At 44.8% G+C, this 71,482-nt stretch overlaps 2 protein-coding genes across 3 annotated transcripts; both read left to right on the forward strand.

The window, feature by feature from the left end:
* Window positions 1-29,702: 29,702 nt before the first annotated feature.
* On the forward strand, window positions 29,703-33,933 carry LOC114613689 (nuclear protein MDM1-like). Its single transcript, XM_028759042.1, has 3 exons — window positions 29,703-29,720; window positions 30,622-30,736; window positions 33,857-33,933. The coding sequence occupies exons 1-3, from the start codon at window positions 29,703-29,705 to the stop codon at window positions 33,931-33,933; spliced, it is 210 nt and encodes a 69-aa protein (XP_028614875.1).
* LOC114613672 (nuclear protein MDM1-like) lies at window positions 30,628-56,317 on the forward strand. 2 transcript variants are annotated; one of them, XM_028759019.1, is made up of 14 exons: window positions 30,628-30,736; window positions 34,480-34,853; window positions 35,853-35,987; window positions 38,104-38,271; window positions 39,349-39,443; window positions 39,522-39,621; window positions 43,887-43,916; window positions 44,250-44,425; window positions 45,443-45,745; window positions 46,556-46,665; window positions 46,752-46,861; window positions 51,912-52,161; window positions 53,901-53,960; window positions 55,375-56,317. In XM_028759019.1, exons 4-14 carry the CDS (start codon window positions 38,251-38,253, stop codon window positions 55,485-55,487), a joined length of 1,368 nt encoding a protein of 455 aa, XP_028614852.1. In that variant the 5' UTR covers window positions 30,628-30,736; window positions 34,480-34,853; window positions 35,853-35,987; window positions 38,104-38,250; the 3' UTR covers window positions 55,488-56,317. The 2 variants fall into 2 exon arrangements, with proteins under 2 accessions (XP_028614852.1, XP_028614854.1); XM_028759021.1 differs by lacking the exon at window positions 43,887-43,916.
* The last annotated feature ends 15,165 nt before the right edge of the window (window positions 56,318-71,482 follow it).

The following is a 71,482-nucleotide window of genomic DNA, read 5'->3' on the forward strand; positions in this document are numbered from 1 at the left end:
GAGAGAGAGAGAGAGAGAGAGAGAGGAATCCATATAAGATTCAAATCACAGCTCTAGCTTAATACAAAGGTTCTAAAAGTTGCACTGATGTTTAGGAGAGACGCCAAGGTCAGTATTGATTTTTTTGGGCTGGGTACCATCCTTGTTCTTCACATATAATAGACCCTAGATAACGGTTCTTCTCATTATATTCCAAACAACGCCAGTCTTCCATCTATGACTGGATGCCATCGTTTGATGACACCAAAGATCTGCTTTAGCTTTGGGGCGTATTATAGGAGACTTTTATTTTGATTAGCAAAAGAGATTGTTGATTATGTGTACAGAGAGGCGAAGACAAAGGTCTCTTGATGCGACTCTCCGAGGTGCCTTTAAGAAGCGCATTGACTTTCTGTCACCATGGAGAGGAGCGTTTGCTGGGGTCAGAGCAGGGTGTAGGGTGTGATGGCGTGGACTTTCCTTGGTCGCCTTTTGTCTTTAGCAGGAAGAAACTGAAGCCTTCAAGTCGTCTGGCCTCTTCTCACCATGCTTCCACGCAGAGGTTAGCGAAGGTTTCCCGGCCAACTTTAATGCCAGTTTCAAAGTTAAATAGTATTTGGGGAATGCCACCTAGTGGTGACAGCTTTTGGTTTATTGCTCACTGGAAGAAAGTAAATCAAACTCAGGCCAATCAAAGTCTCCTTGAAAGTCTTTGGAGAGAGAGAGGCCAGCTAGGTCGTCCTTTAGCTTGCGTAAGCAGGCTCGTAAATCAACCTTTCAGGGGCTCTGAGGCAGAAAGGGCAGGGTGGTTCAATGCTTCCTGAGCTCAGAAGCCCATCAGCTCTCCCACGGACTTTGATTGCCTGTGGCCTGCCATGGCCCCCCCGAGTCCTTCAGTCCCAGCAACACGTGCTTAGGAGGGGACAGGCTCCTTCTCAGGGACTCCCAGCTCTGACTTACATCTTGTCCTTTCTCTGACCCCGATCTCCGCCCCCCATCCCCACCCCTCTTCCTCCTCCTGGCCGATCCTTTGTGTGTGCGTGTTCCCTGCAGTGCTGGGAGCTTGTCTGACTTACTCATCCAAGACTCGCCAGACCAGGCCTTTTATTACTCTAGTTCTCTTTACATTTTTATATTTATTTTCTGACCCTACCTAGAAAATGACTCATGTGTAATGCAGACTACGGAAACTAGAGAGTCTCTTTTCCCTCCCACAGCCAAAAGTGACAGATAATCACCGTTAACATTTTGCTGAAATCCTAGCCGACCTTTTCCTGTTGTTACAAGCATGCATCGCTTAAAAATCAGCAGCACAGATGTAAAATACTTTCTACCAAAAAAACAAAACAACAACAACAAAAAACCACCAACCACCCTCCAAAAAAACCCAGATCAGTAACATTATATCATGTCAATAAATATTCTATCCCATGATTTTACTAAGTGGTATCATAGGACATACCAATAATTAAGTTAACCCAAGCTGATGTTGCTCAGCTGATATTTTACTGAGTATATATTATGCACTGTACTCACGTTCAAATGATTTTTGCACACACCAGCAGCTTAATGAAGGCAGGTCCCTGTGAAGTGGGTATTTGCAATGACATTTGACAGAAGAGAAACTGAGGATTTGAGCTGAACAACGCTGCCCGAGGTTGACCGGTTTGTACTGAGGAGACGCCAGTCTTGAATTTGTAGACCCGAGGGTCTGTCTAGTTCCCAAGGTCCTCACCAATGCTGGGCATGAACGAACATTCTCTCGTTATCCTCATGATGGGAACAGAGAGAACGGCTTAGCTAGTGCCAAACTTCGGATTTTCACAATCTTAGCAAGAACTCTTGCTGAGTGCTTGATGGATATAGCACCTTGCCTTATCCTTGCAAGAGCCCTAAGAAAATAATGCTAACATAATCTCATTTTTACAGACGGAGAAAAATTAAGATTAGAGAAGTGGTTGGTGCCAGGTCACCTTGCAGGAAGATGGGAGGTAGGCTTAAAGCCCACTGTGTCCATACCAGAGTTTCCACAGTGGCTCTGATGACTTCTTCACGGCAGTTATTGTCCTGCTGTGGTTTGTACAGTGACAGTCATGGGGTCCTCTACCCTGGCTGTGAGGGTGTTTGAAGGAGAGGTGTGGGAGAGATGAATGGAGAGTGATGAAAGACACTAGTGTAGCAAAAGAGTCCTGGAGAGTGTCGTTTGCGATAAAAACAACACACGAGGAAGACAGACCCGCAGTTTTTGAGCAGAAACTTGGAAAAAATCAGTCCTGAGCTGCTGATAAAATGGAATTCTTTGTTGTTGCTGCTTCCTTTCATGCAGGCAAAGGAGAAACAGAAGTCACTGTGTTAGAAACAAGGTTTGTTTTTTCTTCCCCTCCAGTGCTCCAATAGAGAACGAAAATAAATTTTCTAAAAAGAATTTGCTCAAAATTCTTTCCATGGTATCACGAACACCAATAAAACAGCGCTTCTGTAGATTATCCTACAAGTTTATACTTCCAGCAGTCTTTTAGATACAATGTCTGTTTAAATGGGTCCCATTTTGGTTTTTAAGTCTCAAATAAAATATGCTCCACACTTCATAAGAGTTACGAAAATGAATGCGTAAATGCCGAGAGCCCCAGGAGTGACTGGGGGGCTGATGTTAGCAGATATCACAGTCATGCCCTCACCATCACGCTCTGACAGTGATGGTGTAGTCATCACCATGGAAACCAATGACCTAGACCACCTCTTTCTCTGGGTCCTCCTTTCCCTCCAGACAGCCCTGTCAGCTGCCACCAAGGTGACTAACTCCTGCTCTGGCCACCTTTAGCTTTCTTCACTGCTTAGTTGATGTTTGCACCACTAGGCGTTTCCAGGAACATGGCCCTGACATGGCCCCCAGTGTAACTCTCCTGGTTATCCTCCTCATCCTTGAAGCTGCAGTTTTAGATGTCATGACCCCTGTCCCTTTGTTATCTGCTACCTGGGTCTCCTTTCCACCTAAAATGTGGGTGGAGTCTGTGCTGCTTCAACATGATTTTTCTCATCCTTATTAATTCCTACTCAAAGGAGCCAAGCCGACTTAACATTATTAGCTCGCAGTTACTAATTACCCAGGTTTCTATGTCTGTACCTCAATTATTAAGAGATGACCATAAGCACATTGTTCTAAGTGCAATTCCTGAAGACACGTGATATCAAACACTGGCCTCCTATCTGCCGAGACTTAGATGGTTATTACACCAAGTTTCTTCTTAGTGCTTGCTTGCTTGTTTGTTGAGACACAGGCTCCTACATATAGCCCAGGCTGGCCTTGAACTTACCATCCCCCAAAGAGTGTGTGTTTGCACTACCCTATGTGGATCTAGGTTATTTCTCGAATAAACATTTTGTATATGAATTGAATTTGAAGAAGCAATCTGCTATCCTTTGTTCTCTTGAGAGACATTTGGCCTGTAAAGACCAAATGTCCTCTGTGCAGCAGTTAGTCTGGAGCCGTGGGGTATATTAATTAGCTAATGAGTATTTTAAGTGAACCTTCCATGTTATATCAAGTAGTGTTCGACTAATTCTAGGAGACCTGCCCTGCAGCGATAGAAAACTGTTACACTGCCACAAGGACACCCGGAACTGGCTCTCTGGTAGCTGTTAGTGCTTATTACGTTAGCGTTGTATTATCTCCACCCTTTCTCTGCATACTGAGTCACTTCACCAGAGAGGCTGGACAAGGGTAAGCGATTTAATGGCTTTTCCCATCCTTCAAATAATCCCCTTGTAAAACGCTTGCTGGCACTTTAGCGTCTCTCTCCTAGCAGGAGGGTGCACAGCTAAGTGCCTTACAAGCCTGGGAGTGCTCAAGAAGCAGAACGAAACTGTAGAAGCCACCCCGAAGCTTCTTTAACAAAGAAAGAACTAGAAGTAAGCTGTGAAGTGGGTCTCTGAGGACAAGTGCCCTTGTCTCGCTTGGGGTGGTTTAAGCTGGATGTTAAGCCCCCAGCATGAGTGAGTCAGGAGACGGGCCTGAAAGTCAGGTGGCCCCGGCTCATGAGCCTGGGGCTTCTGTCGGGTACCACCCTTCATCGTCTGCTCTGGGGCGGGAAGTAGCAGCCTTTAAGCTGATATCTGCCTCGATGGAAGCTCCTGGTATTCTTATGTATTGTCTCTGTCTCTCTTTTCCCAGTGTGGAACCCCCTCTCTTGGTTATTACCACGAGTTCCCAGCTGGAGCTGAAAGGAATCACTAGACTCTGCTGTACTCAGCCTTTGTAGGGCACAGATGACCAAACCCAGGCTGGAAACCTTGAGGTTTCACAGAAGCAAAAGAACTAGAAGGAGATGAATCCAAAGCTAAAACTAGCTGGGTGTTGTGGCACACATCTGTAATCTTAGCACCCCAGAGGCTGAGGCAGGAGGATTGCTTTGAGCTCGAGTCCAGACTGTCCTGCATAGAGAGAACCTGTCTCAAACAAAACAAACAAAACAAAACAAAACAAAGCAAGACAGAACAACACCAAAACTAACCAACCAAACAACAAATTAACTGGATGACAGTAAGCCATGTACTTGGTGGCTTCTGTGATGATTTCAGTTTAAAGAACGAAGGATAGAGGAGTGGGCGTGGCTACCAGGCTGACTTCCTTCAGCTTTGCCTACATTCCCCCCTCCCCCAGACCCCTTCTCTCACAGATACGGACCTTGCAGACTTCCAAGCCAGCCTGACATCAGGAAATCTACATGGAAAAATTAAGATTTCTGTTCTTTGTTTCTGCTGTGAGCTCATTGGTTCTCTTTGCATATGCCTACATGCTGTTTAGTCCTTCCGGGTAAGAAAGGTCAAGAAAGAAACTCGGAGGCTACAGAGATGGCTCAGAGGTTGCGAGTCTTTGCTTTAAAGCGAGTTCACCTGAGCTCTGATGCCAGCACTCAGGTAACAAGTCAGATGTGGTCTCACATATGCCTCAGGTGTGGTCTCACGTGTGCCTGTGACCCCAGAACTGTAGGGAGGGGGGTTGTGTGGAAACAGAAGCATCAGTGGGGCTTGCTGGATGCCAACCCAGCCAGAAAGCGGGAGCTCCAGATTCAGGAAGAGACCTTGCCTCAAAGGAATAAGACAGAGAGTGACAAAGGGGGACACCTAATGGCAGCTACACACACACACACACATACACACACACACACACACACACGGGTTGTACACTCACACACAATATGCATGTGAGTGCACACATACACATTGAGACATGAGCACACACACACACTGAGAGACAGACAGAGACAGGGAGAGAGAAAGAGACCGAGACACAGAGAGAGAGAGAGTGTCACTTAAGGACGGAAGATTTATAAATTGGCCTGAATAAAGTCCCAGAAGCAAGTCGGATAAATGGTGGCCCCATCTGGATCATAAAGATGCTCCCCACGTGCTTGTTCAGCGGCAGATGACAGGAATACCAGCATCACGACTGCATCCATCGCTGTCATGGTGGTTTTTGCAGATGACTCAACATAATTCCATGGTTACTTTTGCAGATCTGCCGCTATACTTGAGGCTTGATAAATACATATTATGGCTTATTTATTGATCTGGAATTTGACAGTCTAAAGAGTTAGTCCCAGCTTGATGGGAACTCTAGGCTGAGAGTAAATCGAGTATTTCCGTTTCTTTCTTTCTTTCTTTTTTTTTTAAATAAAATACCTTTGAATAGTATCTTTAAAGAATGAAAATTATTCTTTGAAATTTTCATAACTATAAGCTATAAGAAGCTCAGGAGAACACAGCGAGGCCGTTGCACTATTTCTTGCAAACAGTAGCCAAATGCTTGTTAGAACTCAAGAAAAGGACAGTAACACAGCTGAGGTCATATTTGGAGTTAGTGCAGAAGGATGGCCTACAACACACCAAGGGGACAACGCCATCAGAGTCAGAAAAATTCCCTGGGAAAAGGTCGTGCCCTGCTATGTTCTGTGTTTCATGGTGTATATAATGGCTAGCTTTCTAGGTTTGAAGATTGTATCAGTGTGAGGTATTTTCTTTTTAAAGAGTTATTTATTTTATTTATATGAGTACACTGTGGCTGTCTTCAGACACACCAGAAGAGGGCGTCCGATCCCATTACAGATCATTGTGAGCCACCATGTGGTTACCGGGAATTGAATTCAGGACCTCTGGAAGAGCGGTCAGTGCTCTTAACTGCTGAGCCATCTCTCCAGCCTGTGTGAAGTATTTTCAGTCTTACTTAATTGTAGTCTTTGGTTTCCTTGGAAACACCTTTGAACCTAACACTGTTCTGTAAAATATAATAATAGTAGTAATAATAATAATAACAACAATAACAATAAATTCACAGTAGCTAAATGCATTCTTAGACTTATCTCACAAGGTAGGTACTCTCTTTCTCCCTTTCTCTCTGGGCATGTGCGTGCGTGCGTGTGTGTGTGTGTGTGTGTGTGTGTGTGCATGTTCCTGGGAAGGCCACAGGTTGACATTAGGTATCTTTCTTGATCACCAAAACACAATTGGCTCTGTTATAACTAATTTTGTGGTGTGTGTGTGTATGTGTGTATGTGTGAGTGTGTATGTGTGTTAATGTGGGTGCATGTGCAGACTTGAGGATGTGGAGGTCACCTTCAGGTGTCTTCCTCAGTTACCCTTTACCTTACTGTTTTGAGTCTGAGTCTCTCATTGAATTTGGAACTCATCCATTCATCTAGGCTGGCTGGCCAAGTGTTAGGGACTTGCCTGTTTCTGCTCCCCTTACCCGGTATTATTCGGGTTACAGATAACACAACACAAAGCCTGGCTTTTACACAGGCGCTAGGGGCTTGGAACTCAAGCCTTCAAGCTCGTGTGGCAGGCACCTTACTGACTGGGTATCCTCCCAGGCCGAATGTTGATATCAGGCTCTGAACCCAGTGACATCACATCTAGGCGCCTCCCACGTTGTTGCCAAGGCAACCACCATACATTCCCAGAATCCACCTGGCTACCTCCCATCTTCACCTGTGAGAGGCTAAGACATCGCACATATAAATAGGCAGAACCCTCTGACCTCTCTCTCTTCCTCCTCTTCTTCTTCTCCCATCTTCTTGCCCCCACCTTTGTCCTATCTCCTGAATAAACCTCATGTGGAACTATTTGTTCCGGTGTGGTCTGTCCCAAGCCGCATGCGTGGAAAACATTGCCGTATGTAGTGTTTTCATGCCCATACTACAGATGAGAAGACAGGCGGGTGGAGATCCTACAGGTAGCACAGGAGAACCAGGATTCCAAGCCAGGCAGATGGCTCTATCATGTGGTTCTTTACTGCTAACACCCTTGGCTCAGCAAACACTGTTTTAGCTACAGATCAGTGGCGGAAAAACACCAGAGATTGGACTCCCAAGTAAAGAAGTGAGAGAATGCCACAACCCTCCTGCTCCTTGAAAGATTCAACAGGAATCCGCAGGGGAAAGGGAAGATCTCTCAGCCTTCACTTTGTTATGGTGAATGCATTATTGCTTCGTGTGTGACTAAATTATTTGTACTCCCTTCAGGTTATAAAGCTTAAGAAAGGAGGATACTTAAGAGAGGAAGATGAAGCTTTCTTTCTTTCTTTTTTTTTTTTTTGAAGGTTGTGGTGGAGGAGGGAATTTTATAAGCCATTTAGGATTTAAACTTGTCTACACGTGCCCGTCTAAATGCTGAGTGACTGGAATGGATGCTCCACTCCCGTTCCAAGCACCTGGTGCCAGCGTTTAACCCGGTAGTCCTACTTCTTCTGTGATCTCACACTGGGCTCCCATCACCTACCTCTCTTCGTGGTGGATTTTGGGACAGCATCTAACACTGCCTCCCCTTGACCAATGAAAGATTTATGCTTAGTGAGGTGTAGTAGCGCACACCTATAATTCCAGCACTCTGGAGGACCACCTAGAGTTCTGGGCTAGCTTGGGCTACAAAGTGTGGGCCTGTCTCAAATCAAAAAATAAAAACAATAATTAGAGCGTGGTGGTGCACACCAGTAATCCCAACACTTGGGAGATAGAGGCTGGAGAATCATTACGCTCAAGATCACCCTCCACCAGTCTCAGCTAATTGAGATTCTGCTTAAGGGGGGGAGGGGGAGAGGGAGGAAGACTAGGGCCTTATGTGTTTAATCTGAAACGAGCTGGATAAATACCAGCTCAATTTAGGTCTTACTGGAATGTTCTGGAAGCCCTGTTGTCTTATAGTTGACTCCTTCGGTGAATGGGAAGCTAATGGACTCTTTCATAAATTGAGGGCGGTGAACATAGAAATGAGACTGGCTTGTGCTCTTCTCACCATCTTTTTGACTTGCTACTCCAGGTGAGATAAATTTCAGTGAGCCAGATGGACCCGTTGAGAGAGGTAACAATCACCGATTAGCTCACCCCCTAGGGAAGAAGCAGGTGACAGGATTTAGGCAGGAAAATGAGCCTGAGAACAAAGGATGGTGTCATTACTTGGAACCACTGTGCTGTTTAGGTGCTATCGGCTCTGGTTTCCCAGGCAGGTCTCTCGTGAGGATAATTCTGCCACTCCATTTCCTTAAGAGGTTCTGAGCTCTTCTTCGGGGCTGCTCTATATGTTGGTCGCTTTCTGAGACTTGTTCAACCTCCCTGAGCTATGCCCGCTCTATAAAATCTGAGAACGGAAACGCGTCGTGCCGTATGGCAATTTAATGAAAGGATACACTTCAGGAGACAAAATGTTGCTGGGTTCCTTTGTGTCTTGTGTTAGGTCGGATAACAAAGGAAGATGATTCACACACAGGCGGGTCCTCCGGGACCAGCCAGAGTCTTGATTACACCTTGGTTCCTGACTGTCTTGTGGAGCAAACACTTGGATAGTCATATACCCAGGAGGGCTGTAATGATTACCTTTAACGATTACAGGTTCCTGGATTGAACTTGACTATTGGCTTTTACGACAGAGAACACACCGGTGTCAGGCCAGAGGTAGACAGAGTCTTTCCAATTTTTCCAAGATAAATAAAAGATAAGATTCCACTTTAGTGTGGGGAAGTGGTTCCAAAGAAATCAGAAGGGGATGGCTATCTTTACGACAGCCATGGGAAGACAATGATAGCTGTGGTGACAGTTCCCAGGACGAAGAGAAAAGTAACACATGGAGCTTTCAGAATGTTAAACAAACAAGCCATCCGTGTACCGTGGCTAGTCCAGGTGTATATTATGACGTCAATGATGGGTAATAATATTTGACAAGGTTCATTATGCGGGGTATATCAAGCTCCTAGGCTTAAATATCTCTGTTCTGGAAAGCCGGCCAGTCCAGGTTTAGATTATGACGTCAGTGATGGGTAGTAATATTTGACAAGGTTCATTATGCCGGGTATAAATCAAGCTCAGACATCAGCTTTACTCTCTGTTCTGGAAAGCTGCAAAGTCAAAGGTACTTGATAAGAAAGAGACCATCTGTTGGCTATTATCATGTTTCTTTTGAATGTACTGTACAAGCTGCGCGCAGGTACAGAGAGTATATCTGCGGAGATTAAAAACCATGGTTACATTAGCGCACACCTGTCTCTGGGGGACCTCACTCTTTAGTAATGTGCATCTGCTTCCTGTGGCTGTTGTGCTTACCCTGACGTCTGCCTGCAGAGTGTGTGCTGTTTTGAGTCTCTTCTGGGACAATGGAGACTGTAGAATCTGTCGAGACAGAATAAACGCCAGGGGCCGGTCTAGGATGCGCGTGTCAGCTCTAACATCCCTTCACAGAGAGATGTTGCTGAAGGTAGCATGGTACATAGATGCCTTCTGTTTAAAGCATCCTGTTTGCCTTTCAAAATCAAGTCTCCAGCCTTCCACCCATATGGAATCCATCCAAACTTACAAAAACATTCAAATACCAATGACTGGGGAATAATATTTTTAACGTAGCCATGTTTCTTAATTTCTCCCTTCATTTTCAGAGAATTCCTACAGTTAGCAAAGATAACCTATTTGAAAGACTTTGAAACTAGGGTTTTCAGGCCTCCATGAAGCAAGAAGCAATCAGGGCAGACACCCAGAGGACTGGTTTTTCCCTGGCAGTTTTCTAAGACGGGGAGGTTGTCACTGCTTTCTGAACTTCTCTAGCAAAAGTCAAGAGATACTAATTCCTACTTGGGTGACAGGAAAATGACAGAGCTGTTCAACCGTGTGACTCACTGACAGGGCCTTTAGTCTCTCTTCCACAGGCAGGAGTGTGAGGAGCCCAGCCTTTGGGCTGTAACCTTGGGTGCTACAAAATAGGCAGCTCAGGCAGTATGCAGGAATTAGATCACCACACTTGCTCCCAGAGTGAGGACTTGGGGTTCAGGTAGGTGTGGACAGGCTGCTACTTGGGGTGACATCTGACTAACTTAATAAGGACACTGGTTACCATGGAGACTGATTTGTACATATTCAAAACTGTTCCTAATGACAGCAATGAAGATATGAACACTGCAGATCCAGCCACATCTCAAGTGTGCCTTCTTCTCAGGCAGGGCAGTTGCAGATTCAAAGGGTTACTAATCTCATAGCAGACTGGCTGGTTCAGAGTAATCCCAGTGACTTTATCTACAAACTGGGAACAGGGTGTGTGTGGGTGATTTATTTAGCATCGGAGATATAAAGGAAAGACGAATTGCATCTTAATGCAATCCCTGTCTTAGTTAGGGTTTTATTGCTGTGAACAGACACCATGACCAAGGCACCTCTTATAAGGACAACAGTTCATTGTGGCTGGTTTACAGGTTCAGAGGTTCAGTCCACTATCATCAAGGTGGGAGCATGGCAGCATCCAGGCAGGCATGGTGCAGGCAGAGCTGAGAGTTCTACATCTTCATCTGAAGGCTGCTAGTGGAAGACTGACTTCCAGGTAATTTGGGTAAGGGTCTTAAAGCCCCTCAGTGACTTTGATACACCTATTCCAACAAGGCCACACCCACTCCAACAAGGCCACACCCACTCCAACAAGGCCACACCCATTCCAACAAGGCCACACCCACTCCAACAAGGCCACACCTCCTAATAGTGTCACTCCCTGGACCAAGCATATTCAAACCATCACACTTTCCTTATTCCTTTCAGTTTACAACATGAAAACACAGTTGCTGAGTAGAGAAGGAGTCCTTGGTTTTCTTTTTGCTGTATTTTCATGCTGCAGCCTTTCTGGACTCTATCTGGCTACCCCACCCCCACCCCCACCCTCCACCCCCACCCCAACCCTAACCCATGCCTCAGTCTGTGAGGATCACTTATGGTTGGTGGTTAATCCCGGGCAGCTTACTTGACCGACCTCTGCAGGCTTCAGTTTAAAGCGAGTTAATAGATATAAAATTCTTGACAGCAGATTTCAGTATGTGCTATGCTGTAATAGTACCATTATGGGGTTGGAGAGATGGTTCAGTGGTTAAGAGCACTGACTGCTCTTACGGAGGTCCTGAGTTCAATTCCCAGCAACCACATGCTGGCTTACAACCATTGATAATGAGATCTGATGGCTTCTTCTGGTTTGTTTGAAGACAGCTGCAGTGTACTCATATACATAAAATAACTCTCAAAAAAAAAACCTTCTTTAAAAAATATTATCATTATTACCATCAAAGTATTGTGAGTCTTTCCCAATATTTTAATTAAAAATTTTATTATCTTTTGTGTAAAGGTGTTTTACCTGCATGTATGTCAGTATATCATATAGGTATACTGTGTTAGATCCCCTGGAACTGGAGTTACAGACAGTTGTGAAGCAAATGGGCACTGAGAATTGTATCTGGGTCCTCCCAAAGAGCAGCTAGTGCTCTTAATCACCGAGCCACCTCTCTAGGCCCTCTTTCCTGATATTTGTGGCTTTTCCAGGTGCAGTATAGCGGAGAGGCTGTGACGTGTAGACTGCATCGAAAGCTTCCAGGGTCCTATGATACGACAATAACGTCTCCACAGAGGGACTCTGAGCAGTGGCGTGTAACCAGGGCAGAGGTTGTTTTCAGGTGATGTTGTCATGGAAAGAATGAGGTCAAGTGGGTTTAGGCACCAACAGAAGTTGAATCGAGCTGACAGCTAGGTAGACTGAGATGGGAGGAAGAATGAGGAAGTTGTTCAGATATCAACGTGTAAGAAACAGGTAGGTGGTCAGGGGTGGGGTGGGGGGGAAGGGGATGACACCTGAAATGTAAAAAATTGCATGTAAAAAAAAAAGAATGAAAAAAAAAGAAAAAAGAAACAGGTAGGCCAGAAAGTGTGAATTTGGGGCAGTGGGGTGACAGGGTGGGAATGGGGGTTGGGCATTGTTATTATTAATTATTATTTTATTATTACTACTATTATTATTGAGGATAAAACATATGGTCTCATACACACTTAGCAAGCACAAAAACACTGAGCTATATCCCGAAGCCTCTAAAAACATTTTACTTGTTATTCTGAGGCAGTGTCAAGTTAGGGTGGCGAGGTAGATTCGCCCAGGCAACTCTAGAACTTGAGTCGTTCCTGCCACAGCCTTTGTCTGGAACAACTGGGAACATAGGCTTTGCCTGAAGGATTCCCCGTCTGATGCAGTGACACGGGAATAGTGAGTTTTTGAGGGAATGAAAGGACAGTTACCGGATCAAGGATTTCCTGGGTTGGAAGTGGAGATCTGAGCCTACGGAGCTGGCCTGTCTGCCTCACTCTCTTAACTCATCTCTAGGTTATTGTTCTGGCTATCCTAGGAGAGCCACTCAGGCACAGCAGGGTGCAAAATGAAGGGAAAAGGGGGTGTGGGGGGAGGCCAGGTCGAAGGTTACTGCGCATGCCCACGATTTGGGGCTTAGCAACAATGGGAAGAGGGTGGAAGCACTGAGCAAGGGGAAAGAGGGGAAAGAGAGTTTGCCTTTGTAGAGATTGAGTCTGTGACACTGCACTCCATCTCCTGTAACAATGCCAAGCTGGTATTTAATGTGTCCCAGACACTGTTTTTCATAGGCTCACTCCCTCCTCTTGGAACCCGCTGGCAACAGGTACTGCGATCACCTCTATTTTGCAAACAGTAAGAAGTTCAACACAACTCCAAGATTACAGTTAGAGGGGTTGAAACTCCCGAATCCAGACCTTATGTGATATTAGGCTTTGCGCATCAGATGCTGGCCGGAAGTGATTCTGAAGGTTACGCGCAGTAACTTGCAGCCTCCGGGTTCACGATAGCTATTGGAATGGAGGAGGTTTTTTTTGGAGGAGGAAAGCACAGACAGGAGAGATGCTGTGAGAAGTCAAAGACTGGGAGACAAAAGGCAGAACGTTTGGTCTGACTGGCTTTTAAGCAAACGGAGAAGGATGTCAGTGCCGAGGAGGGAAAGCTTTCTCCAGGACGGCAGGAGGGCAGTGACTGTCTAGCCATCAAAATGAAGAAGAAACAACCCGGTGGCTAAATGCAGGGTTGCTTCGTCCCCTCTCCCATCACCTAAATAAGACCGACCTTAGTGCCGAGTCCAGCACCGCTCCATGAACTTGCTATATAGCTAGCTAGCTAAGGATGACTGAACTCTTCCTGCATCTCCTCCCTCCCAAGCCCTGGGATTACAGGCATGTAGCACCACTGTGCCTGGTTTCTGCTGGTGATTGGGATCGAACCCAGGACTTCCTTCATGCCAGGCAAGCCCTCCGTCTATTGAGCTTTGTCCCTCGTACGTGTTCTCATTCCTGAACAAGCCAAGGAAGCTCTCTCATCTCAAGACACCCCCCCCCACCCCCATATGCTGTTGTATGTCTTGAGTCACTCCTCCAGTGTTTGCCAAGTACTTACCATGCAGCCAGGACTGTTCCTAGGCAGTTGCTACATATTAGCCAAGCCAATGGACAAAGAAATATGGCCTTTCTGTTTTAAATTAGCATCTTATCAACATCTCTTCCTTCTCTCTGCTCAAACATCATATTATTGGAGAGGCTTTTTGTGACTACCTCATTTAAAACACTGGTCCTTGCTGCTCACCTCACCGTCCTGAATTTATTTCCTTTGGGTTAAGTGTAGTAGAATAGCTGTTCTCAACCTGTGTGTGTGGGGCGGGCGGGGGGGTGGGAGTCGAACAACTCTTTTCACAGGGGTTAGGTAAGACTATCAGAAAACACAGATATTTACATTACGATTCATGACAATAGCAAAACTGCAGTTATGGGGTAGAGATGAAAATAAGTTTTTGGTTGGGTGTCGTCATGACATGAGGAACTGTGTTAAAGGGTCACAGCCTTAGGAAGGCTGAGGACTGCTGTAGTCGAATCAGCTGACACTCCTGTCATTTTGGTTTCTTTGTGACCTCTCCAGTCCCAATATGACCCAAGCTCTATAGGAGAGACTTTGTTTCAGTGTCTGTTGTGGTTCTGTAACGGAACTCCGCACAGAGTAGGGGATTTCAAATACTGGATGAATAAATTAATGCACGCATCCAGTGGGCACTTTAAATTTGGAAACTCGCGTTTTTATTCTAGGATGACTGCTTGTCCCTAAAACAAGCTTGTCCCTTCTGTCATTTTCCTCCTTAACCTGTTCTCTTTCCAAACTGCTATCACAGTATCAGAGTCTGGACACTATCAAGTGCCTGCTGACCTTTAGTAAGTCCACACTTTTTAAAAAGAATATTTTATGTATATGAGCACACTGGCATTGTCTTCAGACACTCCAGAAGAGGGCACCAGATCCCATTGCAGATGGTTTCGAGCCACCATGTGGTTGCTGGGAATTGAACTCAGGACCTCTGGAAAGAACAGTCAGTGCTCTTAACCCCTGAGCCATCTCACCAGCTCCCACACTTTTTTTTTTTTTTTTAAGATAAACTTTTGCTATGTTTTCCTGGGCTGCTCCCAAACTTCTGGGCTCAAACAATCCTCCTGCCTCAGTTTCCCAAGAAGTCGGGACTGATGGCATATGTCAGTGTACCTGGCTGTTTTAAAAACTCTTACCCACTAATTTTAAGTTCCACTGACTTGTGTTTGGGTTCTAAGAGTGGTTTTGTGTTCTATCTTCCATTGATATAGTCATTTTACAAGCTAGACTGAGCAGGGTAGAACAGATGCAGGATGCTTTGCCCTTTCCCGTCACTCCTGTTAAATCCCATCCCTGGCTATGAGCCCCGTTGTCTCATAGATCTCTGACATGTTAGTCGTATAAGGAAAAAAAAGTCATTAGTCACTTTTAGGGACAAGGTGGTGATTTAAAAGTTTGAAGATGACATGACTTGTCAATCCAGCTTCTGGTCTCTTTCCCAGATGCAGTCCTGACAGTTATGCTCGCTCAGGGCTCTGGTTCCACATATAGCATGCCTGGCTTTTCTATGCCCTTGCTTTCCCGTATTGTTGTGGTTGTTTGTTTTTCTCTTTTTCTTTCTTTTTTTGCTTTATCTGCTTTTAAAATCAAGTTCTTAAACTTTTCCACTCATGACTTCTTTTTGACTGAGAAAGTTTTATATAAAACCCTGGGTAGACAGGTATGTAAGATTGGTATACAAATCAAACATTTACTGAGAATAAGTCATAATGAAATTTGCTTTTAAACAATCCTCTGGCATGCACAAATCTTACTGCACATTAAAAAGAAAAGAAAGTTTTCATACTAATATATATACATAATATTTAAGAGATATATATACATATATACATATACTTATATATATATATAATATATATATATTATATATATATATTAAAAATCTTGACTGAATACTTGATCCTGTGGGGCATAGTCCATCTTCAGTGTTTTCAGAGTTGATTGACATGTTAATTCTGTAATCCCCAGTGCAGAGACTGTCACTTTGCATAAATAAGTAGTTCAAAATGGCAGTATGTTTAAGGTCATTTCAAAATTGTTGGAAATTGTGTCCTAATCACAAGCCAGAATTTACTTAACTTAAAAAAAAAAAAAGATTCAAGTCAGTAACCGAAAAAAAGAAAATTTTAAAGTCAATCACTCTGACACAATTCAATCCGAAGACACTGATTTGATAATTACCTGCTGTGTAATATAGGCAGGGTAACAAATAAGAAGTCTTATTTGTACTGTAATCAAACCATTAAGTTCCTACAAGAGCAGAAAACGTTCCCTGTACAGTTAAACCTCTGCAGTTCATAACATAGAATAGCCTTGACCCTGAACTAAGGTTTTCCAGGCACTAACACACACAATATGACAGCTTGTGAATGCAAAGTGCACATGCTGTGTATTCAGAACGGAAGCCACAGTGAAGTTCTGGGGAGCAGCCGAGCCAGCTCTGTGTAAACACCTTGCGGCTGGTCAGATGCTTTGATTATGAATTACTTTTTTTTTCTTTTCTATCATTGTTTGCTCACACATCTTTTATTGTTGTCAAAATTTTTCCTGATTTCCACATTCAGTCACATTCCACGGTTTAAGGAGCTGGGTTCTAGATGCCAGCTTCCACGCTATTAGGTGCCTCTCCTCCCACACACACAGTTTAAGGAGCCGAGTTAAGCCAGCGTCTTGCGTTTCCAGAGCCAGACTCAGAGTGGGAAAGAGGCCTTTTGTGGCTCCTGCCGTCTGCTTGAAACCTGATGGTTTCCTTTCGGGTGTCAGCTACACAATTGCTGGCCTTTCCCCTGGTGTGATGCTTTGGAAGTCTGCCCACTGGGCATCTCTGACTGCACCAACTTAGGTGTGGGTGGGATCATACCTCAGGACTGTACCCTGCTCTCGCCCCTGGACTTCTGGCAATGTACTCTGGGTCAGAGTTCCCAAGGTAGCAATACTATTAGCTAGACTCAAATGTGACTCCAGGCTATCCCCCACTGTCCGAGTTGGTACATAGAGAAACAGCTTTTGTTTTGGTGTTTTGTGATCTTAACAGTATCTGTTCCTAATGTACCACCTCTCCACTTTTGGCCAGTAAGCCCAATATCTCAGTCGGAGCCTTTCCACAGTGCATTCCCTACAGCAGAACTGGATTGCTACTCTGTTTCAAAAGTCCAGCCCGCACAGATTAAACTTTCCTAAGGGTTCCGTTGGTGTACTTCATGCTCAGCTTTGAAAATAGAAAGTATATCCTCTCTTCTCTCCAAAAAAGGATGAAGGAGGGCGGTGTAGGACACAGCCCTGGCAAATCTAGTGAATCGGGAACTGCAGACACTGTTTTTCTCTACCCAGAGGAAGATGGGGGATTTATGATAACCAATTCCCGTGAATTGTGTGATAATTCTCTTGCTATGGAGGGAAGCAGAGATGTCCTAGTTGGGCATAGATCCCAAAGGAGGCATGAGTCCCTAATGGATATCATTTTAGTCTGCAGATCTGTATCCCTTAAAATGTTCAAGAAGAGTAGAAATGTATGCCTCAGAAGCTCACAGAGATAGCGACATTATATTAAAAGAACTATTATGACAGGCAGTAAGTATTTATATCGATTTTGAAGAGTTGTTCAAAGTATGACCCTGGGCATCAACCAGGTTTGGGTTTGATGTTCAGGTCTGTAACCACCAGGATGTATTCACCTTAGGCAATTTATTAAATATATGATAGTTTTCTCTGTCAAAAAAGTTATGGGAATGACCACCTTTTATATAGTAGTCTTTGCTGGGTGGCTCATTGCCTTCAGTATCTGTGCAGTCTGGGGCTGGAACTATGTTTCCCAGAATTCCCTTTACATTCAGTTCTGGGTTTGTGTTTGTTATTGAAACTTTGAGTCTGTGACTAGTGCAAGACTTGGAAGATAGAAGTAAAGGGAGATGCTGTTCTTGGGATATCCATGGCTGAGGCTCATCAGTTAGGGTTTCCATGGACCTGGGAGCTCACAGCCCTTCTGGTTCTCTCCCTGGATGATGAGGGGAGGGTTCCCAGACTCCACCCACGAGCTGCTTTCTCAGTGCACAATTCAGACTTCAGGCACAAGTCTTCAGTGGCTTTTTCTCTTGTCCACTGTCACCTTCTAGATTTTCATTCTTAAAGCATCCCTGCATACCAGTGTAAGCTTGTATTTGAAGTATGAATCCGCAATTCCTCCGTCCCCAGTTCTGGTAAAGCACTGACTGCTTCAGGAGGCAGAGCAATGACTTCACAAACAGGAATAAACCTAAAAGCTATTTTTTCAGAATAAATTCGGTGCTAAGGAACTCGTGAGGTTCGACTCTAGGAGTTTCATTTCTTAGCAAGAGTGAAGATGAGGGGTGGGGCCAAAGGGGACTTTTCAAGGGTGTGTGTGTGTGCTAATATTAGGAGTGACTCACACAGAGGCTGGAGAAACGGCTCAGTGGTTAAGAGCACCTCCGAGGAACCACATGGTAGCTCACAATCATCTGTCATGGGATCTGACGCCTTCTTCTGGTGTGTCTGAAGACAGCTATAGTGTACTCCGTTATAGAAAATAAATAACATTCAGAATGTTTCACATTTTATATCACTCTTCTATTCATACTTGCTCACTGGTTACTCCCATAGCTGTAGAGTTTAGCTCTGATCAGCGGACTGAACAGATACTTTATATACATTTGTTATTGATCTGTGTGCTCATTGGGCAAAAGTGGCACTAGTTTATAGATTATTGCCAGTGGAATTAATTAATCTTAAGGAACCCACACGATTTTTCTTGGTTCACCAATATCAGCATTTCTCCTTCACACTGTGTTTTTGTTCATCCCGATGCATGAACAATGCGTCAGAAGTGGCTCCTCTGAACCAATCCTTTTTGACTTGACTTCTAGAATCATGGTTCTCTTGATTTTAATACCCAGTTTCCACTCTTCTTTTGCCCATGGAGATCTTACACAGGATGCCCGTCCCACTGTTCCTTGGATCTGCTGTTCTTAGCTTGAATGGCACCAACATCTCTAGATTCTCTGGCAGGATCAGGCTATGGACCAACAGTCCTAGACCCAGGAGCAGAGCAGAGACAGAGGGTAAACCTAGGGAAGGGAAGGGGTGGGACTCAGAGCGAATGCTTGGTCTCCGGGAGCTTTGAACTAGAGCTAAGGAGGCTTAGAGAAGGACAGAGACTCTTTCTTAGATCCCAGTGGCGATGGGAGTCCGTCCTTTGCTAAGTCAGGATGAGGCGATGCTTGATGAAAGTCTCTGTAGAGAAGCAAAAGGGACCAGTGCTGACAGGACTGTTCTTTACTCCTGCATATGTTGGGACTAAGACTCTAACTGGTGCATTGGGATTAGCACCCCACAGAAGCACAGGGTTTGGTCTATGGCAGTGGTTCTCTACCAGTGGGTCGATATCTCTTTGGGGGTCACATACCCGTTTCACAGGGGTTGCATGATATCTTGCATATCAGATATTTACAGTATGACTCATCACAGCAGCAAAATGGCAGTTATGAAGTAGCAACGGAAATAATTTTATGGTTGGGGTTTACCACAACATGAGGAACTGTATGAAAGGGTTACAGCATTTTGAGAACAATCAGTATACTTTATATACGTTCGTGCTTCTTGTTAGGAACACTGACTGTTCTTAACAACAAAACACTGTCCATGTTCCCCTTTAAGGAGGGTGTGGTGGTTTGAATAGGTTTGGCCCCCATAGACTCATGTGTTTGAATAGTTGGCCCACTGGAGTGGCATTATTAGGAGGTGTGATCTTGAAGAAGATGTGGCCTTGGTGAAAGAAGTGTGTTACAATGGGGGTGGGCTTTACAGTCTCCTATGCTCAAGCTCCACCCAGTGTGGAAGTCTAGTCTCCTACTTCCTGGGGACCAAGAAGTAAAACTCTTAACTACCTCTCTAGCATCATGTCTGCATGGACACAACCATGGTGAACCTGTAAGCCAGCCCTAATTGAATGTTTTCCTTTATAAGAGTTGCCTCGGTCGTGGTGTCTCTTTACAGCAACGGAAACTGTAAGACAATGATATGTTGTATTACTTCTGTGAGTATTCACTGCTGTCAGTCCCTGTGAAGGATGACCTCAACAGAGAAGAGAGACACTTGGCCCAAGACCATGGCCTTCCTGAGGTATCCAGGAAGAACAATTTCTGAAAAGCCACCTTATTTCAGAGCTCTTCCTCTGGTTGGATGAGGCTGGCACTAGCCTGGCTTGTAGCTTGCCTTTGTGTACCACTTTCTCCTCCTTTGCCCTGCCCTCACTTCCACAGTGTTGATCTCAGGGTACATAGATGGCTAACATTCAGCATTCAGTTAGGGTTTCATTGCCGTGAAGAGACACCATGACCAAAACAATTCTCACAAAGGGCAATGTTTAATTGGGGCTGGCTTACACTTTCAGAGGTTCATTCCATTTTCATCATGGTGGGAAGCATGGCAGATTGCAGGCCAACTTGGTGTTGCAGGAGCCAAGAGTTCTACACCTCGACCTACAGGCAGCAGAAAGCGATTGTGTCACATTGGCCAGATTTGAGCATATATATGAGACCTCAAAGCCCCGCCTCCACAGTGACACACTTCCTCCAATAATGCCACACCTCCTCCAATAAGGCCACACCTCCTCCAATAAGGCCACACCTCCTAATAGTGCTACTTCGCACGGACCAACCATATTCAAACTATAACACATACTATCTGCTTCTTCCAGGGGACTCAGTCTACAGCAGACTCCACTCTCCGTTACTTGCTGATATCGCTATTCTATCAGTGTCTCCTCTAACGTTCTCGGCGACTTTCCTAGTTTATGCTTGATTTATTAATGTCACCTCACTTTGTGAAGCGTCAAGAGGGAACAGAGAGAAGAAGTCCATACGTCTGGCCTGCTGCTACATCCGCTAGAAATAAATTGAAGAGGAAATCGTTTATTCTAGCTTTTGCAAGGCTTACAGCTCTGAGGAGAAAGACGGGTGGCTGCCTCTGCTCAGGAGAGAAGCAGCAGAGAGCTGAACAGCATAGGGCTTCTTGGGGGGAGGGAGGGAGTTTTCCAGGTAGAGATTTCCAGGGTGGGGATTGGTGGGATTTCAAGGCAAGTGCAGGGATTGGTGGGATTTTGAGCTCAGGGATTGGTCGGATTTCAAACCCTGAAGTGGTATGGGACCTTTTCAATACTGCGTTCTCACCAAAGAAGACATATACAGGGAACTCAGGCTGAGGTCTTGCTGTTGGAAGATGAGCACCCAGGTAGTACAAGAGTGTAAACCTTACTGAGGCCAGCTGGGACCAGACAGTCCCAGCTACCCCCTTCAGCTGACCACAAATTCATGAACACGTTTATTGAGGTTAACCAAAGTACAAGGAGAATATCAGAGATGGCCAGCTGACCCACAGACTCGTAGTAGTGAATACATGGTTTCAAGTTTAGGCAACGGCCTTCAGAGGGGTTTGCTATACTATAGCAAAGTGAGATTAACAGAAGAGACAGAAAGAACCATTAGCTGGAAGGAATCAGTGGGAGGATCAAAGGAATTAGGTTCTAGGATCACATCATCGAACCCTCGTGAGAGGAGCGACAGTCTGGAAGTTGTAGAACCAGAAAGCTAATTGAGAAGCCATTGCTCCAAGCCCTAGCTCAAGTCTGTGACGAAGAATCGGCTATTCTCACCCCACAGGAAGCCGCCCACTCCAGCCGCACACGACAGCCTCTGCCGTGACTGACACCATCACAACAGATGCCCGAATTCTGTTGTTCTGCAATACGCGGTCTGTGCGAGCCCTTCTGATGAGCAGAATGGAAGTTATGCGTGTGTGTCTGCAGCTCAGCCGTCTAAGGCCAAGAGGCCAGAGTGATCTTTAGTTTCCCAGATCCCGCAGTTGTAATGGATTTGTACTTGGTTTCAGTGTTTGCCGCACCTACCCTTAGCTAAGACGGACGGGCGACTTCTAAAATGTATTTAATAGCCAGCGATCAATGATATCAAATCAATTTCTTTTAATTTTTAGGTACACTGTTTTACAACTGGGTATTCACTGTATACTGTTAAGCACCATTGGCTCATACTGAGAGTCTGGAGGGTGAGCGAACAACATAGTACTGAGATTTTCTGAACTCATCTCTTCAGCAAAGCATAAAAATCTGTTAGGATCATCAGCAATGGAAAAAAAAAAACCAACCTAAGCGGAAGAAACTGATGTTATATTCTGAAAAACAAACAAACCAAGAAACTCAATCACGTATTAACACTTGGTAGGGCATTGCTAATTGGAAGAGGGGTAATTATTAGCATTCTGTCTAAACTCCACCCCACAGCTACCTGGCAACAGCCAGGTAGTCCTGACCCTATCAAAGGAGCTGCTTGCCTCCTCCTCACTCTTTTGTTCTCTTGGTCTCTTGCCTTCTTGCTCCCACTCTGTCCCCTTGCCCCTTCCCCACTCTCTTTCCATGTGCTCCTGGACGGCCTCTACTCCTCTACTCTCTCTCTCTCTCTCTCTCTCTCTCTCTCTCTCTCTCTCTCTCCCTCTCCATCTCTTTCTCTCTTTCTCTGTCTTTACTACCCTCTTAACTGCCCCCCTACCCCCATGCCCTGAATAGACTCTATTCTATACTAAACTGTCCTGTGGCTGGTCCCTCAGGGGGAAGGAATGCCTTGGCATGGGCCCGCTGAGACATCCCCTTCCCCCATACCTCACCACACCTCCATAGAACATATTTCCCTTTCTCTTTATCTTTTCATAAACACATCATTAATCTTAGAAGGAGAAAGAAAACCTGGCCCACAGTTACGAAGTGCACAACATTAACTATGTGGCAAAGAAATGGTTCCAAGTTTATGTTGGCCCAAGGGCAGACATTTACACGGCTCCTATTCTCTGATAATGTCTGAAGAGATAGTATCTGGGGTCTGGAATGATGGCTCAGTGTTTAAGAGTATTCATTACACATAGAAGACCTGGATTTGTCTCCCATCATCTCCATGCTAGCTAATGACATCTGAAACTCCACTTCCAGAGCATCTGATGCCCTCTTCTGGCTTCCTCATTGCTACGTGCACATGGTGCGCGGACATACAAGTTAGCAAAAATCAATTACATATAAATACATACAAATGCATATAAAATAAAATAAATAAAAATTTACAAACAAATTAAAGAAAAAAATAGACCCTACACCCAGAGTATACAGGAAAACAACTGGATTCATTGATTTATTAAAATAAAGGAGGAAGTGGGGAGCTGGGAGTGGACCTGGGAGGAGTTAGGAGGAATAAGGGGCAGGTGATGGATATGACCAAAATATATTCTATAAAATTTTCAAATGATTAATAAATCATTATATATAATGTAAATATATAAAGCATATATATAATATGTAATATATATATGTATATTTTATATATATATATATATATATATATATATATATTACATATTATATCCACACAGATGCTGTTTTCTATATATGAAATGGCATCTGGTTTTATATGACAAGAAAATGCTTCCAAATCGCCAGTTAGCCATTCTGGAGAAAAACTTATGGTCCTGTGGGTGCTCTGTAAATGGTGATTTAAGACAATGGGAAATTAGGGAAGGAAAAGGAAGCTGATTCTTAGGTAGCAAAATCATCAACAGTGTAGTGTTAAAATGGAAGGAATTTGTGCCCCCAGTTTTGTTCCTGGGTCTACCTGCGGAGGCATATTGTTATTTCGAGATGTGAGATTTATGGTATTTTCTGCTTCACTAAGAGTTACTTCTCTCAGCCATGGCCTTGTATGGTGAGGTGTCCTTCAGCCTCACTCAAAGGGTAAAGTTCTTGTCAAGAGAACCTGGAGTTTCTCCAAAGGTCCCCCAAAGCTGCTCCATTTGGTTGGTACAAAAACCACACACACACACACACACACACACACACACACACACACACCCTGACAATAAACTATTCCTACAGTTAAAAACCCAGAGGGCAAATTCGACTTGACTCATTAGCAAGTCTCAACCACAGACAGACATTAATGTGAAGTATCAGACGGAGAGCCCCGATTTGCTAGTTCAGTTTCTTTGCCAGTTGGACAATCAGAAATTCATTGGTGTGAGGTGAGCGCCTACAGAAAAATACTGGGAGAGCCCATGCGTCGGAGCCGTTCCCCTTTGGAAGATGTGGAGCTTAAAATTTACTAAGGATAGTCCCAGGAAGTTGCAGGTCTGAAGGACTGGGAACGGGAACACCTAGAGCTTCAGTTACTCTGTGAGGCATTTCAGAGGACGCAGGAGGCCGCTCACCCTGTCCGTGCACTGGGTTTCGAAACCAGCTTCACCGTGATTTCAGAAGCAGCAAAGAAAAGGGGGCGGGAGATGTAGAGATACGGACACAGCGATCTGCATTTGGTGGAGCAAATGTTAGTTACATCTTCCCAAGGAAGGATCGAAACAGCATCCGGCTTGATGCGCTACTGGGTGGGGGGGTGGGGTAGGGGGGTAGGGGGGCGGAGGAAGAGAACAAAGAAAAAGAGAAAGGCCCTAGATCAGGTGTTTCTGAGGATGGCATTTAAAAGCAGCTTCTTTGTCCCGCTTAGTCTTCAGTCTCGCCTCGGTGGAACTTTCCGGCAGAAGATTTAAAAGCATCATTAGCAGATCCAGGTGCTCACAGGCAGCCCCTGCCCTGTTCTCGCCTTTCCCTTTATTTCCTGCATTCTTTGTGTGTCCCTCTCCATGTGAGATTGTAATCAGCTTTGACAGCAGGGCCGCGTCGAATTCATCCCTATAACACCTTTTCTCACCCCTTGTCTTCTGGTGCTTTACCTGTGTATAATTCTGTGTTGTTAAATAAAGGCAAATAGATTTAGAAGCAAATACAGGTTCTTCAATATTTCTGTGGCTAGAGGAGAAGAGACAAAGGATACATCTTTAAGGCGATGAGCTCCTGTGTTTAATTGGAGGATATGCAAGCAAGTACATCTGTTTCAAGAGCAAATAAAAGTCGCCTTAAAGGATTTTTGTTACTGTTTTAGTGTTTAAGAGAACCGGCAGTATTATTGTAGTGTATGTAAATTAGAATGGCCCCAGAAGGGACCGGTGGAAGGAGTTAATTTATATAAGGAAAATAACCCTAAAGATAACTATTAATACTGACTCCAAAAAGCTGTCCTCTGACCTCCGTATATACACATGGCGCACGTGTGCTCCATCCTTTAAAAATAATTTGCATACTCTTATAAGTGGGCTGAGTAAAACACCTCTCTCTAGCTGCTGCTAATAGGGTTCGGGTCACCCTGTGAATATCATCCGACACATCTGCTTATCCTGTATTTGTCCTTTATTTCGACTGTTGGCAGGTCATATGCATACTCTGCTTCTTGCTTTTATCTCTGAGACTCTTGCACACTAACTCATGGAGACCCTCCCAGACTCCTCTTTTTTTTTTTTTTTTTTTTTTTTTTTTTTGAGACTCTGTGTAGTCCTGGAACTGGCTCTGTAAACCAGACTGGGCTCGAACTCATAGAGATCTGCCTCTGCCTCCGGAGTGCTGGGATTAAAAGTGTCGACTGCCTCTTTTTCTTTAAGGATTATACGAGTGTGGGCAAATTGCCTGTCAGTTCCTGCCTTCTCAGTTCAGACTCTGCAAACCATAAGGCCAGCACCCTGTTAGGTTTGCTAAGAAAGAACCCCAGAAAGAGGCTGGAATGCTCTGAATAGAGCTGCTGGCCCTCACAGTGGTACCCAAACAGTGACCTCATAGCCCTTGTTGGCAATCCATGGTAGACTTCAGCTTCCGGCTTTCTCTTTGACCTACTTGGCCTTTCCCTGGTAGCTTCATGCTGTTCCCTCAGGGTGTTGGCACCACCTGGGCAGTGATACTTTCCCAGAGGCCTGTTTCATAGGCTTCTCCTGTAAACCTCTCCCCTGTAGAAACCCTTTATGGACATACCTAAGACACGCTCCCAGCCACGGGTACCGTGTGAGCTGCTTCCTGCTAAGTTACTAATCCCTCTTTCTTCTTTTTGAGTTGAAAGTTCTCCAGGAACCTAGAAAATAAAGCCCATGAATTTTCTCTTTTCAGAAATGCTTAGGCAGTTTCCGTTGTCCTGGCAGGACTCCAGCAGATACAGTATTCGATACCAGAAGATGCTGCTGTGGCAGAGACCCTAAGTGGCAGAGCACCGGATAGTCGTCTATCGGCCGAAAAGCCTGTTCATTTCCTGGGCCTCAGATGAACCAGATGTATTTAGCTTGTCCCCTTGGATAGACAGTTAGATTGCCTCTTACTGTATGAATTACTTTTCTCATTGCTTTAAGCAGACGGTGCTCGCCTGTCTGAGCCTCTTTGCTGTTGGCAGAAGCAACTTAAAGGAGGAAGGATTTATTCTAGTGCACAGTTTAATAAGGGATGTAGTCCGTCGTGGCGGAAGACACGGTGGTGGGACCATGAGGCAGCTGGTCACGTGGTCACGTGCAGGAAGCAAAGAGAGATGGATGCTGATGTCCGTGTGTTTTTTTTTTTCTACCCCGCCCTCCTTCGCTATTTCCTGAAGTCTCAGCCATGGGCTGTTAATGCCCATGTGCAGGTTGAATTTTTTTCCTTCCTTTCTCTGGAAACACTTACAGAGATGCGCTCAGAGGTGAACTTCCGAGATGGTTTTTAATTCACTTTTTGCGATCAGCAACGATGCATCAAACAATCTTTTTTGCTTTGTTTTCATAATTTTTATTGATTTTATTGCATCATGGGCCCAAATTCCACTTATCTCTCGGTCCTTCCAAATCTTCCCTTCACTCTTGTAACTGCCCCCAAAATAAAAAATAAAAATTAAAAACACAAAACAAAACTCACCACAAACAAAACAATCTCCCCTTGGGAGCTGGGGTGTGTCACAGTATAGACCCTTTTGTCCACACTTCTTTTCTTGCAAATGTTCATTGCCATGAGTCAGTCATTGGTCTGACTTGAGGCCTCCGGCTTCTGCTATACCATCAATCCTGGACCCTCACTGGGACTCCTCTCGGATATCCTGCCGTTGCCCTGAGTCATGGAGATCCTGAACCTTTGGTTCTGTAGGACTTGTACCTTCAAACATTCTAGCAGTTGAGAGGGTGGATGTTAGGGTAGGCCAGCTCAATGCCCCGGATCTGAGCCTGGATGTTAACTGAGTTGGTCAGCCCGCACCACTGGGCCAGTTCTCTTGTGCCCACACCATCGGGGTCAGCATCAAACAATCTTAAATGAATATTTTTTTCCATATATGTATGAGTCTGTCCATAAGATAAATTTATAGAAGAGGAATTGATGTGTCAAAAGAATTGTCAAATTGTTCTGGTTTGGGATTATAGGAATTCTACCTGTAGGGGAAACGGAGAATCTTCCAGAGAGAAGCAGGAAGCAGGTATGGTACCCTTCCCTGTCTCTCTGTGGGAAACTCTTACGGGAAGAGAGAAGAAGCACAACATGAAATCTATCTTAGGAGGAATCACTCCAAACCAAACAGCTTTCATTTGCTTAGTAGAGAGAAAGAGAGGGAAGAGGGTTATCTCTCACGTACCCCAGGCAGAAGAGTAGTTTTGTCTAGTGGAGACTTAGTACCCAGCTACTGTGGTTGTAGCCGGCAGTAATAGGAGATCTACAGATATACTGCTATTGGAGAGACTGGTTGTGCAGTTGGGAGTACTGTGCATAGCATAAATGCCCGTGAGGCAGTTCCTATTGAGTCCTGAAAAACGTGGGTGGGATTTTGGAAGCCACCTCATCCTTGTGAGGTTTTTTTTTCTTTTTTTTTTCTTTCTTTCTTTTTTTTTTTTTCGAGACAGGGTTTCTCTGTGTAGCCCTGGTTGTCCTGGAACTCACTCTGTAGACCAGGCTGGCCTCGAACTCAGAAATCCGCCTGTCTCTGCCTCCCAAGTGCTGGGATTAAAGGCGTGCGCCACCACTGCCCGGCTCCTTGTGAGGTTTTTATTTGTTAATTTTTTTTTTTATAGTACCAGAGAAGGCAAGAGTTGGTAATACACAGACTACACAACTTGTTCAGTGTTCAAACCTTTTTTTTTTTTAACTCCACGTCTTTGATTCATTTCCCCTGGGGGTTGATCTTTTCTTAACAGTGACAAAGTAAACATTTCTCCCTTGAGCCCTTGTCTCTAGCAAACCTGGGTGTCACCAAGTCATTTTTACCAACTGCCATTTGCGTTTGTCATTGATTCCCCCACCCAGTAGAGCTTTATCACAATCGTCATTGTCCCTGTTTGAGCAGACAGACTACGATCGATCTTCATGCTTACTTCCCCTTGAGATTGTGTGGTGACAAAGCTTTGTGTACAATCAGAACTGGGTCTTTCCTATCCCCTAAGGTCCAGGCTGGCTTCCTGCAGGGAGCTTTTGTTTCCTGTTCCACCACATCTTGGCTGTGCCATTCTTAATAAACAGGGCTGCGGTTCTGTCCTCACAGATTAACATTAATGAAAGGCCTCCTGGATGCATGGCAGCCCAGAGACTTATTTAATATTCTCTCTGTTTTAGATATCAGGTGGCATCTTCAAATGAATTTTTAAGTATCTCCGTGATAATGAAGAAGATCGGAGACATCAATTAGGAACCAGGAAGACAAGTCTGAAGGGTTGATGCGAACATCCTAACACATGACAAAGGTAACTGGTAAATTCATTATTCCTGGACGAACCCTGGCAGCCTTCTCTCCAGACATCTGTCTGCCTTGATCATCTTATTTTCCTCTGCTTGCAGTTGTAATTTTCAAGGCCAAGTCTGAAAATTTTCCCTGAGCCTTTTCTAATCATCGATACCCTCAGGGACAACTCTGCTTCAAACTTTGCGTTCATGCTTCTCACTTGGAAAGCAAGCCCAGGACACAATATACTATTATTGACTAAATATAAGTATATCCTTCTCAAGCATGTCTGGGTAATTTCTTTCTAGACTTTTAGAGTCAGAAGTGTTAAGAAATATTCATGTTGAGCAATAACCTATACAAATCTGATGGAATTTTATTTTTATTTATTCTTTCAAGACCAGGTTTTTCTGTGTATCCTGTAACTCACGCTGTGGACCAGGCAGAGATCTACCTGGTTCTGTCTCTCCAATATTGGGATTAGTGGTGCATTCCTTTAATCCCAGCACTATGCAGACAGAGCCAGGTAGATATCCTTTGAGTTCGAGGCCAGCCTGGTATACAGAGGGAATTTCATTTTTAAAAAGCATGAGAGGAGAAAGAATGCCGAAGGACTGGTATTTGTGATTCAAAAACATATGTTTTCTCTCTCTAAGCCCCAGTATGAGCCTTTTTTTCTGGAGGGGGTCAGAGGGTGAAGGAAGATCATCAAAAGATAACGCTTGGCTTTGTGGTCTTAATAAACTTTATTTGAATCAGTCTACGTCTAATGTATTTTTGGACCTATCCTTTTTGATCCAAGGCTGCTGTTGGTAGCAACTGCTTTCCAGCCGGGTACTCTGGGACAATTTCCTTTATGGACAATGAGACTTTGGGTTCTGTCGTGCATTCTGGAATGCCAGGCACACTTTCACGTTCTGTGATGTCAGGGACCTGGAACCAAGGCAGGCTCACGCAGAACCCAGCCGCAGCACAACCGGGCTGCGGGGCTTGAAGCGCCAGGACTCGGCCGCAGCCTCCTGGACAAAGCTCCCGCGGGCCCCGCCCACCGCAGCTCCCGTATCTTTATTGGCCAGCTCTCCGCCCGCCATTAGGGAGCGGGACGGTGCCCTTACGAGTGCTGGTTGGTCTAATCGTAATGACGGTAAGGTCTGCCATTGGTCTTCAGGCCTCAAAATGGGCGGGACAAGGCAGAGAGGCGGGGCGGGAGGGCGGCGCGGAGTGCGCCGGCGCGTCGTCGGGGACGCCGGGTCCAGGAGCTTGCTAGGGAACTGGTGTTGTCGCCCCGCCCCCTCGGGGCTTTCGGTCCCGTTAACTGTCGGCCGGGCAGGTTCCGCAGCGCAGGGCGACATGCCGGTGCGCTTCAAGGTGAGGCCCCGGGGCTCGGCGGCGGGTGGCGGGGACGCCGCGGGGTGGGTGCGTGACGCGCCTGTGCCGTACCGAGCCTCCTGGCCGGAGCCTGTGCGGGGCGGAGGATGCTCCGGCCCGTGGCTCAGCGCGGAGGTGCGGGCGGGGGAGAGTTCGATGGGGAGCCCGATGGGGAGTCAGTCTGGGGTCGCCAGGAGCGGAGGCGGAAGGAGGGCCCTCGACAGTGGGACGAGAGGCTGCTGTGTGTGCGGGACACCTGTGGTCCCTCTGACACTGGCATCCAGCTCCTTTCCTGCAGAACTTGAAAGCGCGCGGGTCTTTTAAAAGCTTGAGAAACGGGCCCCAAGTAAGAGGAGAACGTGGGTAGGTGTGCAGCCTGCTAGCTGTACGTTTGCTTTAGGGTTTGGTGACAGTTCCACCTAGCGTGTCTGTGTCTAGCACCTCTCCACGCAACAGGTGGCCGCAGCGTTCCTTGTAATCCTCGACTCTTAATTCTAAAGTGCCCGTCGACCGAGTGGGAGGGGAACTCGTCTTTCTCTTAATTGGCTTTTAGTAAAAGGAACTAATTGTGACTCATAACATTATGTACTTGATGGTGATTTAGGATAAATCTCTCGTGGTGAGGACTTCTTAGTTACTACACTCGGGAATTAGAGAACCAGTTATAGTGCAGCCTCCTTGAGAGCCAGACTCCTGCTTCCGTCTGCTTCAGGTGCTTATGAGGATTAGGGGGCTACTTAGCCCAGGGCTGGGTAAATATTAGCTGTTATAAAGGAGCTTGTCTGGGGTTTAATTCTCATTCTTGGGCCTTTCAAAAACACTCTTCAGAGGTCACGATTTTTTTTTTCTTTCTGATGCCGGATTTTAAAACACTGTGCCCATATTGTACTTTTCGTTATAGGGGCTGAGTGAATACCAAAGAAACTTCTTGTGGAAAAAATCCTATTTGTCAGAGTCCTATAATCCCTCAGTGGGGCGAAAGTACTCATGGGCAGGACTTAGATCGGATCAGTTGGGTAAGTTGAGCAAACCAATAACTATTATAACTTGAAGAAATCTTGGGTTATGTTTGCAGAACAATTCAAATCCATCTGTGTTGGCTGATTATGTGTCATTGACAAATATTTATTGACGCTATACTGTGATCCCGGCATCCCTTAGGTACAGAAGAACAAAGAAACTCAGAGAATCAGGTGTTGCAGGTTGTATATAAAATAGCATGATAGCAAAAAGGTTGCAGAGGAGTATGGAAGGGGAAACACTTGAGATTGCTTGTTCTGGAAGAGGCTTTTCTGGAGGTGTTTGAGCTGGGACTGGAAAACAGAGAGGGAGAAGCCTGGAGATGAGGACTTGCAAAGTCTTGAAGCATAGGGTAACAGAGGCATGACTCGAACTTGTCCGTCTTGGTCAGTGTCATGAGTTCAGAGATGATGCTATTCTTCTTACGTAAGCTGCTTCTCCTGACCTCAGAGAATTTGAGCCCTTGGGCTGAGGTTTCCTACAGCCGGTTGGAAAGAGTGGACTGACTTTATTATATCTGCTGTTTCTTTCACCAGATAAGATTTCGGAGCGAGTCCTCTGTCTCCTTGTTTGTCAGTGGAAGTGCAAGGCTTTGAGACACCCTACTCCCTAGTAAAACTGAGTCTTAACTTAGTTTTATTTTTGTATGCATTCTGGTACACCAGGGTACATATGCATGCAGAGACCAGAGAACCATCCTGTGTGTCTTTCCTCAGGAAGGCGGCCCACTTCATTTTAAAACAGGGTCTCTCGTTGCTCACCAGTTAGACTGGGCCTCCCGGCCAGAGAGCCCCAGAGGTCCACCTGTCTCCGCCTCTCCAGTGCTCAGACTGTAAGAGCATGCGGCTATACTTAGCTTCTTGATATGGGTCCTGGTGGGTGAAACTCAGGTTTTCGTGCTTACAAGGCGACTGATCATATTATCAACCCTAAAGCTAGATTTTAAATGAATGACTCCATCTGGATGTGGATATACAATAATTATAATCTTGAGCAAATCAAACCTGCCAAGTGGGCCTTAGGAAGTGACACTGCGCAGGGTCGAAGGGGGTGTTGGTTGGTGAGGGTTTTCTGTACACGGGTCAGCACCTAGTGTCCTGAGGATGATGTGTAAGAATGATGGAAACCCCTCAAATGTTAGGCGGAAGCCAGGGAAAGACAAGACTTACTGTAAGGGTCCGAGTCTGGGAAGGCAGAAAAGCAAAGAATGTGTTTACATCAGGGTTGGAGAACAGAAGAGAGTGTGGGTAGCTCTTTAGGGCTCCTCTGCTGCATAAAGAATCTTAGCCCAGTGCTGGACTTCAGAGACAGGATGTTTCCTGATTCTCAGGCAGCATGCTGGAAAACCTCTCTGCTCATAAGTTCTGCACCTTGGAGGGTTCGTTAGATGGAGAATACAAAATAGACTGTCTTCAGGTATAACCATCTCAGCTGAAAGCTATAGGGGGAATTGACTGGACAACAGACAACTGGTCAACCTGATTAATTGCCCTTTAGCATTTTAGCTGAGGTTGTGTTCAAGGGGGCCAGTATGAGAGGTGCCCAGGTAAGCAAAGCCATTCTGGGGCAGGGTTACATTGTGAAGGAATTTTCAGTAAGCACAAGCGATAGTACAAGAATCTCAGGCTGTTCAGCACTGGGAGGAGGCTAACAAGGAGCAGCAGGCTTACCTAGAGCTGGCTGGCCGTTCTGGGAATCCAATGCATTCCCCACCACCAGGGGCATTTGCTGGAGCTGGGAGGACAGAGGGCCCACTGACTGGAGAGTTGTTCTGTTTTCATGCTTCCTATATTAACAGAGGGGCTGGAGAGAATGGCTCTGTGGTTCAGAGTGGTGGTACTCTTGCAGAGGACCCAGGGTTAGTTTCTGGTACCCACATGGCAGCTCACAACTCTCTATAACTATAGTTCCAGGGGATCTAGCTCCCTCTTCTGGCCCCTGAGGGCACTAGTCATGTATGTGGTATACACACACACACACACACACACACACACACACACACACAAAGGCCAAACACACAAGATAAGAATGAACAGAATCGGGAGGATAGCTGGGTGGCGTTCAGAGGCAGAGTACGCGCCTAGCATAGGCACTGGGTTTGACCCCCATGCTTCCCACAACGTTAGGAAAATCTTGTTAACCCTCCTCCCACTTTCAAATTGATCTTTAGTTTTTCCTAACCTTTTACAAGTAGTTTCAAAGGGTATAGATTTCGGTAGAGTGTGTATATATCATATATATCATATATATCATATATATATATATCTGTTCAAACTTTTAAGCTGTCACCTCGGCTCCTTCATTTATAGAAAGTGTTTATCATATAATTTACAGCGCTATGCCCAACACCAAACAGGCTTGCCAAATTAGCTTTCTGTGAGCAAAGTCTGACTTCAGCCTTGATTCATGTTCAGGTGTGTCCGTGGCCTTCCCAGGCCGGCTCTCCACCCTGAACTTTGTGGGTGGATGGACAAGCATGGAATTGGCTGCCAGCTCTTTTATTATTTCTAGCCTGTTCCTTTGCTTTCCTGTGACAGTGTCCCTAAGGACACTTGTGCTTTCTTGTCTGTTGACCCCCGAGCCCTGAGTTCTTGTACTGTGTCCCCGTGAGCCAACACAGGCAGTGTGGGGCTGCTCGAGATGCGTGCCTGTCTTTTGTGAGGTGGAAGCAGGGCCGTGGGGGCTGTAGCAGATAGACACACAGATGACAGACAAGCATCAAGCAAGAGCACACATGGGATTCAGAATCGCCCCTTTCTGCTCACCGCACCCCCAGGATGTCTCTGTGTGCCTGTCCATTGAAGTCTACTAATCTGGGAAGCCCCTGAGCCTGGGACCCTTGCTTCCAAGGCAGACAGAGCTCAGAGAGAGGTTTGGGAGTGATGGCTTTACCTCTTGTCAGCTTTTCTGTTGCCTCCTCTTCCTTTCGACGGTCTTACTCTTCCTGTGGCGGGAGCAGCTCTTTTTTCTATTTAAAGAGTGGCCTGAACTAGGGCATTCACTCAGCCCACAAACCTCGGTGGAAGACTGAGGTCCTGTATATTTGCCTCCTGGACAGAGGCGTAGAGAAATTGTATCTTAGCTCTTGTTAAATAGTCATTCTTTTGAATTCTCAGGAAACCAAGGCAGAAGGAGGATGAAGGTCTGGCATGGTGATATCTCATCCCCTTTCGTCTTGGTCTGTCCTGCATAAGAGAAGCTTTGGGAAACGTTCCAAGTGTGGACAGACCGGGGCTTATTGTTCTGCTAAGTAGCACAGGAGAGTAACCAGAAACGGAGGAGCACATACTTCCTGGCCTGCCAGGTCTCTCACCTTGTGACCCCTGTGACTTGTGTGAGAGCAACTTGGACACTGACCTCAGCATTCAATTTTAATACTTCTTTAAAGCAAAATAATTTGAAATTGAAAACTATACCTTGTTAGGTTTTAAAAGTCCTACCATCTGGAGGAGTGTGTGTGTGTGTGTGTGTGTGTGTATGCATGTGCGTGTGAGCATATGCATGCATGCATGTGTGCACCACAGGGTATGTATAGAAGTCACAGAACTACTTGTGGGAGTTGATTTTCCTTTCTACCATGGGGTGCTGAGGACTGAACTCAGGCTGTCAGGCTTGGTGGCAAGCGTCATTTTGGTCTCTCAACTGAATTTTAAACTCCATCTCTCTCCTTAGGTTTAGTTAAAAGCTCTTCTCGACTGTGAACTTTGGTAGTACTACTTTCATGTTACATGTTTTGTAGGGATCACAAAAGAACCAGGTTTTATCTCAAAAAGAAGAGTTCCCTACCACGACCCTCAGATTTCAAAGTACCTGGAGTGGAATGGAACTGTCAGAGAGAATGATGCGCCTGTCCCACCAGAACCCCAGACCATTCGAACTCCAAAACCACAAGAGGCAGAGCAAAAAGAAGATGCTAACCAAGAAACAGTTCTCTCACAAGAGGCTTCCAGGGTTCCCAAGAGAACTCGGTCTCATTCTGCGGACTCTAGAGCCGAAGGGGCTTCAGACACTGTGGAAAAGCACCAGGATGTAACAAGAAACCATGCCCTGGTTAACACAGACGTGGAGCTGAGACCTTCCACCAAACCTCTCTCCGAGAGCATAGATCCCAGGGTAGGAAGAGCCACTGTGCTTCTTTTCAAAAGTATATTTAGGGTTTTTTTATTTGTTTTCTTGTCTTGTGTCTCAGGCTGCTGAAAGTTACTGAGAAGGGTTCTGTTCTTAATGGTCGCTACTCTGTACTGACTGTACTAAGACATGCTGTCCCTACATGGGCAGTCTGCCTCTGGATTTTATTCATCAGAGACTTGTGGCCAAGTCCCCGGGACGAGGTCACGCTGAGGCAGTAGGCTGTTTCTCTGGCCTGGAGCTCAGCTGACTTGTACCTATCCTTGTTTGACTTTCTTATTGTACCAGCAAGAGAGCAAACAGAATCTCAGCTGACAGGAGGCAAAAGGAAGAGAGTTCTGGCTGGCTCTCAAAGATCTTGCCGTTCTGTCCTCTTATGTCACAGCTGGCTTGCAGCGGGTCCCCAAAAGCACATAAGCAGAGGCTGCAGGGGTGTGTGGGGCGTCTCGCTGCCTCCCACAGTTCCTTCTCCAGGCACTGCCCTTTCCCTCATTTCATCAGCCACACTGCCTGCAAGCCGGGAGCTACCCAGGAGAGTGTGACTTGTTGAGGAAGCCAGGCCATGCAGGGGTCCATGGAAGGTGACGTGGGAGCTCGGTGGGCGGGGGAAGGGTGTCCACAGAGCCGTGGGATAGGGCAGGGTGCTGTGCTTATTCATTCATTTTTGATATTATATTTACTTGTGAATGGTGGTAGAAAGGAACTGAGCAATGGCTCTACTCTATTTTTTTTGAGATGTGTTAATAGCATAATAGCAGGCTGCTATTAATAAGAAAGGAATTTTAAATATTTAGACAGTTTAAAAGTGATGATTTAAAAGTTAAGAGTTTGCCATACTATGAATATAGTTTGCAAAACTGTAAGGTACACTTAAAATTTAAAGGGATAAGGTTCGTGTTGCATGCTCTATAGCACAATTTAGGCTTAAAAGGAGTTTGTGTCAGCAAATTTTAATAGCTTTAAGTGGGTTTTTCCCCCCAACAGTTGGATAGACATCTTCGTAAGAAAGCTGGATTGACCGTTCCTCCCTCGAATAATGCCTTGAGAAATTCTGAATACCAAAGGCAGTTCGTTTGGAAGACTTGTAAAGAAACTGCTCCAGTGTTTACAACCAATCAGGTAGCTTAACAGATGTGTTTCTGAGTGTTCTCACCTGAGTTAGTAACGCAGACTTGTTTGTTAGTACAGGCTAAATGGACGAAAGTCGGTACTGACCTAGGCCTGGTTCTGAGTTCTGGAAGACAGAGCTTTGCTAGGCCCTCGCTCTCCCTTATGGTTTACAATAGTAATACTACACTGTCCTGTGCTATTGATCAGTATTGCCAGCTCCACTAAGTAGGAGGTGGGGCTGTGAAAACGTGGGGGAGGATAAGTTCACATACCAGAGGATCTTTTTATTTCACTATCTTCTGGATCATCAAATTGGTTATATTCTAAATGGTTTATTTGACGTTTTCGCATGATGCCTGTTTTTTAAGAAAGACTAACTGCTTTGGATATTTATGTATTGAAAGTAGCACTCCCTATAACTGTCCCCTTGAGTCAGTTGAATGATGACAGTAATTGAGTTTTTATTTGCAAAAACTCAAAAGGCATAATGGAACTAATTTGTGAAAGAAATTTCATTATATTTTGTGCAATTTTAGTATTTTATTACCTTGCTAATAAATATTCTGTTAAGTGCTGCTGTCCTCTGGGGTATTCTTAGACTGATTTTTTTTTCTTATGTTTTTGACTATACTTTCAGCTTCTGAAGCCCATGATGGCTTCGTCTTTCTCCCTTTCCTTTTTAAATAAGTCTACACATACGTTTATGTGCCCTCAGTTCATTTTGCCTGCACTTGGATGGTCCTGTGTCCTCTGTACTTAAAATCCACAGGAGGATTTAGCTGCAGCAGGGGAATAGCATCTGTGAGCATCACATCAGCGGACATCCCACTAACCATGTCAGCTGTGGAAGCTGTGTTTGCTTGTGATCAGAATACGTTTTAGGGTCGTGTGGGGTGTGATGCACAGTGATGTGCCCTCTCTCTGTGACCTGCTGTGTGACCTGCTGGTCCGCGCCCCTGCTGCCCGCTCACCAGTGTTCCCTAACGATGCCCCTGCCTTGCTTGAGAATCGAGTTTTGTTTTTGTAGAGCATTCGAGCTATAAGCTAGAGCCGATTCAGATCAAAGCCTGCTTGACAGAATTTACATGCCAGCGAAGGCGTGTGGCAGAAATGTTTCGTAGGATCAGAAGCACAGTGTAAAATAAACTACTCCCAACCATCTCAGTCGTGAGCCCATTGCTCCATTAGTGAGCTGTTCAGAGGGCTGCTCTGGGAGCAAATGCTCTTTGTAAGTTCAAAGCACGTCTGCTTTGAGGTCTGTGGGAGAGCTTGCTGATACACTTTCAGTGCCGCTCTAAGGAGCCGTCGGCTTTTAATCAGGTGCCTCATCTGGTAAGGTTGTCATATTAATATTTAAAGGAGTTGCACTAGTTTTGGCTGGAAAGCCCTTGAGGTTGTGTTGTTCTGAGGAGATGTAGCATTTGGACTGGATCTTTGCAGTCAGCATTGTGAAGCAGGGGTCATGGCTGTCTTACCTGGTGCCCTCTTTTCCTTGTGACTTCACTGTCAGCAGTGGCATGATGCCACCACATGGGAACCATATTGAATATTAAGGACGAAAGAAAACATGTAAAAGAGAAATATAGTAATTCTTGGCTGTTCTTTCTTGTCTCAGTGAAATTGCTAAATATAAGCAAGGACGGGGCAAGAAAAAAAATCCCAGCGTGGCACATCAGGTGTCATCTTAGGTTCTTCCAGAAAAAGGGAAATCCAGGCAAAGAGAAGGATCATTCATAGAGCTGACAACAGTTGCTTTAATAAAAGTAATGTCCGTTCGTCTTATGAAAATAGGCTTATTTCATTTGTCTCATTACTAAGCTGGTGGGAGGAAGTGGAGGAACTCTGGGAGGAAAAATCAGATAAGGAGTGTGGGGTGTTTTTGCTTATGTAATAGTTTGATCATGATTTGACTGTTTACTCAAAACATAGTAACCAGTATAGAAATTTGACCACTGGCTACTAATGACACATGGTGAAATCAAATGGCAGTCATATATAATTTTCCCTTTTTGTGAATTATAATTTAACTTTTTACGGGTTTCTAAGATCAATTAAACACCTAGGTTCTGTATCACTTAATAACCAACCAAAAACTTAACAGCTATTTTTTTTTGTTTGTTTTAAGGTTTTCCGTAATAAAAGCCAAATTATTCCACAGTTTCAAGGCAATAAATTCATCCACGAAACTGAATACAAGCGAAATTTCAAGGGTCTAACTCCAGTGAAGGAACCAAAGTTAAGAGAGTATTTGAAAGGAAACAGCAGTTTTGAGATGTTATCTTCAGAAAAGAAGGTACCCACCAGCTCTGACCTGCTCCCAGGGCCCTCAGACCCTGCATGTCTTCCTTTGTTACCACCTGAAACTCTTTTTCCTAGCGTTAATCCATTTGTTCAGTACATGTCAGGTGCTCATTGACTCCTTAGTGGAGCCAGGTCCCATGTAGGTACTGAGAGTACAGGAGGCAGACACGCCAGGCTCGGCAGCAAGGCTGCTGGAGACAGAGCCATAGATAGCTATCACTGATGCAGCATGACCGTACTTAGCAGTGTGGCAGGTAAGTCTCCCAAGTGTAACATCAGACGACTGGGCTTGCAGCAGTGTGTGCTGCAGGGCAGCAGGAACCAAAGAGGTGTGCATTCCAAAGTGTCACTGGTAAACGTGGCACACACTTATCTTAAGGGAACATTTTATTATGCTAAATTATAGTTAGTATAATTCATATCATTTACTCCAGTGAAAATAAGCATCTGGGTTTGTGTGAGAATTCACAGGTAGTCTGAGTTATGACATTAGGCTAGAACCATCGCAGAGTGTACTTTGTAGCTTTTAAAAATAGAAAATATATGACTAAAAGTGAAATTATATACCCATGAGTGTGTATGTGCGTGTGCATATACATGCACATACACATGCACACACACATATGAGCTCATGTGCACACACGTGCATACACACACATACATGAGCGTACAGCACACATACTTTTTTTTTAACCTATGACATTCTTGGGCTGGGAGCGTTATTTTATATAACACTGTGATAATTAGCAAAACAGTAATTACTATAACACTTGAATATAAATTTAAGGGCTAATTAAAAAATCTCTGTTCAATATGTAATAGCATTGTTTGCTTAATATTTTGATATTTGTTAATCTTTACAAAAAAAAAAACATACGATCAGGTATCTAAACTCCTTGGTTTCAAAACTTGATTTTTTGTTTGTTTGTTTGTTTTAGTAGCTAAAACATCTAAAAGCAAAAATGTAATAGACTCTCCAGGCCTACCTTTATAACATGTATGTTTTTACTTTAATGTCTGACATCTCTAAGCATAAACGCTCAGATTATTTCCATTTCAATATAATAAGGCAGCCGAACCTTTAGACTTAGAAGTAGACATGGCGTCGGAAGACTCAGACCAGACTCTAAAGAAGCCTGCTCCGTGGAGACACCAAAGGCTCGGGTATGTACCTCTTCAGGAAACAGTCATATTTGGGTGGCCAACACGCTAAAATACTTACTTGCATTCTGTCTCTCTTAGAAAGGTGAATTCTGAATATAGAGCAAAATTTCTGAGCCCAGCCCAGTATTTATATAAAGCTGGAGCTTGGACCCGTGTGAAGGAGAACTTGTCCAACCAGGTGAGTGCGATTTCACATGTCCTTCCGGCCTAGCCAACAGTTCCACAATGAGTTTCATTCACAGTTTAAAGGTGGATGATACAGTGATAGCACCCCAAACCCCACCATCTTAACTCACAGTTGTCAACTTAGCAACATGTTACTGTTTTTATACCAGTGACCTCCGTGGAGATTGACATTTATTATTGAAGTCATTTTTTTTAAAAACCATGAAATCTCAGATAGTTGTAATGAGTTCAGTTTCCAGGACTGTAGCCTTATTGGTTGGGTTCTCATGCCATTCAGACCTCAGTCTTTGCACTGAAGGTTCTTTCTATCAGTAATGAGTGTGCTAGAAAGACTGCTACAGTTTGCACCCCTGCAGCATGTAGGAGAGGGGCGTGTGCAGCCTGAGCTCATTCAGGTTCAAGTTCTCTTGGGGTGTCCCGATGGAGGGGAGAAGCTGGGATCTAAAGATGGGGCACAGGAGAGGGCAGTCATAGCCTCATGCTGAGAAGCGGGGCTTCTAGTCAAAGGATAAATGGTAGAAAGTTTATATTACTATATAATTTGTGTCTTAAAACTGTGTCTCGACACTTTTCAACCTTTCTCATGTGCACAAGCTGAATTAAAACATTGTTGCTTGGTTGGATTGTATGTAATAGGCATTCTTTTCCATCTGTCTTTCCAAAGACGATAGATTGGCTCTGGCCCTGTTGAGCTGCTGGTTCCTTTAGCTCGCCCCTCCCAGACAAGCAGCCTGCCACGCCCTCCTCAGTGCTCTGATTTTTTCCACTGCAGCTACTCTCAGAACTGCCTACCTGAGCCTAGCTCAGGCTAACAGACAGGAGCAGCTAGCCTAGCTCCGGCTAATGGACAGGAGCAGTGCCCGTCCATCTGGGCCTTTGTCTTTTCACTGTGGTAAAATCAAGTGACAATTGGAGTCTCACAGCAGTTATGATGGAAAAAGGACTGTGTCCCTAAGCTCTTGTGCAGGTTATTAGTTAGTATTCTAGGTCTTGGCAGAGAGATTGTTTCTGGGGGACTGGACAAGGCAGGAGAAAATGGGAACACAACCGTGTGGCTGCTGAGGGCCTGTGGACAGGGATTGAGGTTGGAGAAAGTTGCTGTGGAAAGATTCTTGGCTAGTGTGTGGTTTCCTCAGACTGAGGAGAGTTGGTATTTAGGCCTCAATTCTAAGCATTGGATGCAGTTGGAGGGCTGGCGTGTTGAAGCCAGGTGGAATTCTTACATTGATTGCCCCAAGGGAGGAGAGCTGTGCTGTCATGGAAAGGTGATAGCTCCATGCTGTAATCTTCTCAGAGATGTACTCATTGCTACTGGAAGTTACAGGTTTATAAATGAGGGTGAAGTTTGCCTTAGCCTTTTACCAAAAAACCAAAATTTAAGTTGGCAAAAGAAGAGCGTAGCAATTCTCTAAGAAGCCAGTGGTCAGTTCTTATTAACCAAGTTACAGACATTTAATAGGGCCCATGTTTTGGCTAAATACTAGACTGTTTGTGGTATGTGGCTGATACTGAGTGACCTGAGTATGTATGTGTGGTGTGTGCAGTGTGCACACATGGCTGTGCATGTGGAGGCCACAAGGTGGTATCGCTCACCACCTTACTGTGTGTGACAGCATGTCTCACTGAACTCAGAGCTCACTGCTAGGCTGTGTGGCTGGCCACTGAGATCCCATGATCCTCCTCTCCCTTCCAGTGCTGGAATTATACTGGGGATAAGTGGCAAGTGCTTTATCCCGCTGAGCCATCTCTCCAGCAACAGTGCTAACACTGGTGCGCTTTCTGGCTTGTAGTTCAGATACTAACTTCATTTTCCTTAAGTCCCACGTACTTACTCATGGGATAGACATCCCGTGTGAGTTGGTTTTGAATGTGGCTGTGTATCCCACACTCACAGCATTTCAGTTACACTGCTGCTGTAGAACGTTCGTAAAAGACCGCCTTTAATAACGGAATCTGTTTTAAGTTCATTTGGTTTTGGTTTTGAAAAGGGTCAAACCTTGAATTCGCAGCAGTCCTCCTGCCTCAGCCTCGCCCAAGCAGGTTTCACAGGCATGTGTCACGACGGCTCACTGGCGTGTATGTCTTTTTGGCTTGGTTATTGACGTGACTTTTGAGGACAGTTAGGACTTTGATTCTAGATAAAGAGCCGCAGTTGAGATACATCCCATAATCAGACAGATGTTGTGAGAACCAGGTCTAATTGCTCCTCATTCATTCATTCCGTTTTCTGGATTTGATTTTTCTGCACGTAAATTTTAAATGATTTAGTTCAAATTGGGAAAAATAATTCAGGAATGAAAACATTCTACTTACAGTGTTTAGATTGTGTGTGTGTGTGTGTGTGTGTTTGCACGTGTGCGCATGTGTCAGTGCCTGAGGCCAGAAGAGGGCATTGTATTCCAGGAACTGGAGTGATAGGTGGCTGTCAGCCACGTACTGTGGCTGTGGAGAGCTGACTGACCTGCTGCTGTCCAGGAGCAGCAGGTGCTCTCAGCTTCTGAGCTGTCTCTCTACCCATGGCTTGTAATTATCCCGCCACTGGGTGACATTACTGTGCAGGTTATCTGTCGGGAACAATGCAGTCTCATCCTTTACAGTAGTCCTGGTTGCTGGCCCTCGGGGTCGTTTCTGGAATCTCCACTCAGTTTTCCCCTCTTGCCCATAGAGGGCCTTACTTTGAGAGACGTCGGCCTCGTCAGTTTTTCATCTTCGTTTAGGACTGGAGACACTTAAATGTAAAACTGGAGGTTAGCACTGACATTTTTAGGAAGGCTGGCTGATGGCAACTTCTGGAAGCATTGGCGTTCGTGAATCATTAATAAATAGAACTGAACAGTCCTAGTGAGTTTCTGCAAAGTGCCCACACTCCATCCTTCCGAATGGCTGTGGATAGAGGGCACTCCTCCCGTTCTCTTAGTAAGCACAGGGAGCTCCCGAGTGAACAGGACGCAGCCTCCTTGACTGGTCTTTCCACTGCTTAGCACTGAAGGCCGTGTTGATTGGAGCCTTTTGTACCTGCCCTTCAGTTCGTGTCCTTGTTTTTCTGCTAGGGCACACACAGGTTGTGCCAGCACTGGGGTGGGAATTTACATACAGGTTGGCCTCCTTTGTCTTGTAAGCCCGTTGAGTGTGAGAGTAGGCTCTGGTCGCTGTTTCCCTCTGCTGCTCAGTCCGCACTCTGGACGGGTATAGCTCAGTGCTTCAGTGCGACCACTCCTCCCTGCTGCTCATAGTGCTGCTGCAAACGAATGAGACCCACGGTAATACGTAAAACATCTCTCCCTGTGAATGCGAAACTATTAACAGTTATACCTAAAATAAATTGTCAAGGGATAAAAGATTTTACAAAAGTTTGGCAAAAATATAGTTATTAATAGCAAAAAAGGTGGCTAAATATAATAACATTTTTAAAGCAGAGTGTCAACAATTCAGCAATTCACCTTTTTTTTTTTTTTTTTTGGCACTGTATAGATGCATTAAGAGAAGCCAGCAGGTGGCAGTGTCATGTATAAAATAAAAAGGTAGTTGAGTTCTTTTCATATGAAAGTACATTATTTGCAAATTTGAGAATTCAAAGTATTTTATAGTTCCTCATGATTTAAAAAAAATCTTCTTGTTGAATATATCACCATTATTTGGTAAGGATTTACTTTAAATTATGTACTTAGTATGCTTTTGTTTGTTTTTGTCTTTTTTTTTAAGTTGAGATTTTGCTGACTTCAAGGGAAACTGAGGGATTTGGAGAAAGAATCTCACTTGTTAGTGGGGTCTTCTGTAATAGGAGAAGCTGGCAGAAAGCTGGGGGATTAAACCAGACTGGGAGTTACTCACATATAACCACTCTTCCAGAGATGGGGAACGAGGAATAGCAATCAATTACCTATCAGCAGCACCATCACAGCCAGAGATGGGGAGTGAGGGGTGACAATCAATTACCTATGTCACAGCCAGAGCTGGGGAGCGAGGGATAGCAATCAATTACCTATATCACAGCCAGAGATGGGGAGTGAGGGATGACAATCAATTACCTATCACCAGCATCACAGCCTCCCTAGAGTATGGCTGATCCTGAGCAGTATTAAGATGTCATGGTTACTGAGTTAGTTATTACTAAGGATACAAGAAATGTAATTGCATTGACAAGTTGATATATATTTAGAAGGAAGAATAATAAGGTACAGTATCTCACTGATTCCCGTTAGTACTCATTTATGGCATTAACCTGTCATTAAGTGTGTCTCTGTATTCCTCCCCCAGGGTTCTCTAAATGCCATGTGGTATGCAGAGGTTGGTTGCTTTTGAGTTCTTAAAAACTATAATAATGCATAGAATACCTGTGTAATTTCAGTTGGAGTAAAAAAGTATTTGTCAATATTTTTCTTAGCTATGACACATGTCTCCTTGCCTAGTAGTCCGGAATAAACTAGTTGCATTATGCTTTTGCTTAATTGTTTTAATTTCTGCTGAAATGCATAGTCTGATGAGTGTCTGTGGCTGTGATGTTGCCTGCCTTTCTCATTGGACGGTGGCTGTATCTGAGCTTTGGCTTTCTTATGTACTTGTCAGTATTTGTAATCGCGCCTTGGCAATAATGGAAGACATCTGAACTCTCCTGCCTAGGTTAAGGAGCTCCGAGAGAAGGCTGAGTCTTACAGGAAGCGAGTTCAGGGAACACATTTTTCTCGGGACCATCTGAACCAGATTATGTCCGATAGCAACTGCTGTTGGGATGTATCCTCGATCACAAGCTCGGAAGGCGTCGCTAGTAGCAACATCCGAGCATTGGATCTTGCTGGGTGAGATGTTCTTTGTGGAAAGTGAGAAGAGTGTATTGTAGCTTGTGTGCATCATAGGATGATGTCATAGGATGACGTAGGAAAGTGACCCAGCCTGTGTGCGTCATAGGATGACATAGAAGAGTGACCTGACTAACTCACAGTCTGCTGTCTAGTCAAATGGGTCTCTTATTTTATTATTTAACACTTATTCTCTGTGGAAAATACAGCCAACTATATTATACTTGCTCTTCGTTTTTCTATATAAATAATAAATAGCTCTGGGCAGCTAACTTTTGCAATATTCTTTGTAACAACAGAACTAGAATAACCATAAGATAGCTGTCAAAGGGCCTTAAGAAGTTAAAAAGCAGCCATAAAAGCTTGGGAGTCTAAGCTGGTGGTATATATATATCCATTGTCATTCATTAAAGAATTTGTGGCTCCTGTGGAGCTGGGCCTCTAGTTGTAGAGACTTCTCTGCTGGTTTAAATTTGAAACTGAACACAAGTTTCAAATAACTATTTGTTTTAACTATTTGTAAGGGAAATTACACATTGATTTGTAACTAATAAAATAGAGCATTCTCATGTAGTCACAGACACCAAATTCATTTATAGATTCTATTATGTGATGTTGCTTTAAAAGTTCACAAAATACTCCTAAATAATATTTTGGAAAGATGAATGTAAAATATAAAAATTTGAACCTGCATACTTGTGCATGAATCTGAGTTTAGTTATGACAAATTAAAGTTGGGGTTTGTCCTTTTCATTTTGAGGGTAACCTTTTACCCTTTTGTCACCAGAAGTGCCAGTGTAAGTGTGTGAAAGTAGTAACTGTATCACTTTCTGGACTATTGAGTGGACAGTCGAGCGTAGCTCTCACTTACTGTATTGCACTGTAACTGCAGGGCCCAGACAAGGCCCTCAGTATGGAGACCAGGACACAGAAAGTCACACACTCACTAACCCAGTATAACCTAAGACACTCAAACGCAGATTTACAATAAAATGTTTTTTTTTTTTTTTGATGCAGAGATCTTACAAGCCACAAGACTCCCCTGAAACATACTCCTACCAAACTAGAAGAAAAAAAAGTTGCCTCGGGAGATCAGCCCCTGAAAATTACCACCAGGAGACTGGAACAGCCAGAGGCTGCCACCACAGTCAGGAGGAAGTTGGCTTGGGATGCTGCCGAGAGCACAAAGGAAGACACCCAGGAGGAGCCCAGAGCAGAGGAGGATGGGGGAGAGGAAAGAGGAAAGGACAAGCAGATCTGTGCCGGAGAGTTAGAGAAACTGGACACACAGACGTCTAAGGCAGACAGACCGACAGAAGGGTGAGACCTAAGTTCCTCAGCATATAGGACATTGTAGTACATGACTAAAGCGTATTTCCTGGGTCACTGGGTCTACGGTTACACCGATGGCTCTGTGACTAATAAAGAGCAGTGCCACATGGTATGTGCTGGGATTCGACCCTGCAGACCCTTGAGCCACACTGAGCGCAGTGGAGCTCCGAAGCACTGTGCTCTGCCAGGAGGAATCAGATAGTCCTCACACACGCCCTGTGGTGAGGATTTGCCAGATTTGTAGTGTGTCAGAAAGAAGGACTTCACAGGGGAAACTGGGATCCATTATTATCAGACACTTCTGTCAAGAAAGAAAGGCCATTCTCTTGTAATATTTTTAAAAGTGGTTCCGTGTGCAGACAGCTTTGGGGGCGTGGTGTTTGCTGTTGCTGACGGCCCACTTTGTCTGAGCCAAACCCTTTGTTCATTCATGGATGTTGGTAGTGGGGAACGTGGGTGCTGACTAACTGGAAGACGTCTTCGTAATGGATGACTGCCTACAATGGCCGCCTCCTTTCTAGGCTTCGTTTCTCTAACTCCATATAGATTAAGACGCTTTAAAAGGATTGCTTTTAAGTAGCGACTTCCCTATATAGCCAGAGTGGCTTGGAACTCGTGACTCTCCTGAGGCTGCCTCCTAAACACTGGGGTTATAGGCTCCTTGCATTTTTTTCAGAAACAAAAGTAGACTTCTCTTAGATGGCTTAGTTTTATTGCTGTACTACTGAACGGTGATGATGCAGCTGTGACCGTATTTTCTGGAAGACAGGCTTCCTAATAGATTGCCTCACTCTTTAGGTCAGAGACATCTTCGGTTTCCTCAGGGAAGGGAGGCAGGCTTCCTACACCGAAGCTGAGAGAACTCGGTATCCAGCGGACTCACCATGACCTCACGACACCCGCTGTTGGTAATGATCAGCCCTGCTGCCTGTCGTCTGCCCTTTTAGAATGTAGCTTAGTGTGACTGACTTGTGATTTCCATGGGATTTTCCAGGTGGGGCAGTCTTAGTGTCGCCATCTAAAGTGAAGCCGCCAGGCCTGGAGCAGAGGAGGAGAGCGTCCTCCCAAGATGGCTTAGACACTCTGAGGAAAGACAGTACTAAGGTAGGTATTTATATTTCAGAGGAAAACCTATTCTTGTGTTCCCATAGTCTCATATGATAAATGACATGTAGCCTCAGACTTCGGAAGATCCCACCTATTGCATGGAGAAGTATCCGTTAACTCTTAGTAAGGCAAGACCAAGGCACTGGGATTTATTTGCTTATTTCGTTGGTCTTGACGTTGTTTTGCTGCTGATACACATTTAAACATTCTTAGTAGTGGCTCGTCAGGAAGGAAGAAGAGTACAATCTGTTGTCTGCTAGTTGTGTTCCAACCACGTTCCAGGCACTGTGTAGCACTGGAGATAAGAGCTGAGACCAGGGCTCATCCAGCCTTCAGCCTAGTGGAGGGCGGGGCTGCAGTCATAACATCAGAGGTAAAACACAACAGGTAGGTATCGGTGGGTGCTGTGAGACACGAATAATCAGGGGACGAGCAGGAAGTGGTCAGGGAGGGCCTCCCCAGCAAGGGCGTGTTGAAGCAGAAGCTGAAAAAGATGCAGGACTGATCTGGTCATGGGAGATGGTGTTCTGGACAAAGGGAACAGTGATGCAGAGTCTCTGAGGAGAGAGGATATTATGTCAGTCATGTATTCTTGTGTCAGGAACAGAGGATAGTCTGGGCAGTGGGCTTTGAGACGCAGTGCTGTGCTGAATTGTGTAGGGCTTCGCAGAGCATGGAGAAGGCACACATGTTCTTTTCAGTGAGACAGTCTTGGAAGGGCAGAGCAGTGACTGGATTTGACTCAGGCGTTTTCAGTCACTCCCGCCATTGCATTGAGAGTGGACAGCAGGGAACACGTGTAAAGCAGCTAGCAGTCGGTTACCAGACCCAGGGAGACTGGGCGGTGCTGTGGACTGTGGTGGTAGGTGTGAGGGTCTTCTGATGAAGTCCAGTTCTGCATGTACACTGAAGACGTGTGTGCCGAGAGATGCTGAGAGGGGATACGGCATGGGAAGCATTAAGGATAACCGGAAACCTTTGTCCTGAGCAGGAGGAATGGAATGGCTGTTTAACTGAGATAGGGAAGATGGATAAGAAAAGACTTGTCAGAAAACAGCAAGAGTTCTCTCTAGGACATGTTCAACTTGAGAAGTTTACAAGCTATGAGTCAACATGTTGATGGGAACTGACGATGCACATTTGAAAAGCTGGGTGCAGAGAGATACTGCATGTGTGTATGTGTATATACATGTATGTGTGTACACACACACCATTGAACAGGTATTGGAAGACTTAGGCAATCCAGGGGATAAATATCGATGGAGAGGAGTGGGTGCAGACATATCCGGGCCCAGGTCTTGGTATTAGGGAGCTGAGAAGTAGTCAGAAGAAGGGGAACTCAGTGAGGTAGTGAGAGTCAGCAGTGATGTCAAAGGGAAAGGGGCATCAAGAGGCTGCACTGTGGCTCGGTGGGGACTGTCTGTGTCTGCTGTGCATGGGGCCCTGGGTTCAATCCTCAGTACTACCAGCTAAAATGGATGATAGATAGATAGATAGATAGATAGATAGATAGATAGATAGATAGATAGATAGATAGATAGAATCTTCCTTCTGTTCTGGGGAGAAGGCTCAGTGACTAAGAGTGCTTGCTGGTCTTTCAGAGGACCAGACTTTGGTTCCTAGCACCCAGGTGAAACAGCTGATAACAGCTGGTAACTCCAGCCCCTGGGGATCAAGTGCCCTCTTCTGGCCTCTGGTGTTATTCTCACAAATGGCATTCACAAGTGCGCTCAGGTGTTCAGGTATTGTACACACACACGCATACACACACGCACACGCACACGCACACACACACACACACACACAAGAAAAGTGAGTGTTGGCGCTTCTAAGTCAGTAGGAATGAGACTTAGAGTCAGTCAGAATCTTGTAAAAGCCAGAGTACAAGAGATTCAAGGGAAAAGACAGGCTGAGTTCGGGACAGCCACTGCGGGCGTGCAGGTTTGCTTGTAATTGGCAGTGGCAGGAGTTGATCCTACGGCTGTGGCCATGGTAGGCAAATGCTACACCATTGGCTGCATTCCCAGCCTCCAGACACGGTCTGTCTAGAGCTCTGTCCAAGAAAGGATGGGAAGAGCAGTGGGTGTTGGGTGAGACTGACATATGTCATCTGTAGCATAATCTGTAGATACCCAGCCTTAAACTCCAAGAATGGGCCACACTACCAGCCCCACCCCAGTTCCCTTAGACCCTCGGATGAAAAGCAGACACACACACTTTGTTCAATTTCAGCGGGTCTTACTGGCTCAGTTGCTTGACACTTCTAATCTCCTGCCCTTCCAGCACAACACCCTAAATCTTCCCCCAGCTTCAGTTGCTCAGTTACCTTTAGTCCTGGCTCAACTCCCTAACCTCCCACCTGGAGGAGCGGCCTAAGGTTGATCCACCTGAGATCTCACATGGTTGGTCACCTTTTCCTCCTCCGAAGTGTGGTAAAAGTTCCTCTTCTCCACTGCATCTCCTCTCCTCCCCTGCAGGGACTTGGAAGTCCCACCGCCTTCCTTCCACCCAGCAGTCTTTGCACTTCAGATCTCTGAGGGGCTCTCAGCACCATCTGAATGACACCCAAGACATCTTAACTGATAAATCAAGAGCCAGTTAGGGAACAGGACCTTCGAATCAGACCCACCTCCTACGAGCACGCATCTGTTGATGAAGATAACCATACAGAAAAGTTTCACACACATGCTGTGTGTTTCTCTCATATTTGCTCCTCATCGCCCTCTCCTGCTCAACTCCCACCCACCCCCTTCCTCCAGCTAATGCCCCTTCCAGCCTGCCCTTCCTTCCCCCTCCTTCCCTCCTTCCCCTCTTACCCCTGTTGGCTAGGGTTTCTTACAGAACCCTGTGTGAGTAGGTTTTTACAAGAGCACCTGCGGCCTACAAGTCATGCTACTGAAGAAAAATGTCTCTCTCTTCCCAGAGACCATAACTGTCTACAGATACCCAAGGAGGGATGAGGTTCCTCCCCCCCACCCCCGCCAGCTAACACTGCATATTTATGAGTCCCCAAGGAAGAGTCCTGAGTGTCAGAGAGAGGGCAGTGCGGGAGGGGAAAGAGAAAGAGAAAAGAAAGAATGTGGTGGATCTACAGGGAAGGCAGAAGGAAGTGAGGCAGGAGGAAATGAGGTAGGCTGAGGAGCTTGGGTGTTGTCCTGATGGCGTTGGGAGCCCCTCAGAGATCTGAAGTGCAAAAGGGTTTGACCCACAGAGAAAATCAAGTCACTGGCTGCTCCTGGGAACTCTTTTCTTCAAGGAGAGTTGGAATCGTGTGCCAGCAAAGAGGCTTGAGTTGAGGTTCAGAACTAGACCAGTCAGTTTCATTCAGCCTGAGGATCCCTTCAATTAAAACATTTTGTCTTCTTATTCAGCTCCTTTTAACAGTGGTGAAATCAAGATGACAGAGCGTCTAAGCCATATAGGAAGAAGAACACAACTGTTGTTTAGTGTGACTTGAAATTTACCAAGTGTACAGGAGAGCGAGGAAGCAAATGGGAGATTTATGTTCTTCTCCTGGACCTTAAGTTCTCTTGGGAGGAAGCCATTAGCTCTTCAGTCACAGATGCTTCCCCTTGGAAACTGTAAATGTCACATCCATGGGCTCAAACGAGGGCACGGTGGAAGTCCAAGCAGTGATTCAGACTGTTGTGCCTGTGTGTGATTTTGCTACTTTGTCATCTATCAAAAAGTGCCATCGGCCAGGCAGTGGGGGTGCAGGCTTTAATCCCAGCACTCAGGAGGCAGAGGCAGGGGGTTCTCTGTGAGTTTTGAGGCCAGCCTGGTCTACAGAGCTTGTTCCAGTACAGCCAGGGCTACACAGAGAAACCTGTCTCAACATCACACCCCCCACCATCAAGAACCCCCAATCAGTCATCAAGGACTCTCAGGGTTAAGCTGTCCTGTTGCTGTGGAAAACTGAAAATACGGATGAGTGAGAGAGGATTGTTGATACCGATGGCGCTGTGTGTGGCAAAGGTCACTGTTAGAGGCCCTGAGGGTCTCAGTGACAGTGTAGAGATAAATGGTAGCTGCAGGCAAGGTTTCATAATCTAATTTTTTTCCTCTTACTTTTTATATGCTAGTTTTGTTTCAGTTTGTATACATCTTTTTCTGTTTTTTTTTTTTTTCCTACTGAGTTCTACCGCGAACATATTTTTGCATCATTAGGCATCACTTTTTTGGTTTTTCGAGACAGGGTTTCTCTGTGTAGCCCTGGCTGTCCTGGAACTCACTCTGTAGACCAGGCTGGCCTCGAACTCAGAAATCTGCCTGCCTCTGCCTCCCAAGTGCTGGGATTAAAGACGTGTGCCACCACCGCCCGGCAAGGCATCACTTATTTTAATGGGAATATGAATGCTGGCTATAGTTTAAAAGTTTTAAACCAGATATTATTGTTTATATATAATTTTCAGATTTGTATCATTTCATTTTTATAAAGGATACATCTGTCAGCTATGTTTTGGTTCATATTAGTGTTATCAGCTCATGTGTTTCCCAAGTATTAAAAAAGAGTTCAAGTACACAGTTTCGAAGCTTATGCTGGGTTTTGCTGGGCTCTCTGAAAGAGCGAGCGCCCAGGAAGTCTGTGGAAGGTTCCTGTTTTTCTTCATCTTTGTCATGTCTGCATATTCTATTTAATTTAGTTAATTTCTACAGTTTGGTAAGTGAACAGTTAGTACTTCAGTGGTTTTATTCTGTGATTTTAAAAGGCTAGTGAGATAGACTGGTCACTATACTTTTATCTGTCTGAATTGCTTGCATATGCCCTTTTCTGCTTAGTAATGAAGCTTACCGCTTATTGCTCTAAGAGGATATTTATTATCGTAATAATAACTCTTTGTTGATGTCTCCACATACTTTGTTGGTTCAGTACATTGTTAATGTACATTTTACTGTTACACTAGCATTTCTGTTTCTCTTGTCAGTGGTTAAGCCATCTCTCCAGGGACACTGTCACACGTTCTGTGATGTGTGAATGGTCACATCTGAATGTTGATCCGTTCTTTACTTTTGTACACACGTATGCATCTTTTTTTTTTCTCCCCAGAGAGGAAAACCCCGTCCTATGTCTCTCCTGACTTCTCCTACTGCCGGCATGAAAACAGTTGATCCCCTGCCTCTGCGAGAAGATTGTGAAGCCAATGTGCTCAGATTTACTGAGGGTACTCTTCCTGTTTCGAAAATTTCGGACCATCAGCCCACCACCCCCGGGCAGCCTTCTCCATATGCCCTGCCTTACTACCACTCTTCCAGCAGGATCCAGGGCCGTCTGCGAGACCCTGAATTTCAGCACAACAGTAAGGATTTTGGTTTTCATTTCTTATCTTTTAAAAATAAAAGTGTTATACCGATAGATCCATGCAATGAGAGGAACCACACGCTGGTGAGCTCTATTAGGTGTTTTTCGTTTTCTTTTTCTCTTTTCCTTTTTCCTTTTTAATTTATGATGGCTTTCCCTTCTTTCCCTCTCTCTCCCTCTCGCCCCTCCTTCTTCCTTAGTTTTAATTTCCTTCCTTTCAGCAGGGTCTCACTAGGCAGCCTAGGCTATGGATTTCCCTTGTGGATACCGGACTGTGCTGCTGCACCCAGGTTCACAGTTCACTCCATAAAGGGAAAGGCACATCTCAGGTTCTTACCAAGACACATAAGGAGACTGACCAGGGGCCAGTGGTGCGTCGTTTTCAGGCAGGACAACAAAAACGGTCCCTGAGCATTGCTTGGTGTTGCTCAGAAGGTAGAATTCAAGATTTGCGCATTCCAGGAAATTCTGGTTTCCTTAGGTTTTGTTAGACATTGCTCTGCTGGTTGGGGTTGTCCTCTGTCACAGCTGAGAATCCTCTGGCAGCTTTTGTCCTGTAGCTTTTGTATGTGGTGGCTGCTTTCTGATGGCTTTGGGATTGTCTGTTCATACTGCTGCTGATACTTTACAACGATGCTTTTTAGAGGTGGATGTCTCCCCACTTGTTCTACTGGCTCCCTGTAGACCTTTCCGCTGGATCAGTTCTTCCAGGAAGTTTCCTTAAGCAGTCATTTCTTCCTTCTCTGTTCCTTTCTACTGCCTCTGTCCTTGGATACAGGGTGCGTGGTCACAGGAGCTCCCGAAAGCTTTAGGCGTATTTTTGTCGCGCTCCTAAGAGAGGCAGTTATCCAGCTGGGTAACTTTGGAGAAGATGGTGTGCTCTAGCCGTTGCATACAAAGGTTTTCAGAGTCCCCTGCTTCACCTTACCTTCACTACATCTTGCAGGAAGACTGAGCAGTCTCCAGCCCCTCTAACCCCCATCCCACACCCCCATCACCTGGGGACAGATACAGGCTGCCGAGGAGAGTTCCTCCACTCTGCTGACTAAGGCTTCCCCCACTCGGGTAAATTCCATGTTTATCTCCCTCACTTGCTTTCCATTCTCCAACTTGGTTACTGTTTCCTAGGCTTTCGTTTCCTTTGTTCTGTGAGCTTCTGCTGCTTCTCTAAATGTGGATATTTGAGTTTTCATCTCTCAGTAGAAGCCTACTTTGTCTCTTTGAAGGTACATCAGTGTTATCATTGGGTAGAATTCTAGGCACCTAGTTATGATGTATGTACTTGGTAAACACATTACAATTACCCAGTGGTCCTTTGATGTTGTAGTGTCTATTAATATACAAACGTAACTGAAAACATTTCTGATGGTTTACTTTCATGAATAGTTTACTGGTTTGCTGTGTCAGATCTCCTGAGATTGGGCAGTGTAAAACTAACAGAGATGGTGTCTCATGGCCACTAGAAGCTGGGAAGTGCACGACAGAGGGGCTGGCATCTAGTGGAGGTGTCCTTGCTGCATCATCTCCTGGCAGGAAGTGGAGAGAAGGAGGGGCAGACCCTCCCTGGTACGGCTTTAGGTCACAGCCTGTCCATATCTGAAGGTCCAGTCTCCTCATGTGATCATGGCGGCAATTCAGTTTTCCTGTGAAAGTTTGGAGGGGACAGACGTGCAAACCATTCCACTAACGTGATGTTTTGTAGCTAAAGAATAATGTCTTCTGCCTTTTTTCTTCAAGTGAGAAAACCAAGGATGAACCATTTGCAGCTACACCCGCACGATGCCTTTAATGATGAAGGTATTTAGTAGTTATTTAAAGGTCAACGTCGGCTCCTTTGCAGGGCGGGTGCTAGCTGGCTTACGTGTGCCTGTACTTCTCAGGTTGCAGAGTGCTTCTGCAGATGTTCCCACATTAGGTCCTGAGACCCCATGACAGGGATGCAGATGTTCCCATCTTACCCAGAAGTCCCCTGGGCTGTGTGCTGGGGAGTCTTTCCCCTGCAATGGGTGCCTTGCTCGGCAGAGCCGCGTCCTGCCTGCTTCTGCCTGTCTGTCTAGGAAAGTTGGCCTGATGGGCCATTTTTTTCAAATGCCTGTATATTCTTACCATTTTCATCTCTAAGAATATGTGTAATTGATGAAAATGGACTCTCTTCCTCCTGCACTGTCTTCATCCTGTCAGAGTTTTTAATTTTAATACAGGCAGGAGGAGTTTTGAAGTCTTGAGGTAAACCATCAAAATGACTATTATCCCATCCTAAGAAGCATGTAATCTGTGAAGTGCCAATAATTCTTGAATTTATTGACTTTGAGTTGGGAAATAAATTTAAATTTAATGCTCTTTCCATTGGATGCTAAGTACATTAGAAGGTTTTTCTCTTTAAGTTTGTAGCTCTTTATTCAGTGAACTGTAAAGCAAGTTATGTTTTGAAATACAAATCTGGCTGCTTTGCATCTACTGCTGCTTTTTGTCTTGATGATAAATACCAGTTTCTGTAAGTACGTGACGGCTTGCTCACTCAGAATATGGAATTTCAACACTGAAAAGGGTAGCATATTGCCAGATATTCCCCCCTACAATTAGTGAGATTTTTTCAAAAAGTAATATAATAAACCATGTTAAAATATAGCATTTTGAAAAGATTCATTTTTATTACTTTTGATAATGTGTATTTGAGCATGTGCACATGTATGTAGGTGCCCTTGGGCCAGAGGCATGGGAATCCCCTGTAGTTGGAGGGGTGGATGGTTTGAGCCACCCAACGTGGATGCTAGGAATGGAACTCTGGTCCTCTGGAACAGCATAGTACCCTTAGCCTCAGCCATCTCCCCAGACCCAGCACTTTGCTTTTTAAATTGAAAACCTTTATTTATTTATTTATTTTTTGCTCCAAATAGTTGTACTTCTGAAAGTAGGATGGCTTCCCCTGATAATACTGAAATCAGAGGCTGTGCTTACTTAATGACATTATGGGGTTCCAATGATGTAAAAAGTTCTCATCTCATTGGCATGTTTGACCTCTGATAAACTGGGAAAATGGCCACGAAAGATGATGAGCCAAACGTTCCGTTTCCCAGGTTCCTCGTTTCTCATAGACCCAACATCAGTATTAGGTCTAGACGGTTTCAGCTTCCTGGCAGTATCACTTTAAGCATAATATTGTTTGTAGATTTTTTTCCATGAATGTAATCCTGGGATTCTCTCATTACAGATGCAGATAGACTGTCTGATATCTCTGCTCGCTCTGCAGTTTCCAGCCTCCGGGCTTTCCAGACTCTAGCCCGAGCTCAGAAAAGGAAGGAGAATTTCTGGGGCAAACCATAAACCTGCTCATCCTGTCTAGAGACAAGTTGGCTCACCTTTCCTTACTCGCTGTCTTAGATTTTCGGAGGGCTTGGATTTTCTTCTGACACTTCTGACTCTGATCATTTGAATTTTCAGTGGCTCATCTTACCCAGAAGATCGTAGCGCAGCCGTGTCTAAGTTTAACTCTTTGGAGAAGTCCTTTGCACTTGTCTGAGGGCAAAGGCATGGATTATGTAGTTCTTCACAGACTCTGTCTTTTGTATCAGGTGTTGTGAGTGGCAGTTAGGAGTGTGACGGTCATCTGTCAGCAGAGTATTCTAAAGGGATAAAATGACGTCAACATTAAGATCTTCCAACTTAATTCCCCCTCAGATTGGTTTTAGGCATTTTAATAGCCGTAGGTGTCCTGAACGGAATCTGTCACTGTTTTTATTAGCGCCTTCTGTATACACAGGTGCAGTGTTAAGATGATTGGACTTTGAAAATCTGGCTGTACATATTTTTCTTATTTATGTAACAAAATTTGCTGAGAGAATATGTATATTTTTGATCTTTTTATGTATTTTATTTGTATAATAACTGGTATACATTTGAATAATGTCTAGATTTTGAGAAATTATTTGTGAAATGGAGAATTAAAACTTTGTAGACATTTAAAAATGAAAATTAAGTGTGCTTGGCTTCTTCAGAAAGTTATCATGTGGAATAAGTATCTTCTAGAAGCATTTTATTAGAACCGATGTGTTGCAGCTGCTAAATGCAGTAAGACTGAGCCTACAGTATTTGTTTTTTTTTCCCCCACAAATACAAAGTTTTAAAAACAGATTCATTAAAAAATTTAACACCAACTTGGTGATTCTGTTTTTCTTTTACAGGAGATATTTAACTGTTGTTTACAAATCAGGATAAATTTAAGTTTCTAATAAGAATGGGTTTCATAAACATGTTAAACACAATCTTTGTAACAGTACATGTAAACTGCTTGGTATGGTTTGGGTTTTCTTCTTTTTGGTCAAGAGAGGGTCTCTCTAAGACTGTCCTCAAACTCACTCAGGATCCACTACGATTCTCTGTGTTAGCCTCCTGAGCCTCGGATTACAGGCAGGTGCTCTCCTGCCTGACAAAGGTTTGCACCTTCAGTGACACCCCCAGATGGTGTGTGTGGGAAGGTTGAAAGCACTGTTTGGAAATGGGGGAGACCAGGAAGAAGGCAGGCCTGGCTGCAAGAGTTAGCTCACTGGGGTGTGCCTTTGAAGGGTATAGTTTGTCAGCAAGTGTTGACTTTTGCTGACCTATGCAGAACTATTTGCAAGACCTGGGATTTGAAGACCTTAAAGGATGAGGCTGACTACAGTTTAATGCTGAGACAGCCTCAGTGTCAGTGTACCTATGTACGTACATGAATGTAGCAACAGAAGTGATACTTGGAAAAACATGTAAATAAACACCAGGAAGGCATATTAAATATTAACAGAGCAGCCCTTTCTCAGGACAGACCAATTTAAACACAATTGCCTGGTACTTAGATTATATCTGAGAAAGCATGCGATCAAGGCAGAAGGCTGTATCTGGACTCAGAATACCCTGAAGACAACACTCAACATGTCCCTTCTCCAGATGGGGCTATATAGCTATGATCTGACATCCAACACGAATGAGCATGTCTTTTAAGTTAAATGGAAATGTTTAACACGAGAGGCAGGAAATCACGTCCAAGGATAATCCAGAGAACCAAATGCACCCGAGGTGAAAGGCCTCTGTCTTCTTCCTGAAGTCTTAGTCAGGAGAACAGGCTGTGAAATTTCCCAGTATCTAGAAGGAGCTGTGAATTCGAATTTGCTTTATATCAATTTTATCTAGGCATGCTTTAACAAGCTGATATTGTTTCGATTATATCTTGACAAGTTTTGACAGATTTCCACATTTGAAACCAGTGCAGGCACCAAGGTATGGTTCTAGCCAGTGTTTTCCTGGTCCTCAAGGCAGCCACAACTCAGAGCTTGGAAACTGTTTCTCTGGATTTCACTTATATTTTTGAGATGGCTCGTGTTTTGGTGTGGATGTCTCCTTTTTAGCTTACTCATCCACTGACAAACTTCTGGATGGCTTGCAGTTTGAGGCTATACCGAACATGTTTGCTACTTGCATTGTGAATCCTCGAGATGGGCTGTGCTTTCTGCTTTCTTCAGAATCACTCCCACCTTTATTTACCTTTAGTGTAACTTTTTTTCCCACCCCTTGAGATAGTGTCTCTCTGTGTAGTCTTGACTGGCCTGGAACTCACAGACATGCACCTGCCTCAGCCTTGGGTTAGACATGTGCCACTATCTCTGACTTTAATATACCACATTTATCTATCTATCTATCTATCTATCTATCTATCTATCTATCTATCTATCTATCTATTTAGAGCATATGTGTTAAAGGTACAGTATGGACAAGTGGGTATAATAACCTGATGACTTTGTGTGTTTGAATTGGCATTTCATGAGCCAGACTCAGGAGTGAACATTTAAATTTAAATCTCTGTAAGAGGTTTCCCCCAACCACACCCTCTCCTCTTCTGTCCACCCCCATATCCACTCTAGGAGCTGACTTTCACTATGATACCCTGGTTGAGAACCCAGGACAAATGCATATGTGTGCATACATACGTGACACGGTTTGCATGCTGATCTTTGGTCTGGAGTCTGAATTCCAAGTTAAGAACATTTGAAGAACAATTAGAAACATGATTAAGTGTGTTTGGTATATTAGTAGAAACTAACATGAAATCTGAACAGAATCATGTTTGTTTTATTAATAAAACAAATTTAATAACTTGGCCCAAGACCCCATTGGCCAGTGGGTTAAATCTAGGTCTTCTTACTTGAATTCCACCTACACTCCTTTCTCTGAAATGTTTTTGCTCACATTTAATATCTACTATGAATCATATTTCTGGTTGATTCATTTGGGAGTTGGTTTTTTTCCTTGACTTCTTGGAAGATAAAATATCTTTTCGAGTCAGGAGAAGGAGAACGTGGGCACTGGTTATCATGCGAATGGACTCAGCCAGGATGAAAGCGAATTAACACACAAGTTTGTCCTTCTACAGAGCAGTGTCAGAGCTAGCCTTCCTGGGCGGCTAAAGGATACACTACGTATACACCTTCACTGTGGTTGTGTACACATATAGTAGACACAGCATAGTTACAAAACGTATTGATCTTTCTGGATGTTTAACAAAGGAACAACGAGTCTAAAATGGTGGGTGCTTTACCATGTGCTGGGTTGTAGTCTGACAGCGTGTTTGGGGCCTAGTTAGTATTTGTCAAGCTGTCATAATCTATTTCCCCAGATAGAATGATGTCTCCGTCTGCCTCATTGTAGCTCGACCGTCCAGTTCATCCTGTAGATTAAAAGCAGCCCAGTGGGGGGCTCAGCTGATGGGCTTCCATGGCAGTAATGCTGACCTTGACCAAGCATAGATGTGCCTCTTTCCTGGGGTGGGTACAGGCACAGAGAGATCTGCCCCTCACTCACTTTCAGAACCAAGCTTCCTTCGTCCCGTTTCCTAGTTCTTCCTGCTCTGGTGCTCCTAAGCAAGAGACAGCTCTCCAGTCCTGAGAGAACTGACATACAGCAGCTGAAAGCAAGCAGCTTCCCCTAAGGTGGTGCCCGTTTTCTTTCTGTCAGTGGCTCATCCACTAGTCTAATTCATAGGTTTATGACACCCCAGACTCTGTCAGAATGTTTCCTTGGAAACAGTGAGAAATGAAGATTTGAGGGACATTGAACTAACTCTGAGAGTCAGATCCTGATCCCAAATAGGTAGAGTGATATTGGGGAGACCCTGATCATTTCAAGCCAAACCATGAATATTCAAATTATGCTGCGAAATTTCTCCATATATTCTGTGTCTGATAGTATGTTAGAGCTAGCTTTCGGGCCCTTGGTAAATTACTCAATCTGTGAACAGGTTGCTAAACCATCAACAGTTTGAAAGTGCCCCCATCAGCAAGCCGTGTGAATCAGGAGCATTTCTGACCTCCCTCCCAGAGAGGCAGTGTACCAGCTTTCCCACTGCTGTGCGCCATCGATAGCTGCTGTTCTATTCGTATCATTTCTCTGATGGAGAAAACATCCATTCCAGGAGATAAGCAGCAGCTGTAGTGTTAGTCACACTGTCCACAGCTCGGCAGACACAAACAAATGCTTTCTCTAGCTTGCTTTCTTGGGTGAAATGCATCTAGAAACAAAATTAAGCCTCAGGTGGCAAGGCCATGTGGTCTTCCCCAGGAGCATCCATAATAGACCCGTGGACCAGCCCAGAGATGGGCCTAAGATTCTGTATATATGATCTTCTAGATCATTCCGAGGCTAAGATACTTTGGGAATCACTGGCTTTGGATTATAACAGCCCATAGTCTGATCTCAGTTCCTCCTAGAGCAAGTCTATTCAGCTTTGAGCCTGTGTTGTTGTTCTTGCCAATGGGCTCATTTAGTCAGAAGGTTAAATGGTGTGATGCTTGTAAAATTTTACATCTGCCATCTCAAAATATTTTATTGGCAACCTTTTTAAATTAAAACAGTAGGCGAAAGGGGGCTCATCTCAGGGTCACTCCTGATAAGGCTAGTAAACAGGGGACACAGTGGCCTGAAACGAAACTATGGCACACCTCAGCACAGACCTATCTTTTCTGACCTACATTCTGCTCACACGGAGAGGCAGTTTTGGGAAGAGATGCTGAAATGATTTGTCTATTTCCGTTATGTGGTAAAGAAAAAAAAAAAAGATTCTGACTGCAGTGTTGTGACTCAGCGATTGCACAGGGCAGAATCAATTACCTTGTGTATGCAAAGCATGTTAGTGTAACCATGAATTGGAGATGTTATCAGACCTGAGTCAAGAAATGCAAGATGCAGAAGCCCTGGAGACTGCCGATGAAAGATTGTCAAGCTTGCTCCCTGAATGAGTGTATATCCAATATCAAAGGCTTCCTATGAGTGTTGCTCGTTATATCTAAGACAAATAACTAAGCTCTGTCATCTCAAGAAGAAAATAAAAGCTAACCTCAATGTCGTGTATTATGGGAAAATGTAGATGACTCTCTCAGACTTCAGTGAGAGTCCGGGTTCAGACCCTGTCTTCACTCAGGAAAATTGCCCACAAAGACTACCTTAGCGTGTGATGTTCCCATTAAAATTTAGGTCAAGACAGATGATGGGGAAACCAACACAAAATCTGAAAAAGGGTTTGTGCAACAGTGCTTAGTCGGGTTCCATAAAGGACCCATCATCGGAGTTTGCCTTGTAGTTTTGCAAAGATAGAACCCACCAAGGTACATTAGCCATAGAGAAAGTACACTCGGGATTAGCAACATTGAAACTGGCTTCCGCCATGTTCTAAGACCCGGCCATTTCCTCTGATCAGTCACAATCCTAGGTGAGGAGATCAAGGGATGAAATCTGTTCACATTTGTTTTATAATGTGGAACGGTTGAAGCCCGGAGCAGCAGAGACAAACTGAATACATGCACTTCTCTAGGGGCCATAAGACAGCAGTGTGAATAGTTTTGATGCAGAAGTGTTTGGAAAGACCGGGTATCTTAAGAAGATTCAGTGGTGGTTTTCACTCATTCACTCATTTGCTCATTCTTTCATTCACTCATTCACACACTCATTCACTCATTTATGTACACACACATTCATTCTCATTCATTCATTCATTCATTCACTCACTCATTCACTCATCCATGCACTCATTCCCTCCCTCATTCATTCATTCATTCACTCATTCACTCATCCATGCACTCATTCACTCACTCATTCATTCATTCATTCACTCATTCACTCATCCATGCACTCATTCACTCATTCACTCATCCATGCACTCATTCACTCACTCATTCATTCATTCATACTGCATGTGGAAGTTCCATGGACCATCTCCAATGGGCACAACAGTTAGTCAAACCCTGGCGGCAAGGTGAAGGTCCTATAGATGTCGGCTTCTACTTTTTTGTCCATTCTGTCCAAGGAGAAAGACTACTTTCCACTCATACTTCATGGAATTTTTGGTGACAGGCAGTTTCCAGTTCCTCCTTGTCCCCGAAGGATAGCAAAGCTGGAAAGTCTCACTTTTTCCTGTGTCACATTCTCCTTATTAAGTGGTTTCCTACCAGCTGACAACACAAGTCCATCTAAGCCACAGTCTACGCCTGTTTTGAGTGTGTGTGAGAACATGTTTGAGTGTGTGTTAGTGACACACAACACTCTCCTTTTGTCACCCACCACAATCGCTCTAAGACACACACGCAAAAGTAAGATAAAAAGACAATAACCATGCATTCATTTTTTCCTGCCAGTAGTACGCCTGCTTTAAAGGACATGCACTTTGCCCATCAGGGACATGTTTCCTTCTGAGTCTCGAGATACCAATCAGTTGCTTTAGGACTCTCGAAATCACCTTTCCTTGTCTTCTGAAGGACCATAAAAGCCAGGCATGGCGATGGTACACAGTCAGTGTATTTAGGAATGCATTGACCTGGCATCCTCTCTTCTGGATGAATCATCCAGCCTCCAGTCTTTCTACAGAGCAGTGGTTCTCAGCTTGGGGGTTTTGACCCCTTTGTGGGGGTTGAAAATCAGATATCCTGCATATCAGATATTTATACTATGATTTGATTTATAACAGTAGCAGAATTACAGTTATGAAGTACTAAAATAATTTTATAGTTGGGGGGTTACCACAACGTGAGGAACTGTGTTAAAGGGTCACAGCATTAGGAAGGTTGAAAACCTGCTCCAGCAGGTTTTCCTCAAATTATGTGAACAGACCACAAGAAATTGGAGGAGGGTTGAGTGGGGGTGGGGGTGGGGCAGAAACAATCATAATCAGACAATGGTGTGTGAATCTTTGTTGGGCCATGTGTTAGCTGTGCGATCCTGGGCAAGTTACTTAACTTCTCTGAGCTCTTGTGCTCTGAGTGTGCTAACCGTAGGTTAAATAATCCTAAGCCATCTCAGAGAGTGTGATCAGTAAATATGATAGCTCATCTTGGTTGTTGCTTGACCACATCTGGAATTAACTAAAACCCAAGCATCTGGGCACGTCTGTGAAGGATTTTCTTGATTGGGTCATTCCAAGTGAGAAGCAGCATCCGAAATCTAGGCAACACCTACTAGTGGCAGTCTATATAAAAAGACCTGTTGTTGTTGTTTTGTTTTGCCTGTTCCTCTTCAAGTTCCTCAATCCCATTCCTGAGTCATTCCTCCACTGGTGTGGTCTAACTACTACTTTGGTTCTAACTACTACTAGTAGTTTCTACTACTTCTTCTTTGGGGTTTCAGTGTAGACTGGAAGCCCGAGGCTCTCCAGGGTCTCCCTAGGACTCTAGCACCAGATAGAGATTGCCAATGGTTCAGTCCATGAGACCGAACCATTACCACATCCTTGACTCTTCTGTCAGGAGATGGCCATTGTTGAACTGCTCATCCTGCAGCCTGTAGGTAGGCCATGCTAAGAAACCCTTTGAATGCATTTATATGTTGTCTTTCTGAGCTCTGCTCCTTTAGAGAACCCTGGCTAGTACAAATCTGATGTACCAGGAATGGTTCTAGAGAAACAGGGTCTTAAGGATGAACTGGTTAAGTATCTGGAACAGGTTTCGTACCTCAGGAATATAGTCTCTCTTCTGGTAGCGCAGAGAACACTGGTTAGACATAGTTAAGGGCTTGCTGTGGGGAAAGGGGAATTTGGCGACTGTAGACAAGAAGTTTAATAGTTCGTGGAAACATAAGGAAAATAATGATATTGGCCAGCTGTTTCTAACATTTCTGGGTAAACAGACAAAGGAAAAGAATGAACTCTGTGATAAAATTAACCAGCTTCTGGGATCTCAGGATACTGGGCCAAAGGAAGAAAGTACTGAACGATACAATCAGCCAGCAGCAAAACAATCTAACGGTTTCTAAGTGTGCCCTGGAAAAAGACTCTTCTTCCCAGCAGCCATACAGCTCAGGCTGCAGAAAGTCAAACTGAAGCCCTCATTATAAAGTTGACTTAATTATGGTGAAAATTCAAATCCCAGCCCCCAGGGTATCGGTGGTTAAAGTAAGAAGAGTGATTCCTAAGAAAGAGGCTCCTGTAACTTCAGATGGAGATGTGGGTGTCTGGGGACCTTACTGAGACTGAGGACTTTGAACCCTCAGATTTGAAAAGGTTTTTAATCTCACCAGAGGAAGTAGTTTCTCTGCCCTCAGCGGAGGACACACTCTCAGAACCTCTGCAGTATTGTCTTCTTTGCCTCTGACTGAGGGAATTAATCCTTCATTGTCTCCCAAACCCTTGGTGACTTTCCTTGAGGGAGATGCCAGGCAAGACAGTCCTGGTGTCACTTAGGGCCTAATAGTCAGTCACCTCTAGACCTATAATAACCAGAGTTAAGGCAAAGGAGCTTCTTAGAGGCAGGTAGAAAGCATGGTCCTCAAGCTAGGCTACACTGCTAAGGAGTTTCATGAGGTTGCCAATTCATTCGAGCATAGCTCTGGGGAATACTTATAGCAATGGATTTTAAGGACGTGGAATAATGGTGGAAGAAACTTAAAACTGGATCAGGCTGAGTTTATCAACATGAGCCTTCTGAACGGAGACTCTAGGTCTGATATGGAAACTCACACAGTAAAAAGAGCGTCAAATGTTTGAGTGGTTGGCTGAAGCATTCAGTCAAAAGATGGCCTACTGAAAAGGAGTTGAAGATGTCCAATCTCCCTCGGCTTACTGTTGATGAAGGGATTTTATGGCTCTGGGAAATAATAGTAACGTGGATACTATGTGTAAAACCTAATTCTTTGAAAGGGAAGACCCAGAAGATGCTATAAGGCACAGAGTGGAGAGAGAGAGGTACCAGCGTGTTTGAAGGGCGTTGCTGTCACTGTTTTCTTTGTGTCAGACCTTACGGTTGGAGATGCTGTCACTCAGTGGGATGAATTAAAATGTGTTGTGTTTAACTGGGCCCTGAGGTATCTGGCAGGAGCCAGGTAGTAGCACCAAATCACCAAAGACAAGGTTATTATAGTTATTTTTATGGGCTGTTTCATGAAAACAGCATAATTTAATAAGTTACGGGCTGTTTTGAGACAGTGTTTTACATTGCATCCTAGACTGGCCTAGACCAGACTGTAGTCCAGGCTCATCCGTAACTCATACAATACCCATATCTTCATTTCACGAGTGGTAGAGTTACAGGTGTGAGCCACTACATGTGTCAGACTTATGGTATTCTGTATAGAGAAGAGAAGAAGCCCTCCTCTCAGGCCTTCCAATGAGAAAGAAGTATATCCTGTCAATCCTCTTACCTATAAAACCCACACTTTTTTTTTCCCCCGGCCTCAATATACATCAGTACCCGCGTTTCAGTATCACCAATGACTTTGTGAGGGGAATAGAAACAGCTGCGAGGTGTCTGCGGCTGGACGTGATGGAAGACAGTTAACTTGCTAGGCCTCTAGAGCGAGCAGTTGGTGGGAATGTGTGTGAACAGAGGTGGTTTTTTGCTTTCTGAGGATATTCGGAACAGTTCCTAGAAAGGAGCCTTCTTGGGGTGGGGTGGGGACATTTATAACTCTATGCTACCAAATGATATCCAGGTTGAAAGTCTCATGCTTTATGGCCGTCTTTTAGACACTCTTAAAACTCTTCACTGATTTTTCAAAATTATATAAGCCTGAGAAAGAAGAGTGAACTTGCCCCTGAATTTTGCCTAATGAGTTCCCAAAACCACTTCTTCTTGTCTACTAAGTTCTCAAGAAATGGCCATTGGGGTGGGGGGTGGGGGTCGGTGCTGGCCTCAGCAGCAGCAGCAGCAGGACCAGCAGGACATATGCAGATGCAGTGGTTCCCATTTCTAGACATGGAGGCTGAAGAGATGGCCCAGAGGCTAACAGCTCTTTCTGCTCTTGCAGAAGGCCCAGGTTCAATTACCCAGTGACCAAATTCACAACCATCTGTAGCTCCACTTCTAGATCCAACACCCTCTTCTGACTTCCTTGGGCACCAAGTACACATGTGCACATAGACATGAGAACGAAACACTCCGCTACATATGTATCTGGAGCCATGGATCCCTCCATGTGTATTCTTTGGTTGGCGGTTTAGTCTTTGGAATCTCTGGGTGGTCTGGTTAGTTGATGTTGTTCTTCCTATGGGGTTGGAATCCCCTTCAGCTCCTTCAGTCCTTTTCCTAACTCTTCCACTGGGGTCCCCGGGCTCAGTCTGATGGTTGGCTGTGAGCATCTGCATGTGTATTAGTCAGGTGCTGGCATCAATGGGAGGGGAGGTCCTTGGTCCTGTGGAGGCTTGATGCCCCAGTGTAGGGGGATGCTAGGGCAGTGAGGCAGGAGTGGGTGAGTGGGTAGGGGAGCACCTTCATAGAGGCAAAGGGGAAGGGGGAGAAAGAGGATGGGATAGGGAGATTGTGGAGGGGAAACCGGGAAGGGGGATATCATTTGAAATGTAAACGAATAAAATGACTAATAAAAAAAGAACAAAAGGAAATGATAAAATATTTCATAGTTCAAGGTTAAAACACTCATACACATAAATAAAATGAATAAATCTATTTTTAAAAAGAGAAATTTCAAGTGGCATAAAATGGATTTGAGAGCTCCCCCCTAGGTGCTTGCCACCGGAGGTTGCCTTCCCACAAGACAAGCAATAGTGGCTCCCTGTGCCTGCTGCTCTGTTTGACTTATCTCTGCATAGTGTCAGCCCTGAGGAACTTAGCACAGAGGGGCTTAGTGACTTCAAACTGAGCATGTGCAGGAGCCAGCTCCAGCTGCCAGTGCGTGCCTGAGGGAGGTGGGGGAGGCAGGAAACCCTTTGTTCTTGATATTACAAATCTCAGAGTCACTTTCTTTCTCAGTAGGGACTTGGCTTATTAATCACCAGATTATCTGTGGTTTGTTTCGGGCACTCTTGGTCCCCCCACAGTGGGAATGCTTCAGTTTTTTTTCTCACTGTCTTCTCTTTGGCCACTTAGCTGTATCCTCTCTCTTCAGCTTTCAGATGAGTCTGGTGTTTGGAGGTCCTCAAACTTCCTCATTAGATATGTTTGGTCGGCTTCTAACAGCAATGGAATCTCTTTCCTCTTCCTGTTCACAAAGGAAATACACACACACACACACACACACACACACACACACACCCCTACAATAAAATGAAATAAAATAAAATATACTGATGAAGTGAAATATGCTGATGAAGATCACCTGCAGAGAAAACCACTTTAACTGTTGAGTGACTCTCAGTATTTTCAATGCCAGTTAACTGGTTTTGATTCTATAAAAATGGGGCTATGCTCTGTATATCATGTTGTGTGCTGCTTTCTTTACTTGGGAAGTCTATCTAGCCTCTTCTTACTGAAATCCCCTTTGTAATGGTGTAGACAATGTTTTGGGCCCCTATTATTTCCAGTTATCACCTAGCTTCGACCCACATGATACAGGGGAAGGGACATTGAAGTAGGAAGAAGGAGAGACGTGCTTCTAGTCCCACCACTAGCTGGTGGTGTGATCGAGACATGGTCCTCAACCTTATAGGCTTCAAGTTTTCTTTGTCAGTTAGAGTATTGGCTTGTGACTTTGAAAGTCCCTCCCAGGATACAACAATATGGCATCCAATAGATTGGGAAAAGATCTTTACCAATCCTACATCTGATAGAGGGCTAATATCCAGTATATATAAAGAACTCAAGAAGTTAGACTCCAGAGAATCAAATAACCCTGTTAAAAAATGGGGTACGGAGCTAAACAGAGAATTCTCAACTGAGGAAACTTGAATGGCCGAGAAGCACCTAAGGAAATGTTCAACATCCTTAGTCATCAGAGAAATGGAAATCAAAACGACCCTGAGATTCCACCTCACACCAGTCAGAATGGCTAAGATCAAAAACTCAGGTGACAGCAGATGCTGGCGAGGATGTGGAGAAAGAGGAACATTCCTCCACTGTTAGTGGGATTGCAAGCTGCTACAACCACTCTGGAAATCAGTCTGGCAGTTCCTAAGAAAATTGGACATAGTACTACTTGAGGACCCAGCTATACCACTCCTGGGCATGTACCCAGAAGATGCTCCAACATATAACAAGGACATATGTCCCACTATGTTCACAGCAGCCTTATTTATAATAGCCAGAAGCTGGAAAGAACTGAGATGTCCCTCAACAGAGGAGTGGATACAGAAAATGTGGTACATTTACACAATGGAATACTACTCAGCTATTAAAAACAATGACTTCATGAAATTCGCAGGCAAATGGATGGAACTTGAAAATACCATCCTGAGTGAGGTAACCCAGAAAAGAAGATGAATGGTATGTACTCGCTGATAAGTGGATATTAGCCTCAAAACTCGGAATACCCAAGATACAACTCACAGGCCACATGAAGCTCAAGGAGAAAGAAGACCACAATGTGGATACTTTGGTGCTTCTTAGAAGGGGGAGCAAAATACTCACAGGAAGAAATATTGAGACAAAATGTGGAGCAAGCCAGGCAGTGGTGGCACATGCCTTTAATATCAGCACTTGAGAGGCAGAGGCAGGTGGATTTCTGAATTCTAAGCCAGCCTGGTTACAGAGTGAGTTCCAGGACAGCCAAGGCTACACAGAGAAACCCTGTCTCGAAAAACCAAAAAAGAAACTTCAAAGTTTGGAGCAGAGACTGAAGGAAAGGCCATCCAGAGACTGCCCTACCTGGGGATCCAGCCCATATACAGTTGCCAAACTGAGATGCTATTGCAGATACTGGGAAGTGCTTGCTGACAGGAGCCTGATATGGCTGTCTCCTGAGAGGCTCTGCCACAGTCTGACAAATACAGAGGCGGATGCTCACAGCCAACCATTGGACTGAGCATGGAGTCGCCAATGGAGGAGTTAGAGAAAGGACTGAAGGAGCTGAGGGGGTTTGTAGCCCCATGGAGGGAGCAACAGTGTCCACCTGCCAGACCCCCTGGAGCTCGCCGGGACTGGATCACCAACCAAAGAGTACACATGGAGGGACCCATGGCTCTGGCCGAGTAGGTGGCAGAGGATGGCCTTGTTGGACATCAGTGGGAGGAGTGGCCCTTGGTTCTGTGGGGGTTCAATACCCCAGTGTAGGGGAATGCCAGGGCAAGAAGTCTGGAAAGGATGGGTGGGTGGGTGGGGAAGCACCCTCATAGAGGCAGGGGTGGGGCATGGGATAGGGGGTTTCCGGAGGGGAGACCTGGAAAGGGGTTAACATTTGAAATGTAAATAAATTTCCAATAAATAAACTTTAAAAAAGCTCAATGAGTTTTAAAGTTAAAAAAAAGAAAAGAAAATTCCCTCCCAGTTCTGTCAGGTTGATGGAGACCTTGTAATGGTTCAGGCAGTGATCTAAGAGCTGTGTAACCAGCACGAGAGAAAACACACTTCAACTTCTGATACCAATGCTGAACACAGTCCCCTACGACCAGCACAGCTGAACTTCCTAAAACAATCTTGTCTTCTCTCCTAAGCTCTTGTTCCAACCACTCCCAGGAAAGATACCTAACAAGCACTGACAGAGGCCTTCAGATGGTGCAACCCACTGGATTCTACCCAGACTCCCTTTTGCTTAACTGGACTGTGAAATGTAACAGGATTCTTTGCTTTATCCCTTTACTAAGAGTCTCCCCGGAACTGACGTGTCTCGTGTCTCTAGAATGCCTACTCTTTCCTTTGAATGTACATACGGTCAAGTCATTATGATTCTGTGTATGCACTCATCTCTGCTAACATGAATTTGTAACTCTGGAATCAACAGGGATGGGACTTTTGGAGTTATTTTTAGAAGTGGATAGAGCACCGAAAACTGTGAACCATCACAGCTGGGCTGAATTTGTTTCTTTGTTGCGATTAAATCCGCTGACAGAGGCGGCTTAGAGGAGGGAGGGTTTACTTTGGCTCCTGGTTCGGGGCTCCTTGGCAGGAAACCCAAACAGTAGGAACCAGAAGCAGCTGCCGTGTTGATTCCACACTTAGGGAGCTGAAAGCAGTGAATGCATTCAGGCTGCTCTCTTACACAGGCTGGGAGTGGCCCCATCCTCAGGCATACCCAGAGGCTCAGATCATCCTAAACTCTGTCAAGCTGACAGTATCCACCACCACACTCGTCTCCTGCCTTCTCGTTTCAACTCTCAAACTATAAACAATACAGTTTTTTTTTTTTTTACTTTCTTTTTAAAACTTGAGCTATGTTTTGTGGATGTGTTGCATATTTTGATTTTTTTGTTTTGTTTGTTTTTGTTTTGTCTGTGATTTTATTATTTAAGATGCTCCCCCCTCCCACCACAAGTAATATTTGGAAAAAAATAAGCATAAGAATCTGTCCTGTGAAAAGATGTTTCAGCTCTTACCTGCATTAAAGACTTCTGTACTTTTACTGTTTTCTACTATGAGGCCAGAGAAGGCATTCCAGTAACAGGTTAGGAAACACACGATTCATGTCTCCATGGGCCTGACCTGGTGTTAGAGATCAGTACTTTTTGTAACCCTGTGCACAGTTATACACGTTAGAAGGGAGACTCGAAGGAGACAGAGACTCATGGGTAATGAAATTCTAGCTCCTGAGAACTGGGACATCAGATTCTCTAGGATGCAGTCCCTGGCTCCTCTGCCAGCTTCCTGTCTCCGTCCCTCAAGCGTCTTGTGTCCCCGCTTACTTCCATACCGTTCTCTGGAGTGTTCTCTGCTTGTGATCTTGTTCCCCTTGTCTGCCTGGTGGGCATTCACCAAACTGACCACACTTGGCTTACACATCGTCTCCTTGAAGAGAACTCACAGACTTTCCGAGTAAAGCTGACCATGGCCTCTCTGTTGACCCCGCCATCCCCTCTAGGGCATCTCTCAGCGCGTTGCTTTACCACATTTGCTGTGTAAATATCACCCCCCCCCTCTAGGCTTCCTCTTTACATGAACCATGAGCTCACCCTTGCTCATGACTCTCCGACCATCAGTGTCATGAGTCCCTGATTCAGTGCTGTGGCTCCCTGGCCTCTGCTTCACCCCTCTTCCTGACCTCCCACTTTTCCTTTTACCAGAATGACATCAACAAGTCAACAATTTTCTTCCCTTTCTCTGTTCTTCCTCCAGATGCCCAGTGAAGGAAATCCCATCAGCCCCCAATGTTCAACCGTGATCTGTCAACTCTCCCCTACCTGTCTCCTCATATCCATCTGTCTTTCAGTCTGTTTAGCTCAGTCTGATTCTCTCCATCTTTTGCGTTCTGTCCATCCCAATGACCTACCCCAGGCTACCATCTTCCCATGCTGACGAACCTGTCGAGCCTGATGACGTATTTTTCTGCCTGGTCCCTGGCCATAGATCTCTTAATCGTTCTCATCAGAATATTGTCTCAAAGGCACAGATGGGACCTCACTGGTTCATTCTGTTGTCCTCCATTGACATCTGGCTAGCCCCTGTAGGATGAAGTGTGAAGTCTGAGAGTGACTCATGGTTTTTGTGCCTTTGTGCTTTTTCTCTTAAGCCTCATGTTTCTCTGCTCGGTCCTCTGATGTAGCACAGGTCTTCAGACTTGCTTACCTACATATGCCTCACCAAGCTGCCTTTGTGCCTGTTGATTCCTCCGGGGTTGATTGCATTCCTTTTTTTCCCCCATGGCTTGGCCCAGCAGATCTCCTCCACCATCAGAGAAACTCCCCCTCTGATATTTCACATTATATCCTTCAAATACCTGGAAGGTAGGAGCTTTCTATCACCCTAGCCTAGTGGCCAGCAAGGTGAGGCTAAGATAGAGATTTGTTGAATGAAGACATTAGCTCAAGAGTTTCAGGTGGTTGGTCACGGATACGGTTGACCCAGTACATATCTGTCCGACCAGTGGGCAGGTTATGTCAATAACCAGTCCTTTTGACCACACTGGGCGTGTGGTTCATGGAAAAACACATTCCTGGAATGTAGTTATTCTTCCTTTCTGGGGCCACCCTCGTAAGCTCATCTGCGTTTCCT

This window comes from Grammomys surdaster, unplaced genomic scaffold, assembly GCF_004785775.1.
Source record: "Grammomys surdaster isolate TR1022 unplaced genomic scaffold, NIH_TR_1.0 126271, whole genome shotgun sequence".
Lineage (NCBI taxonomy): Eukaryota > Metazoa > Chordata > Mammalia > Rodentia > Muridae > Grammomys > Grammomys surdaster.

What these genes read in the sequence shown, in the direction of transcription:
- LOC114613689 (XM_028759042.1), top strand. An exon ending in ACTTAGATCGGATCAGTTGG is followed by an intron (nt 30,737 to 33,856) that starts GTAAGTTGAGCA and finishes TTGAATTCTCAG; the next exon opens with GAAACCAAGGCAGAAGGAGG.
- LOC114613672 (XM_028759019.1), top strand. Translation starts at nt 38,251, where the DNA reads ATGTTATCTTCAGAAAAGAAG. An exon ending in ATGCCATGTGGTATGCAGAG is followed by an intron (nt 43,917 to 44,249) that starts GTTGGTTGCTTT and finishes TCTCCTGCCTAG; the next exon opens with GTTAAGGAGCTCCGAGAGAA. An exon ending in CCTCACGACACCCGCTGTTG is followed by an intron (nt 46,666 to 46,751) that starts GTAATGATCAGC and finishes GGGATTTTCCAG; the next exon opens with GTGGGGCAGTCTTAGTGTCG.